At 43.8% G+C, this 59,249-nt stretch overlaps 1 protein-coding gene across 6 annotated transcripts; it reads right to left on the reverse strand.

Annotated features, from left to right (window-relative positions):
• Positions 1 to 21,334: 21,334 nt before the first annotated feature.
• Positions 21,335 to 51,343, reverse strand: FECH (ferrochelatase). 6 transcript variants are annotated; one of them, XM_073343614.2, is made up of 11 exons: positions 51,133 to 51,343; positions 45,251 to 45,362; positions 43,846 to 43,965; positions 43,264 to 43,412; positions 34,852 to 34,986; positions 33,916 to 34,022; positions 31,634 to 31,732; positions 29,339 to 29,446; positions 28,030 to 28,194; positions 27,500 to 27,559; positions 21,335 to 27,004 (listed from the first exon to the last, which is right to left on the reverse strand). In XM_073343614.2, the coding sequence occupies exons 1-11, from the start codon at positions 51,194 to 51,196 to the stop codon at positions 26,870 to 26,872; spliced, it is 1,254 nt and encodes a 417-aa protein (XP_073199715.1). In that variant the 5' UTR covers positions 51,197 to 51,343; the 3' UTR covers positions 21,335 to 26,869. The 6 variants fall into 6 exon arrangements, with proteins under 6 accessions (XP_073199715.1, XP_073199714.1, XP_073199713.1 ...); XM_073343613.2 differs by lacking the exon at positions 51,133 to 51,343 and adding an exon at positions 50,164 to 50,415; XM_073343612.2 differs by lacking the exon at positions 51,133 to 51,343 and adding an exon at positions 50,155 to 50,415.
• Between the last annotated feature and the right edge of the window lie 7,906 nt (positions 51,344 to 59,249).

The raw sequence follows: 59,249 nt of genomic DNA on the forward strand, positions 1-59,249 counted from the left end.
CTAAGTATATGGTATTTGGCAGCATGGAGAGATTGGCGAGGAAATCTTTCCGAAACATTTGTAGGCGTTGTTGTATCTCTTGTTATGATGAACCACTTAGTGGAAAGATTTGGGATCTAGTTACTCTCCCTTCAATGCTTATAACTCTCACCTCAGGCCAGCAGGGCAGAGCAGTGAGGGTCCTCTGTGTCCTGGCATTATGGGTTTGTCTGCTTCAAGTTAACTGAAAAAGTAAAAGTACAAACAAACCCCAGAGGAGGATCTCTCAAACCTCTCCTGCCCTTCCCTTTACCCACCCACCCACCCAAACACACACCTCACATGCCACAGAGTTCCCCCCGAGAGGTTGGAGCAAGGACCAGAATTTGGCCCTAAAAATGTTTAACATGCATATTGTATTCTTACTCCATGTTATGAGGCCAGTCCTGCCCCACTGAAGACAATGGGATTTTTGCTATCAACTTCAGTGAGAGCATACTCACCATAGCTACTTCACAGAGGTGCTGGAAGAGTTGTGTGAACTGCTTTGAGATCCTTTGCCCGAAGGCACTACACAAGCGCTAAGCTTTAGTATTATTATTTCATGTTACTCTATGTTGCTTTCTACAGACATTCGATTACAAGATTTTCAGTCTTGGAGTAATCTCATTGTCTTCAGTGCAATCACACCAACATACGCCTGGCCCTATGACAGTCTCCCCCCCGCCGCTTCCCCCCCACACACAGATAGAAGCAAAACAATTTAAACTCCTGTACTGGCCATCATACCTTTCAAATTCTAAATCTTCTTTAAAATCTAGGTGTAAATTGTCAGCAGAGGGATTTAGAGGTACAACTTTAATTAGTGGCATTGGGAGTCACGTGGTGAAAATCCACCTACTCATGACACTGAAAATACCTCTCCTTCCCCTCCTGTACTCGCAAAATGTTAATAAAAACCTCACAAAACAAAATCACTTTTCTGTCACATTGTTCTTTCTATCCGTTTGAGGTCATGCCATTTATACTCAATTTCCATTCAGTGCTAGCAGGATTAACTTCCCCCATGTGCCAACAGTTTATTCCTATAGCCTTGCCCTCATCTCTCTACTTCTTGACCCTACTAGGTCTCATACGATTATTCCAAGTTAAACCATGTTACAAATCCCAGTTTTGTCCCTGGAGCCAAAAAAATACTCATAGAGAACGATTTGGCATCTCTTGGTTGGCTGCAATTCGGAAGCTCTAGGGAAAGCGGCAGCTCTTGCTTTGTGAAATGTTCACAGCTGATAAAACATGTTGTTATTTGATATTACAGCAGGGTAGAGTCGCCAACCAAGCTCAGAGTCCCATTGTGCTACTACGTACTTGTGCGTACATATAAAGACAGTCCCTGCCCTGAAAGCTTATCTTCCTAAATTCATAAAATTTCATGCTGAGACTATGGAAGTCTGCAATTTTCTGTCGCACTCATCTTGAAGGGAATTAAATCAATGGGAAGAAATGTAAAATAATGCAGGTGGGTGGGTAATGCTGGAGTGGTGTATAACACAAACTGCGGCACCATTTTTGTATGTAGGTTACAGAACTCTGCACACCTACAATTTTGTGACTGATACTAACTCTCCTTTTATTGCCTCTCTGCTTTGGGTTTATACACACCTGCCTTCCAGGTAAACCAGACACCTATATGGCCTGATTTCTAGAACTGCTGGGCACCCACAACTTCCACTGAGGTCAATGGGAACTGCAAATGCTCGGCACCTTCGAAAATCAGGCCAGTAGTGGCATTACTTTCCGTGCATCTTCCCTCTGGATTACAAGGTGGACAGATAAAACGGCCGATGTAGGAGAGAAGGCCGTCATGTTGAGATGCACGTGGATAGGTAATATAGGAGGGGACACGATTTTACATTAGTGTAACACCTGAAGTGGTGTGTGAGAGAAAACTTGATTCACGTATCTTCTTGATATACTTAATCCTGCCTGAGTGTGGGAAGGGGACAGACCAAATGACCTCTTGAGGTCCCTTCCGGCCCTAGGATTGGGTTCTTACTAGGATTCTTAGTAAACCCATGAAGAAATACCAAAGATTTTAAATTATTTTTAAACTGCAACTGCTGTTATGTTCTGCCGGTATAGACGCTTGGTTTGTTTTATATTTACCAGATATTCAGCAACAGTCAGATTTCTAGGAAAATTATGAATCACACAGACGTGTGCACGCACGCACACATAATGCTTTTTGCCAACAAGCTCAGCCCTCAGCTCAGAAACGACCATGTCCCACTCCACACCAATTTGGCATCATCAGTGAGTTATGTAATGGAACTGAACGTTTAAAAGGGGAGAGCAGAGCTCGCTTCCCTTGGAAGGGGTTGAGTCCATGTTGTGCCATAGGAGTCCACTGTTACCAGCGCTCATGATTTTACTGTTAGTCTTCAGTTGTTTGGTGTTTTCCTTAAATCACTAGCTTCTGGAGTCACAAGGTTACATGATAATCTCAGCTGTTGTTTTTAAAACATGTACATCTCCATGGTTGTGGAGAAAATGTGACCAAGTATACCTAAAGCTTAAAAAACAGAAAATAAATTAAAAGGAAAAAAAATGTAGGGAGGGGGGAATGTTGGGTTTTTGTTTTGTTCTGAAATCTCGTGATTTTTAAGCAAATCTCATCATCTGGGAAAGCCTGACTCATGGTTTATGAATGCTTGAAGTTGGCAGTACTGTGCTACACATGCCTTACTTCTGATTGGCTCTACAAAAGCACATGGTGTGAGATCCTCATCCCGGCTTCAGCCTCTTTACACTGTGTAAAAGAACCAGAGCAGCATAAAGCGGCCCTGAAAGTCCCATGTCCAGCTAAGGAAGGATTCCTTGGGGCAGACAGTGAGGAAGGTAGACATAAAGCTGCCTCCCAAGGACCCCCTCACAAGCTGTGGCCTAGGGGACATGCCTGGAGTGGGGACAAAGCACATAGCACTGAGGAGATGCCAGGAAGTCCACAGAGTAATTTAGGGAGACAGCTCGTCATAATTTACAGAATCTCACCCTTGGGCCTTTCATTGTTTAGTCAGTGTGTCAGGGTTCCCTCCCCACTCTGAACTCTAGGGTATAGATGTGGGGACCTGCATGAAAGACCCCCTAAGCTTATTCTTCCCAGCTTAGGTTAAAAACTTCCCCAAGGCACAAATCGCTATTTGTCCTTGGACTGAGGTATGCTGCCACCACCAAGTGATTTAGACAAAGAATCAGGGAAAGGACCACTTGGAGTTCCTACTCCCACAAAATATCCCCCCAAGCCTGGGGAAGCTTGAAAAATAAACAAGGTGAATGCAAACCAGACCCTTGGGTTTGTAGGACACTAAAAACCCAATCAGATTCTTAAAAAACAGAACTTTATTATAAAGGGGAAAAAAATAAAAGAAGCATCTCTGTAAAATCAGGATGGAAGGTAATTTTACAGGACAATCAGATTCAAAACACAGAGAATTTCCCCCTAGGCAAAACTTAAAAGTTACCAAAAAACCAGGGATAAGTCTCCCTCTAGCACAGGGAAAATTCACAAGCTAAAACAAAAGATAAACTAACTCATTTTCTTGCTTTACTTACAATTTTTGTAATCTAGATGCTTAGTTCAAGCAGGGCTTGGGAGATGTATTTTTCCTGTCCTGATTCCCTGCTGACCCGAAGAGAACCAACAAAGAGAACAAAGCAAAAACCTTCCCCCACAGATCTGAAAGTATCTTTTCCCCTTATTGGTCCTTTTGGTTAGGTGCCAACCAAGTTACCTGAGCTTCTTAACCCTTTACAGGTAAGGATGGATTTTATGATACCCTTAGCTGTATGTTTATGACACAGTGGAAGAGGGAAGAAGTCCTTGGTGCTTTTCTTTAGCCTCATTTTTGGCTCTCTTTCACATTGGTGTTCACAGGCATACCACAGCAGACAATACTTTGCATTTCCATAGCACATTTCACATAAGGATTTTAAAGTGGGTAAAGTAGTCTCTTCCCTATTTACACATTGGGAAACTGAGGCACAGACTGGCTAAGGATTGAAGTTCAATGAACCATAAGGAGGTCACAAGCTCTGCAATTTGATTTCAATGGAATCTTGAGGCCTAAATACCTTTGGGGATCCAGGCCTAAATGACTTGCCTAAAGTCACACAGCCTAAAACAAGTTTGTGGCAGACACAGCCTCCTTCCAGACCCTCACTCTAGACAACTACTGTTTCCTGAATGTCTAGATGTAGAAAGATCTGCTCTAGGTTTGCTGCTACTCACGCCCAGTTGTGCAAATAGCCTTAGACAATGTCATATTTCAAGACACAACCCCACAGATGACAACATTTTGAGGATTTTGCCGCTATCCGTGATAACTAGTCTGTCTCATGGACCATCAGCAGGACTACTTACTTTTTTATTTAAAACAAAACAAAAACAACTTCCTTTGCTTTGGAAGCCTGAACAATACGCACCAACATTCCTCAAAAATCACAATAGTTAACTCCCTAGGCCTTCGATTTAGCCCCTGAAATATGTTTTGTAGATTCCGCACTGAGCTAGCCATCACAATTGCTTTTGAGCATTTCCCTTGAAATGTTGTTCTTTTAAAAGTTTTGGCCTTTGACTGTATCTTTTCTGGACAGGCCTCAGATCAGGCTCGCTCTTCTGTGTGTTACACGGGCTGCAAATTATTTCGTTCTTTTTACATCTAAAGTGCCACTTTTCCTGCTTCCAGAAGTTCATTGTGTGGTAGAGAATAGAAATAAGAGCCAGCTGACTTAGTTTTGTTTAACACGTCAGTGCTGGTTTACTCAAGCTGACAGCTGCCTGCTATATAACAAGCACCTAGATACTCTGATATTTTCTAGACTCTGCAGAGAATAGATCTGAAGCATCAGACTCGCCACAGTTCTCTTTGATTGGAAATGCTGCCTGTTGTTGTCATGTAGAATGGTTGGTTGCTCGGGTGGGTGCATGGATGGGTGCTGTATTTTCCGTGCTGCATTTCAGGAGGTGATTTTTGTTGGGCAGTTCACCAATGATAATGGCTATATTGGGGAGCGGCAGGTCTGGACCTTAGATTTATAGAATAGGCATGCATAATTCCTAAGGTGAACTTTCAGAATCATTACCCTCTCAAAATGTCTCTCTTTGATCTTTTCTTATTTCCTTATGGCACAGTTCACATCTGACCCCAGTGTTTCCACTTAATCATCCAGTGTTTTTTCTTAGGAGTACAAGACCACGTAGTTTCCTTGTGTGAATCAGCTAGGGATTTTCCCACTCAGAAAGATACCAATGGGCTTTTTTTCCAATGTAGTGAAATATCTGAGCTTGGGCAAAGCCAGTTTTATAGATATTTATTGGTGAGAAATGTTATTAGATCTGAGCTAAGTTCCTATTTCTCTGGTGTCTCCTAAAGCCCCTTGGTGAATTATTAAGGATACTGCTACCATAAATAAGATGGTTAGTAGGGCACAGCACATGCCATTATTCTTTCAGTTAGTTGCAAAACTGACATTTGTGCAAAAATCTTCATGGGAACAGGATTTGTGACCTGCGATCTCCTTAGCAGGCTGGAGAGATCTCCTTAGTTTAGCAGAAACTATCCTGATTTCATCTAAACATTATTTGGTCCAATTTACGCATATATAGGGGTTGTATTATTATCCTCTTCTAGCACAGGTTCTCAAACAATAGGATGGGGTTGGAGAGAACTCAAGACATTTCAAAAGAGAGGGGGAAACCTGGATATTCGTGAACAGTGGGCTTTTGAAAATCCCTTGGCTGGGCTATCATGCATGCCAGATATCCTATGCAGCCAGACAGCTGACCTGATTATCAGACATGCATGAACAGCTTTGAAAATTCCCCTGCTTTTGGAGGATGTGAAATTGGCCACACAAAAACAGGTTCACCCAGATGAGACCCTTTGAACACATGACTGTGTTCCAACGTACTCGATGGGATATATGTTGTCAAAATCTCCGCCTCATTCACCAAAGCTTGAAATAGCAGACTATTTGGTTTGCACTCAGTGTAATCTATGGAACTTAATAAACTAAAATGTTCAGTCTGTCACATTAAATAAACCTTTAAGTACATACTTATTTACTTCTGTTTCTCTCTGTTCCCAAAGACTGAAGCTCCATGCAGTACCCCGTGATTCTATTAGGAGGGACTTTATAAAACTGTATTGCAATTTAAGACATGGAGATACTTTAATATTACTATGACATGGATCGATTTTGGTTGCAGATCAAATTATTTGGAAAGGATCACCTCATAGATTATATCAATAGGCAGACTTTCTTCAATACTTTTACTGTGCCCAAATCAGTGGAAGAGAAGGAAAATTGGAAAAATGCAATATTCACCCTGAAAACAGGATACTCTTTTGCCTTCTGTCAGCAGGACATGAGGTGAGATGTACATGTACAAAAGAGAATCAAGAATGTATAAACAGATTCAGGCAGAAACACAAAGAATGAAAATTCTTAAACATCAGACGTGAGTCTCTTTCTGAGAGATTTGTCCCTATAGGGAGTTTCACAGGAACCAGGATTTGGCCTGGAGTGAGAACCTGTCACTGATACCACTGGCACTTCCATGGCAGATGACTCATGCAGACGTTTCGACATAATAGCCAACAGGGACAATGCTTACATAAGGAAGGGCAAACTGTTTACCATCTCATGCACAAACTTGCTTCCCTTAATTCACCTATTTGTTTAACAAAGAAACGCAGTGGCCGAGATGAGGAACATGCCACTCTCTGAGTATGAGCCCCAGTCTGTTTACCTTGTACTATCTCTGGATATGAACACTCAACAGGATTATGTGCCCCTCCTATGTCTTCTTGGTAGAAACGCCTTTCAACAGCCTAATGCAGACTTCAAAAGCCTCCAGGATGTATTTCACTGGGCACTGATATTGATTCCCCCGTCCTCACATGTGAAGACCCCATGGATCACATTTTGAGGTAGTCATGTGCAGTTTACACACACGACACTCACCCAGCCTACCTGTGGGTACACATACCCCATTGTACATTTGTGAATCACCACATATTTGTTCCTATAGATTGGGCATATATAAAATGTGCCAGTTGTGTATTGTAACTTGGAAAATCTGGCCTTTGTGTGTCCTTGGGTTCATTGCCTAAGGATGGGTAACAACACTAATGGCACAGGATGGTAGGACACCAGAGATGGCAGCGTCTGGCTATTGTTGTAGCTTTGTTTCAAGCCACTGGCACATGCAGACACCCACACACCCTGCCATACATAAAAGCCAGAGGAAAATAAGATTATCGCTGCTTATTATAGGGTAGGCGCATCTGAAAAGTGCCCTTCAGATTCTGTACATATAAGACCTCGGCGAATGACTCTAGGGTCCATCTCAGAAAAGCTTAATGGCAGGAAGCCATAATATATTAAAACAGTAGATTAAAACAAACAAGAGCATTTTGGATCAGATTACACATCACTTTCCTCACGTCTGACAACAGAAGAAATCAAAGGCAGTAAAAGACAATCGTAGACCATAATGGTCTAATAACTCTCTGATAAAAGTACTTGTGGGACTAGGCTGCTACTAGCTCAGCACAGTCTTCAGGATACAAAACAACCCTTAAAATCCACAGTGATGCGCTCAGGAGCATTACAGCCTAAGTGCTCGTTTAAGACTTCCTCGAAAATGCAACATGCTCACTTGAGAAACGTAATTAGGCCTCACTTGTGGGTGATGTTCACACATTGTGGATCATCCTTAAAAATGACAGGGGAGGGGGGAAATGTCCCAGCACACTGAAGTGTGCATTATGCCTCTCTCTCCATCATCCCACATGGAAAAAAATCCACTAATAATGCATTGCCTGAGTGTGTCACTCCAGGGTTGCTGTAGCATGTGGCAATGGCTGAAGGTAAGAAGATGGTGCATCTCAGTCTAATCTGAAAATGGATAATTGTAGTAAATTAAAATAGTGGAGTGAGGGAGAGCTGAGATTTTTAAACATTCCATATTTAACACACAACAGCAAATGAACAGCAAAAGTTATTACCTATATTAGAATAGACCTCAATAGGCAGTGGGGCCTCATTGTGCTAGATGTTGTACGAATATATAACAAGAGACAATGCCTGGCCCAAAGAGCTTGCATTCTAAATAGGCAAGACAGACAATGGACGAGAGGGAAAACAGGATCACAGAGAAGTAACATGCCCAAACTCACACAGCAAGTCAGTGGCAGAGCCAGGAATAGAAGCCACATCTTGTGAAGCCCAGTCCAGTGCTCTATTCACTAGAAAACCATGCTGCTACTTGACTAGTAAGTGTCTGATTCTACAGATTCTTACTGGCATGAATAAAGACTACTCCAATGACTAAAAGAAAAGGAGTACTTGTGGCACCTTAGAGACTAACCAATTTATTTGAGCATAAGCTTTTGTGAGCTACAGCTCACTTCATCGGATGCATCCAATGAAGTGAGCTATAGCTCACGAAAGCTTATGCTCAAATAAATTGGTTAGTCTCTAAGGTGCCACAAGTACTCCTTTTCTTTTTGCGAATACAGACTAACACGGCTGCTACTCTGAATCCAATGACTAAAGTTTTGCTGGATTGGATTTTGCTGGATTGGATTTCCCCCCCTATAAAGAGCAGTGCACATCTATAGACCTGCATAAATGATTATATATATATATATATATATATCATTCAAGGTATTTCCAGAACTGATTTGGATATGATGAATATTAAGTAGTTTTTAAAAACACCTATAAATATTTAAAAAGAAGCCAACTGCCTTTAAAATATTTTTAACTTTGTTTGCAATGTCCTTCTAGCATCTCAAACACAAAATTAATTTAGCCCTGAAATGGTGACAGACCTTTTAAACTATCACATCACTGCCAGTTATGTTCTAAATGTAGAATTCCAGGGAAAATACATTTCTCCAAGGTACCTCCTGACACAGAATTTGATTAATGAGGCTGTGTCTTTGGAACTCTACAGGGATTGGAATTCACCCAAATCTCAGGCACGATGCTGTTTATAAGAGCCCTTTTACAGATTCTCCCCCAACCTATAGATCAGAATACCCCCTTAATTGATTTTGGATCACTGGATACACTAGTTGTAGGTTCAGCAGTCCCCACCCCGGGCCTCCTCTCTGAAAGAGAAAGGATTCAGTACAACAGGCAATTTTCTCAGACCCAATTGTGAACTGCATGTATAGCATTTTGTTTTGATTATTTAGCTGTGTTCAGGGGCAGCAAGTTATATGGGCCTGTGGGGCCCATGCTCCAGGAATATTCAGGGCCCGGGCTCCACCAATGCTCGGGACCGGGTCTTTCCCCATGCCCCGCCTGCCAACCCCGCTCATCTTTCCCGGAGTGTCTCCTGGCCCTGCCTGCCGGCCCCCCAGGCAATTTAAAAGGGCCCCAGGGGCCCCTGGCCACCACCAGCAGTGCAACATGGCTAGGCCTCACTCTGTGCCACTCCCGGAAGCAGCCGGAATGGCCCTATGGCCCCCGGGGGGGAGGGTTCTCCATGCACTGCCCCTGGCCCAAGTGCCAACTCCGCAGCTACCATTGGCCGGGAACTGCGGCCAATGGGAGTGATGCCTGCAGGCAGCGGCACACGGAGATACCCGCCTAGCAGCTGCTGCCAGAGGGATATGCGGGTCACCTTCTGGAGCCACCCGAGATAAATGCCGCACCTCTCACACTCTCCCGCACCCCAACCTCCTGCCCCATCCCAGAGCCCGCACCCCACACCCAAACTCCCTCCCAGAGCCTGACCCCTCAGCCCTCCCACAGCCAAACTCCCTCCCAGAGTTTGAATCCCCTCCTGCACCCAAACTCCCTCCCGAACAGCAAGTACCGAAACTCCCTCCCAGAACCCGCACCCAAATCCCCTCCCAGAGTCTGCACTTCTCTCGCACCCAAACTCCCTCCCAGATCCCAAACCCTATCCTGCACCCAAACTCTCTCCCAGATCCCAAACCCTATCCTGCACCCAAACTCTCTCCCAGAGCCCACACCCCTCACTCCCTTCTGAACCCCATCCCCCTGCCCCAGCCCAGAGCCCACACCAAGCATCCAAACTCCTCCTAGAACCCACACGCCTCCCGCACCCAAACTCCCTCCCAGAGCCTTAGGCAAGTGTGTGGGGGGGGGGGCGGGACTTGGACCCATTCTGGGCACCACCAAAAATTATACAAACCTGCCGCCCCTGGCTGCGCTGTTAGGTTGCATTGTTTGCAATGGTTTGTTAATGCCATTTAATTGCACAGTATTTGACACATTACTCCTCAAAGTTGCTGTACGGCATACATTTAATCTGACTGCAAAACCAGTAGTCTTTCCTCCACTGCTGAGACTAAGATCTGATTTCCTTCTCATCCTCCACAGTATTTTGTTTGCAACATTGAAGAACTGGAATGATTAAGGTTTTATCCCTGACTTGTTTTAATTCTGAAGCTGAATTAAGTATTTAAATTAATCTTTTAAAACAGAATGATCATTCTGGAGTTTGAAATTTGTGTAACCTTGCTCCTCAGTAAGAGTGAACCCCATTTTTACAGTTTTGTCACATGGCTGGCTTCTTCGTATTAGTGATGCACAACTCTGTTAGAACTTATGGGAATAGATTAATGTTCACTTCAATCCATCCATCCCCGAAGATCTTGGTGCCATTAATTGTGCTCAAGTCAAGATTTCCCTCAATTTTCCATAATTCATTGACAAGTCTAATGCACCTTGGACAAGTTCATCAGTTTCCATGAATTACCAGATATGGGTGCGTCAGGAATGGGAGCACTGTAAAAAAACCCTAACCTAAAATAAAGCATTTGCACAATACATGCATTCTTTTGGGGACACACTACATGTGGGATGCATGTTCCATGCATTGACAGTTCAAGCATTTCCATGTGCGACAAGGTGTCTCTTACACAAGACCTGACAAAACTCATGAAGAAGTCAACGAGAGTTTTGCTAGAGAAAGTAGTGCAGGGCTGGAATGGTTCCCTCTGGTTTTCAGAGGGTAGTTTAAATCTCCTTTGAGTTGTGTTATTACTCTTTCAAATGAGTGTTTACTCAATGGTTTTTCTTGCCTGCTTTAGAAGGTAATGTGGAGATATCAAAATATATTCTGACTCTAAAGAATTCATATAAATACTGGCCAAAGCCCTAGTTAAGCACTTGGAAATAACATGGTTGCCATTTCAGTACATAGACAGTGCACACACACCACACACACCCTACCTTGTGGCAATAAAATGAGAAATATTAGTTCAAGTCAGAGATGATGCATTATCAAAAAATCTTATATTTAAGGCTGGTCAAAAAAATATTTTTCTGCAAATCACTTCAAACAAAATTAAATATTTTTGCTTTGATCAAAGTTTTTCAAGATTTTTTAAAAACTTTTATTGCAAAACAAATTACATCTCTTTTTTTTTTTTTTGAAAAATTAAATTGAAAAAAATGTTCATTTTAGTTTTGTTCCCTCCTCCCCAGACCTCTTTTCTCTCCCTTTTCCCCTCAGAGATAAAAGAGGGAAGGGGAAGGGGAAGGAGAAGCTCCCCCCAAAATACAAAATTTTCAGTTCAATAGGAAATAAAATGTTTTGAGAAGTTTTGTTGAAATGTCATTTCCTTTGAAAATCCATTTTTAATAAAAAAGGTGTAAAAAAACAAGCAGCTCTACTTATGATGACACTGAATGGAGAAAAATGGTATTGTGCAAGGATTCTCAGCTGGTATAAATCGATTTAGCCAATTTACACCAGCTGAGGATCTGGTACTAGATTGTTGCATACAGAGGTATCATCCTGGGAGACTCCTACTCTGTAGAATATAGAGGGACAATGATGTAAGGTAAGGATGGATTCTGAATTTCCCCTCATTCTGATATACCAAATGGAATTGATTCTACCCCTGATTTGGGGCACTGATCCATGTGCATGGGGATGGTTTTACATGTTACTCGAATATTTTAGTGTATGTTTAATAATTCTTAAGAAAGGTTTAAAATTACTGTTTGGATGTATTTTTCATGGTTTGAGCATATGCATGGGGATCTTAGACAACTGCAGGCCTGCTATCAGGGAGTTACTTAGAAGGGCCAAAAGTTTGCAGGAAAATAGGAAGAAAAGTTCTTTCCATTTTTTCCTCCCAAATATACCAATGAAGAGCCCAAAATTAATGAGCCTGAACATGTGACTTAATGTTCACCCTCTTGTGTCTCCACGAGCCCTTTTATACCATAACCTGAAAAGCATCATAGAAAAAAATTCACTTAAATTTATCTCCTGGACTATTGTTTTAATTTTGTTCTTAATCACGTAGGATCTGATCAGAGCCCATTGGCGTCAACAGAAATATTCCCATTGGGTCAATGGGCACTGGATTTTTTTAATCCTCCTAATGAAGTTCCTGGGAGTTGAAGTTATGATAAACATGTGTGGGGAAACTCAGGGCATTATTTATCGAATACTTGATTCTCTCTCACTCGTAGTAAAAACTAAATTTTGAACCCACTTAAAACATTGTTGAGGCATTTCTTGACTTCAATCGAGATGAGCATTTTGCCATATTGTTTCTATACATATGTTCTGAGTTTCAATTTGGATTGCTATGTGCCCTGCCTACCAGTTAGTTCCTCACTGGCTGTGGTTATCGGAGCAGTAATTCTAATTTTTATGCCACCATTTTAGACAAGTGTCATGATATTTTTAAAGAGCCTGTCTCCTACAATGATAGGCATTACAGGAGTCAGTATATCAGGTTTGAACATAATATTCACACTTTACCATTGAAAACTATATGTGATGGGTAACATAGCAAGTTCTAAAATTCCTGGGTGACAATGGGAATTTTGTCATTGACTCCAGTGGGGCCAAGATTTCACCCCTAATCTTCACCACAATAAATGATCTCTATGTATTTTGACATCTCCGTCCGACATAATAATAATCTCTGGGATTTCTAATTCAGAATAATCTCCAGATCATCCTTTCTTTAGCCTGCCTGTTGTTCAGCTCACCACAATTCAATTTCCACTTTAAATTGTATTCACCTACACTGTGGTTTTATATTGTTCAAGCCTGTCTTCTGCAACTGCATCAGGTGCACTGCCGTCTCTGTCTGGGAATATTGTTTGGGGAGAGATTTCTATTTATAATGGCTCTTTTCAGGTGCTGCAGTATGTTTGAAACTGGTATGCTTTCAGCTCTGCTAGAGTATTTCTCCTTTCTGCTGCTGTGTAAGGTTTTCCCTGCCACTAGGGAGTGTAAATGTGGCTTCACATGCCGTTCTGAAAGACCCTTGAAACCTTTCTATAAATCAGTACAAGTTAGTTTGGATTTTCAGACTATTGTGGATAATGTATTTTTATGTCAAAATAATGAGGCAGAGCCTTGATTTTTAGTTCTAAGTCCTTCATAGTGGGTCTTACCCCTGAGAGGTGCTGAGCACCCAGAGCTGTCATTAAAGTTAATGGGAGTGTTCAGTGGTCAGCACCATTAAGCATCAAGTCCATTATATTTATTTTGAACTCAGCAGCTCTTAGCTTTCATATTAATTTTGCTTTTTACTGAAATGCTAACTAGCCACAAATATAGCTTTATCCTTATTCCAAATAGACTTTCTCCTTCTAATGACATAGTGTTCTGAGGTTTGAATCACTGCCAACGATTCTGTATTTTAAAAACAGTAATAGCACTACCATAGCACTTTTCTTTTTAAAGCTACTTACCCCAGTATTCCAGCTGTAACATTGTTTCCTTTGCTCCCCACTGTGAGAGACAATGAAATATATCCTAGAGGAGTTTTCAGATTTGTTCTACTCTGGGCAGGTGACACTTTGCGTATGCACACAAATTGTTATCATGCAGTGCCTCCACACAGAGGTATATGCTCTCTCACTCACTATGCGGGCCACGCAAATACCCACCCACACGCATGCACAAAAAAGAGAGAGGAAGATTACTATTCCTACAGAGATCAAGTCAACAGTGTACCAGTAATGATCAGAAAATATCCCACAAACAAAACAAATCCGTAATACAGTTTGGATACCAACTGGTTCTTAATTGCACTAGTGTATTCACTATTTTTCCTGATCTTCCCTTACATTATCTCACCCTTCCCTACCCCATGAATCATGTGATCTAGTCTTAAACTCTTGTCCTTTGAGAACAATAGGAATGACACCTTTAGTGCTTTCGCCTTACTTTATGGCCTCATGATCTCTTGCCCTTTGGAGTTCAAATGTCACATGAGGCAGCAGGCAGGCAATTTTTGATGTAACCTCTGAACTCCAAATGATAAAAGACTCTGCAGCTGAAGGAGACAATCCATCTCAGTACAGTCACATAAAGAATGCTACTCAATCAGACAGTAGATGCAAATTAAATCACATTTTCCTGGCAGTTACTGCTGAATCCAGATTCGGAGAGGAAACAAAAACAGATTTGAAATGCATTCCAAATTTAGAACTCAACGTGTTCAAAGTGAGAGAGAAGGGTTTGTGAATGTGGTAACGGAAGGGCTTTAAAGTCATGAATTATAAATAAGTCACTTACACATTGTCCGATGGATTTATAAATCAGTCTTTTGTTTAAGGTGTAGTGTAGTTTGTAATCCGCTGGCTGCTGTATCACTTGCCTTTCTGGCCATTAGAACGCCCTACAAACCCTGTGTCAATGGTAGATAAGTATTAACAGGTGTTATACAATATAAGCATTAACGGCACCACATTGGCATAAACGCAATAAGGGATGTCCTGAAAAGATTCCCTCTAGATACAGCATTCATTGCATGGCACACATGCTACACAGCAAAGGGCCAGTTAGGATAGCAAAGGTAGGACTAAATCATGAATACTCATAGCATCATCTTAAGTTTGGCATAATGATAGGTAGACCAAAAGGATAATGGGCAGGTTCCAGGGACCTGTCTTCCCCCCGACTCTTTGCAGGAGCATTTTTCTGGGAGATGGGTAGTGATTGGGGATGGGGAATGCTATAGAGTCTGTCTGATGTCAGCAGGGGCATTCTTGAAAATTGAAGGGAAAGGTTACTGCATTCTTTGTTCCCCATTGCAGCACAAGGCTCTGGTACCAAGGCAGTTGCAGATCCAAAGTGCAGTCTTGCAACCCAGCTGTCTGTCTTTCTCATTGCTTGCCAGCATTGACTTTCCCCCATTGAGCAAACTGAACTTCTGGAATGCCATCCCATGTGGTATATTTTCTTCTCAACATGGCCTACTTCCTGCTTATGCAGACAATGGTGCCTGTCTATCTGGGCACACCCACCCACACAATAATAAGGTTAACTTGCAAAAGTTATGATTCACCCAATAGAGATGTCACCATCTTTAAAAGCACCACGTGGCTCCTAGCCCTTGCAATACAAGTCACATCAGGGATTTTTAAAGATGCTCTTGTAACTTAAAGTTGTAACATGTTGGGCAGTGTCCAATGAAATCACATAGGTACATATTTTAAGCCATCACTCAGAGGAATTAAAAAGCCAATGGCAAGCTCCAGAGGCAACCTCCTCTGGCTGGCTCTATAATAAGTAATATGTAGCCAAGAAGCACTAAGCCCAATTCTTGTGGTCTGCCCTGTGTGCTGCTCCAGTGGTATATTGGGGTAGAAAGAACATCCAGAGAATCCTTCCGCACAAGAAGCTTCCACAACCAGTGCAGAGCCAAAGTAAGGGCTCTGTGCTGGCCCCATCTACTAACCTGCAGCCAATGGGGCTTGGGCAGGGCGGGGCATCAACATGGCCCGAACAATCTATCCTCTGGCTATTCTCTGTCTCCCATGTGGTGTCACAGGAAGCATACTGTAAAAGAGAGCAGCCTGATGAAGTCTAATTTACACTGGCACCCAGGTAAATACCTGGCTGACCCAGATTACTGGAGGCATAAAAGTAGCTTAAAGCAGTGGCTCCCAACCAGGGGTACGCGTACCCCTGGGGGTACTCAGAGGTCTTTCAGGGGGCACATCAACTCATCTAGATATTTGCCTAGTTTTACAACAGGTTACATAAAAAGCCCTAGCAAAGTCCGTATAAACCACAATTTCATGCAATGACTTGTTTATACTGCTCTATATACTATACACTGCAATGTAAGTACAATATTTATATTCCAAATAATTTATTTTATAATGCTATGGTAAAAATGAGAAAATAAGCAATTTTCCAGTAATAGTGTGCTGTGACACTTTTGTAAGCAAGTAGTTTTTAAGTGAGGTGAAACTTGGGAGTACCCAAGACAAATCAGACTCCTGAAAGGGGTATAGTGGTCTGGAAAGGTTGAGAACCACTGGCTTAACTCCATCACCCCACTTGTGCTGAGGCATAAAAACAAGGGAACTATGTCAAGAACTGTACTGCCAGTATCATGGATGGGCTGTCAAAACAAGAAAGTAGACAAACATGTTACCTTGTGCTTCATGACAAATTTATGGAGAAAATAACTCAAATGTTTCCTTTCTACTTTGAGAAAAAATAATTTGAGATACAAATTCTATTTTCAGATTCCTAAGAGGTTCTTACCACCCGAGTAAAAATGAGTTTTATGATACTATAAATCTTCTGTTAATGACAGGTATCTTCATGCAACTGTATCTATTTTTCAAACAACAAACACAAATCCTGCCGTGCTTACTCCAGCAACACTCCATTCTAAGGGATAGGGACCACAGTCTGGCAGAGCCCCTAAGCATGTGTTTAACTTTATGCACGTGAGTAGTTTGCTCATGTGCTTGAAATTAAGCACACGCTTAAGTGCTTGGTTGAATTAGGGTTTATAGCAAACAGCTGGGAGGATTCTGTTCCCTCTCCCCATGCACAGATTCCCTGTGAAAAGTCTATTACCGAAGCATCCCACGGGAGTCCAGAATTATGCTCACAGCAATTGAAGACATGAAAGGTCCATTTCACCGATCCTACTGCCGGTGGAGGATTGTTCCCTACATTATGTTCTCCAGCGCTTGTTCAGTCTAGTTTTAAAAAGTGTCAAGCGACGGGGCTTCCATTTTTAAAAATCATAATATTCTTCAGAAGCCTGGATGTTATTTAGACCTATTGAAGTAGTCAGTGTCTTTTAAAGATGGAAAATCCCTTTGGAAATGCCCTTGAAACAGAGCTGCTAGAGAAACAGCCCACCAAGACCCTCTTGAACTCTCCCTCCCTTCCCCCATCCAACCATGTCGTTCCCCACATGCACACACACACAGAAAAGAGATCAGTAATGAGAGCTCACTAATGGATTGGCTTAAGTATAGAACAACATCCCATCACTGTTCTAGAAAATAATCAATCAAGCACTTAATTTTAAACATAAAAAGTAAGCTGCCTAGAGACTGTTAATAGATAACCAAATAAATTAACAGTTGTAGGTGGGATTTGAAACTAGGTCAAATCGGTCTCTCACCATCTTTTTGTGCTTGTTACAAATGGTGTCCTTGGATTTGTGCTAAATTTCACACCTTCTCATAATGGGAAATCCTCTGTGATCCAATATTGCTTCATAGCTGGATCATGACTACAAGCGATTGTGCATAAATTTTATATCTACTTTCATATATTGATCTGTAACTTGGCTTCGTATCGAACACTCAGTGGGGTCATAGCAAATGTTGAGGAGGGAAGCAGAGCAGAAGGGAACCCAGATACACGTAAGAAAGAGAAGATTTATCCATAAGAAAATAGACTGTACATAAGTAGCCCACACCACTGTTCCCTCTAAGCTGTGCACGCACACACAGATTCTCAATCGCGTGCACACGGGGAAACACCACCCACCCATTTGTCGGGACACCCGCTCACCATCACCGCCAAAGTCCCGGGGCTGGTGTGGCAATGCTTCTTGGGGCAGCTTCCGGTGGTGCGCCCACCTGCAGGAGCCTGCAGTGCAGGCGGCTCCCTCCTGCCCAATCAGACCTGCGGGGGTGGGGTTTGCAGGTGCCCCCCCCCAACCTGACCCTAAGAGCCAGAGAGACCTGCTGGCTCTTAGGGTCCCTCCGTGCTGCCGGCACCTGCATGCCCCACTCAGCGGCTCCGGCAGCTCCCGTTGGCACTTTTCCCAGCCAAGGGGAGCCACAGAGCTCATGCTTGTGGTGGGTACAGCACATGGAGAGTGGAGACCACCACCACCCCCCCACCGCTCTGACCCTAGGAGCCAGAGACCTCCCAGCAGGGCTGGTGAGTGCAGCCAGGGAAGGGGGCAGAGTGTGGTGGAGTGAGAGTGTCTGGGAGGTGTGCGTGTGTGTGTGGGGTGCTGGGCTGTGAGGTGCTGGGCAGTGGGGGAGGTTTGTGTGTTTGGGGGTGCTGGCAGTGGGGGAAATCTGTGTGTCAGGGCACTGGGGGTCTGTGTGGGGCATTGTTTAGTTGTGGTGGTGGGGTTGTGGGGAAGGGCACTGGGAGGGAGAAATCTGTGCACGGGGAAACTAGCAAGTTGGGGGGTTCTGTGTGAAGTGCTGGGCAGCTGCAGTGGGGCTGTGTGGGTGCTGGGCAGGGGTGGTGGTGTGCACAGCACTGTGCATTTGTGTCAAATGTGGGAGTTGTGGGGGGGGCTCTGGGCATAGTGGGTTCAGGGGGTGCAGGCCAGGGGAGCTGTGTGGCTCTCTTCTCCCCCCCCCCCCGCACTCGCTTGCCCAATGTGTCCTGATATTTCACTCTTGCGATCTGGTCACCCTATTTATGGTCAGGACAGGGGGACCCACACATCTCCTTGTAGTCTGTTCATTTGGCTGTGTACAAACTCGAGTATGTGCGAATAAGTCAAAATGCCTGGCTGTAGTTGCTAAGGAACTGAAAAGATTTCCCAGAAATGAACAAAGGTAAGTGTTGTTTTCGTGATTGAAATCTTTCAAAGGCATTGGACTTCATACATTTACTTGTTATGTTTTACTATTTTCCCGTGTTTTTTTTTGCTGCAGATACATGGACGTGATCTGAGCTATGCAAAAACTTCCGGTATCCTGATCTGAATGATCTCCCATTTGCCGTTTTGTCAAGTCACACTGTTAAGCACACTGAAATATTAGCCATATAATAAAAGTATTAATTTTAAATAAACCAATCTGGTAAAAAATCCATGCCAAAGTGTCACTGTCTGGAGGTCTAAAGCTTATAAGAACAGTGACTTCATTTAAACCTGGATGGCTGGATGAGACTATAAAGACGGTTACAACAAAGTCACATAGTGTAATGCCTGTTAAACTTCGTGAAATATTCACATATGATGAGGACAACGGAGTGGTTTGTATATATTGTCGAGATGCCAGAGCTCCAGGAGAATTTTCAACAGGAAGAATGTGGAAAGATGTGTGGAAGTTGGATTTCTTAAAGTGTCTTCTGTCAAATAAGTCTCATATAGATGGTGTAACAAGACTTAGAAACAAAAACCCTTCCTTATGGAGCGGATTGCTTAGCATGATTCTTGAAAGTCCAACTGAAAAGCAGAGGAGGCAAATTAATCTTGAACGCAAGAGCTCAAACCCAGAAGAAATCAAGGTACTTATTGACAATGTGTTGTTGGCTATTAAAATGAACAGCTCAGTGCTTTCTGTTCAGGATATTAATGACCATATGGAAAAGTACATGCGCATACCAGTGAGCTGGAGAAGTAAAAATTATGCATTTGAATTTCTTGAAATCATCAACTGCATTGTCCAAAATGACCTCATGCATGAAATAGCATCGGCAATGTTTCATACTCTAGCTGTTGATGAAAGCACTGATATATCCATTAACAGATACTGGATACTCTACTTTCAATATAGATCCATAAATTCTGCAGACTATAAAACTTCGTTTGGTGGACTATTACAATTGCAAGAATGTGATGCTGTTTCAATAGTGTCTGCAATCAAAGAGTTTTATAAAAAACACCAACTTGATCTAATGAAAATATTGATGTTCACATCTGATGGTGCCTCCGTGATGTTGGGCAAACTCAGTGGTGTGGCGGCTCAGTTGAAACATGACATTCCACACTTAGTCCAGCAACACTGCATTGCACACTGGGAAGACTTGGGGATTTCTGATGCATGGAAAGAGGTCAAGCTGATAAGAGACATTGAAACCTTAATGAGAACTGTCTACACAGTGTTCTGTCAGTCATCCAGGAGAAAATGAAAATTTCAGGAAATAGTGGATGCTTCTGAATGCGAGTCTGGCTTTCAGGCCACCCAATGAAGTGCGCTGGTTATCTAGGCACTTTGCACTTCGAGCAATTATTCGCAACTATCATCCTCTTCTGGAATATTTTGAGCAAGACAGATACTGATCCAGTTTCTAAATACGGCCACAAAAAAGTAGAATACCATGGAATAATGAATAACATTAGATCTTTTGAATGATGTTTTGTCGGAGCTGGCTTCACTATCCACGCTGCTCCAGAAACAGGGCCTTACACCTCTCAGAAGCATTTCACCTTGCCCGAGGTAAACTGAACAAGATCAGAAAACAATACCTTGGAGATTCAGTCTTATGGAGTGACAAAGTTAAGGCTCTCTTAGACATGAGCTCTCAAGAAAATAATGAAATTGATACCAGTTCCATAATAACTTTCATAAACATCTTGTTTGCACATTTGGCAGACAGGTTTCCAGAGGATGAAGTCCAGGAGTGGTCCGCTTTTGATTGGGCAGCAATAGTTAAGCGTGACTTCAATTTTGGAATTCATCAGGTCAAATCCCTATGTTCAAAATACAAAGGTTTCAGAGTAACAGCCGTGTTAGTCTGTCTTTGCAAAAAGAAAAGGAGTATTTGTGGCACCTTAGAGACTAACCAATTTATCTGAGCATGAGCTTTCGTGAGCTACAGCTTAGCTCACGAAAGCTCATGCTCAAATAAATTGGTTAGTCTCGAAATACAAAGACTTTCTTGCTGAAGAGATTGTTATAGTCAGTCAGTACAATGACTTCAAGTTTGCAGTAGCCAAAAGAATCAACAGCCAATCTGTTTTAAGTTTCCAAGATATGGTGACATTTGCTCATCAGAACGAACAGTTTCAGGATCTTGCAAAGTTGATGGATATTGGAGGAACATTCCTAGCATCACGTGCAGACTGAGAGCGTGGCTTTCGCTTAATGAGCACTCTAAAAAACAAACTACGGAATCATTTACAAGTAGATCATTTGGACATGCTGATGTGTATTAAGAGTTACCAGCTGGATGGAAGACTGATAGATCTGGACAGAGTTTATATTGAATGGGCAAATGAAAAAGATCACAGGGAAAAACAGTAAGGTTAGTTTAGCCGTCTTTGACATTTCGACCAATAAGGAAATTAAAATGCATTTTTAACAACATATATTATTCTTGGCTGATAATCATTTATTGATTTTTTTAGGAAAATTTTAAATTTAAAACACAAAATTTTGTTTTTCTTTTTTTACTTATGTCTCTATCTCAAAACCCATATAAATTGACACAAATTGCAAATTAAAACTTTAAATATACAAGCATTTTACTCACTTGGGCGCATTCGCCTCATGGCGCACACATTTGAACTCTGCTTCAAAAATTTGCACTGAAGAAATTAGAGGGAACACTGGCCCACACGTATACTGGACCTTACCCCTCATATAGAGAATGACAAGAAGAAAGTGCTGCAAGTGATCTTCTGTGGCTTTGTTTCTCCTTACCTGAAAGTCTTGTTGTTCGATTGTTTTAGCCACCATGTTATGTGATGAGTTAAGATACTAAGGTCTAATTGTCAAGAGCTGCCAATAACCCAATGGAAATAAGTGAAAGTTTGGGAGCTCACACCTCTGAAAAAGTCAGACCTAAATTGTATCGATTACTGAAAGATATACAAAGAGATAAATGTCTACCCTAAGAGAATTAACAGCTTTGACTATAAGGATTGTTGATTTATCAAAATATGTGGAGACACCTGCATGTATAGAGAATCCACTACTTACCATTGGGGGGGGGGGAGCGGGGGCTCATCTAAACTGATTAGTGAACTCCAACCTTGATGTACCCAGAATGTGCCGCTGTACGACACCAGGCTACCCCACAGGAATAAAACGCCATTATTTCCACCAAAAAACAAAGGGCACCTAGATTAGATGAGTTAAACATTGCTGCACGTAGGCTCTCTTTTTATCACGTGAAGAAAAAGAAGTTAGCACAGAGAATGCTGGATATTGGTCTGAAAAAAATCTTCCTTCACGTATTCAGAGAGACATCTCAAGTATTTCTTTCAAAAAAAATTTAATGTCAATATCCATCTTAATGGCAATTGGTACATCAGATTATTCAAATAATTCATTTTACACTAAATGGAAGTTCCTGTTCAATCTAATATCCCCGTCTTGCAGTTAAAGCAAACATTGGAACATGTAAGGTATTAAGAAATAAAAGGAACCATCTTTCACATCTTTCAGTGCATGCTAAGTTCCAACATTTTGGGTGGGATAGAGGGGGAAGTTAAAAGGAGCCTCTGAATACCTTGGGTGAAAAAATCCTGACCCCACTGAACTCAACAGTAAAATGCTCATTGACTTTAGTGGAGCCAGGGTTTCTCCCCTTATGTATTAGGAAAAAAGCCGACACTCCAATGTGGAAGTAGGGCACCACTTTCGGAAGCTATCACTTCTTTAAGTAGGTAATTAAGGAGATTGTGTTCAACCACAAGAAAAAAAAAAACAATTTCAGCATCCAGACAGACAGCAAAACTACCATGACAACCTAGTTTCCAAGCAATTCTTCCAAAACATATTCTTTGCAAATGTTTGTAATTCCTGTTTCTTTCCTCAGGACACCATTGCTTCTATTTCCCGTCTCCCTCTGGTTTTTAAAGTAACATGTTGGGATTTAGTTGCTGAGCTCTTATTAATGAAATAGCTGTTACACAGCCAAACCTGGGCACCCCACCTGCAAATATTTACATCTGCCCTCTCCTCCATAGGTCTTTTGAGCAATGTCTTGAAAATGAACTGTGGTTCTGTAAATGGAGTACCATTTATAACCACCATGAAGCTAGATTATTGTCCAAGGATCTGCTAAGGAACCCCTTCAACTCCCATCCAATTCATCCAGCGCAGACAAGCTCAGAATCTGGTAAGACTGGAGTTAGTAGCCACAAACCCTTAAAACTTGCCTCAGCTGCAGCTGAATGCATACAAATGTACCAATAGGTAAGAGAAGATTTTAACTTCCAGCTACAACAGTTATAAAAGATGGTGATAGAATGCTAAACAAATGACAAGGCACGCAAATAGGAAGTTCTCAGAAAACCCTTGGTTATTGTACCCATATATACTTCCAAGTATGTACTTATGGAGTCAAATGACTTGGGCCGCAATGGAATTCACATGAGCATTGCGGTCTCTGCTTTCACAATTATTTTAAAATGCAAGAAAAAAAATGTAGTTTCTTTAAAAAAAAAATCAGTAATAGTGCTAGTTAACTGTAATCGTATTTTATTATAATTTTGATGCTGTGATGAAATCTGTCAGACAAAACAATGTGTGAAATAGCAAGAGAATGAGATACTGTACTCTAAAAAAAGGAAAAAACCACCAACTCACTGAGACAGGATCAGTCTGCTAAAAGCTAGAAATTAAATGATTTCCACACTATGGGCTAATAGCAACAATAGCCTGAACAGGTTTGGTAATTATCCCACTTGTGGTTAGCATACATAAAAACAGAGTATCTCCTATTACTGGGGATAAATGTAATGCCTCATAATTAATGCCAACTAATATTCCCTCTACATTCTTCAGTATGAAAATAAAAAGCCAATCAATTTGTATAATATTACGTTCACATAAAGTTAGCCTTCCATTTCCAACTTTGGGTAGATTCCTAATTGTGCTGGTAACAATGCATATCAGAAGACCTATATATTCAAGGCTTTTAAGAGGCATTCACAAGGAAAATTTTGTAAATATACTATATTCTGTTACCCCATAACAGTCAAAGCAGAGATGTGGGATTGGAGACAAGCAATTTTCTGTATAATGGGAGGTGTAAGGTTAAAAATGTACTCCAAGGTATGCTGCAAGAATTGTTACTCTGGTTTTCTGATTCCTCAAATCATGGCCAGAGGCTTTCCCGTGTTAGGGCTCAATTTCGCCCTGCAATGCAGGTGGATAACTCTCACTGATTCCATCTGAGGGAAGTAGTTGGCTCTTGGTGGCCTATTCTCTGATCCATGCAATGGGTGGATGCAGGGAAGGGGATAAAAGAAGAAGATGGAAACATATGTGACTAACTCCCATTAGTGCTAAGAGGAGTTATGAGCATATCAGTGCTCCCCCTGGCCCCACATTAAGCAAGAGAATAGACTCTGACTGGGACTGAAGGAATTTAAAGGCAATTGGAGCTCCTGGAGAAAAACAAATTTAGCTATACAGTGCCTGGCCATCACTCTTTCAGTCTCTCCAACACAGACCCTACTAAGCAGGAAAAAGGCCAGTGTGAGGATGTACATCAAGAAGGAAAAATGTCATATGATGTTTGTTGCAGTCGAGAGACTATACAAAGCCACGTACCAGACAGTGTGGATCATGGAGCAAGATGCAGCACAAGTGCTGAAACTCAGAATGCTAGACAGAGCGTACTCTCAATTCACCCAGCTTCCGGGGGCATAAATCCCAGCACAACCCTGCAGCGGCAGCAAGTCCAGCATGAAAAGAGGGCGCAGCAGTGGACCTCCTTTCTGCTGAAGAGCTGGGGGACTGTAAGAACCTGTTCAAAAAAGTGGAGGGTGCAGGCCCGCTATACGATGTACTGATTCCGCATCCCTGCAGCAACCTCCTATGAAGCCCCTGGAAGCGTTTAAATGTAGCCTTCCCCTTTACACACCTTCTGGGAAGCTGAAATAGGGGTGGCAGTGGAAAAAACCTTGTTCTTCTCTTAGGGAGAGTGTTAGGCATGGGGTGTGTGGGGGTGTGTCTGGCTGAAACAGGAAGTGTAATTTCCATCTCCCTGTACCAGGGAATCTAGTCCACTGGCTGATAAACAGTTATGTTAATTTAGGTCTCCAGCATCCTAAACGTCAACTCTTTCAACATAAAATGGAGCAAAACAAGGTCTTATGGCAACAGGGGCCTGTGTTATCCTTAAACAACCCTATCTCTGGAGGATCAGGAGCACAAAGTATGTGCATCTCACAATTACCTGAGCAAGTAAAATTGTCTAATAATCACAGCCCCTGCCCTTCTACAGTTTATGATTAGTTGGTTCATCAATTTAAGCAACGTCTGCGTGTTATAATGATTTGCAAAAAGCCTCCAGTATTCGGTGCTAATTACATAGGATAAACATTTGTATTCATGAAGCTGACAGCTAGACCAGTGCCTATAAATGAGCTCTCCCACAGAATACTTTTAATGGATTCTTCTGGCCCTGGAGGGAATGGCCCCTATACGAAGGGACTGCTAATCCAGACTCTGTGATAATTCCATTCTGAATGTATTTCAAGCCAAAAACTGAGAAATGTTGGGTAGTGGCCAGCAGCTGAGACATTCAAAGACAATGTTGGTCTCCAAGCCTGGTGCCAGTGCTGAATGGCCACTGCTTTATTTTATAGAATCTCCATAATTTAAAGAGTTAGGATTAGACTCTGCATTCCTGGTATATCCAAGTGCCCCACTGAAATCAATGGAGATTTAGAAGGGTCAGGAGCTCAGGACCAGGCCCTAAAAATAGCCCACAGAATGTAATAGGGCAGAACTCTGTTTCTGGGTTAGGGACTTTATACCCACAGCAGCTGTTAGGATAAGAGGCATCCTGCACCCCTCATCTGGCACACCCACCACAATGTAAATGACTCCTAATATATCACTGGAGTTTTAATTGACAACATGAATTAAACTGGATCGATTGTGCCCATGTAGCTCCACAGATAACCCACAAAAACCACAAAGTCCTGACGCAGTGGAAAGCACAGAGCAGATCTATAAACCCTCAAAAGAGCCAGTTCAACTTTCTGAATTTGCTTAATCAAACAGAGAAAGCCCTTTGGAGAAGAGAAAAGCATTTGGCTTGAAGGATAAGCCAACCCTTACAACCAGCTACAGTGTTTGCTGTTCACAGTCACGAGGTTTGAAATATATCTAGAACTCCATTTAAGTGGAGTGTGCTCCAAAAATATAACTCAGTCCTGGGTCATTTCTTTCACTTCATGCTCTCCACAGACAGATTTTCCTTCAGACAATGAGGAAGTTTCAAGAAAATGTAAACAAATCACCTACAGTGCCACTGTTCCAATGGGGCAAAGCCTGTCTTGGCTTTTGCAGAATCTCTTTTCTCCCAGGAAAACCAAAATAATCTTCTATGTTTTAAAAAATATATACATGTATTTTTAAAAATCAGAATTCAAAACACATCTGAAAATATATCTGTAAAAGATGACCAGTAATCGTGTTAGCAATACTGCACCAGTATCATAAAAAAAAAATAGTACACTCTACCTGGAAGGCTGAAATGAATATATTCATGACATTAGTGCATATAAAGAACTCCCTGCAAAGAGCTTTAGATGCCAGTTTGTATCAAAGGTTTTTCAGTGCTTACTTTTCAGCCTGATGCTATGAAGTGCTCATTAGACCCAGGGGAATTGAGACCTCTCAGCACCTCACTGCATCAAGCCCTTCCTTCCTTCTCTTCCACCCACCTCTCTCAAATAAAAAAGAAAAACTTCAAATTCTCCTCAGTTACAAAACTGCAAGCCCACTGAAGCCACTGGGGTTAGAAGAGTGCACCAGAAAGCTAGAGTTGACTATTTGTGTAGCTTGTGCAATTGGCATCTGTGCAATTTCTGATGTTTGTATTGTTGCACCATTAAGCGATTTCCCTGTACAAAGCAAGTGTGTTCTTCTATGCTGCACATCACAACTGTTGATTAGTGAAGAAGGATTTTGCCTCCCTGCAAACAGGATTTACACAAAGCGGACAGCGGAGGGTTAACTGCTTGGAGCAGATTTCATTCGACTGGATATGTGAACAGACCAAGTCTGCCAGTGCCTGAAAGACAGAGTATTAAAAAACAGAGGTGAGTGAATCACTTGCAAAAAACATGCACACATTACCAAATTAACAAGTTAGCCAGATCAACAATTGGTCAGACCAAGGGATGTATTGTGACACCAATTTTTTAATATTACTTCCCCTTGATTTTAATGGGGCCCTTGATTTTAAAAATTCATTGCCACAATATTTGCCCTAAAAAGGAACATTTCTGCTTTTCTGGCAATCTCAATAAATAGGTGACTGAAAACAATGAGAGAAAAATTGTGTTTCTTTGTCAAAACAAAGTTCAAAATAAGTATCAATTACAAAATAACAGTGACAAAGAAAAATAGCTTGTGGTCTATGAACTACAAAGTATAGGGAATTCTTTTTTAATAGTCAAACTCAGAATTTTTTAATAATATGAGAGGAAACCAACAATCTGCTAGAGCTTTCCAGAGGACTGCTATGCTGTATTTTCTACGAAAGCTATAGTAACAATACGGATACCTTGGAGAACAATGGATTTCCATTAAGAGACTCTGCTCTTCTGATGTTTTCAACTCCACACTGGATCAAAAACAAGAGAGGAGAGAAAAATAAAGAGCTGTTACGGAAAAAAAATAATACCCAAGTATCTTTTTTGAAGAACATCATTTTCTATACCATTTAGAGGCTGCCCTAAAATGACTGAATTAAATGTAGTAATATTTTTTCAGCATGGCTAAAATGACAAGGAGACAAAATTTTACTTTGATAGCAGGTTCCTCAAACTCCTTATTTACTGATGATCATACAAACCATCTATCTTAGTTAAAATAAAATGGGTCAAAATCAGCTCTCAGATACACTGATGAAAATTCAAAGTAACATCTCTGAAGCCAATTCAGATTAACTCCAGATTTACACCAGTGTAACAGCAGAATGTGACCCAAATCCCATACCAACTTTCAACCATAAGATTGGAGCTAAAAACAGGGGGGAAAGAAATTTGGGAGCAGAATTGCCCAAGCAATTATGAGACCTGAAGTGATGTTTACCTGATTTGCTAAAACTTGAGCATATTCAATATCCAGCTCATAGAGAGTTTCAATGTGGTCACTGGTAAATGCTATTGGAACCAACAAAATGTTCTTCTGTCCCCTTTGACAGAGCCCTTCAATAGTTTCATCTGTCTGAGGACCCAGCCAGGGCATTGGGCCAACCTAGGAGAAAGTGGGAGGAAAAAAAAAAATATTTCTTCAAGCCTTGATAAATTCATTTCTACAAGAATTATCCTCTGTCATCCTTTACTTAACCTCCATGTATTCTATTTATTCAATGAAGAATCAAATTAGCCTGTTTATCTTATTATTTTTAGCAGTATCTTTGTCCATCTCTCCATCTATTACTTTTTGATGAAGAAACACTGCCTCTCTGTTTAGACCCCCAGATAATCCATCCTGATAACAAGCAGAATCCTATGAGACTGCATTTACTTAGCTTTATGTTAAACACAACATATTTTGAGTGGATGATTGGCTTTTAGAGGGGCACTTTAAAAAATTACTACAAATAAAGTGTCCTTTGTTTTTCATTCCAACCCTCCCCCGCCATGCTACTGAGCGGGATTTACCTGACTTTAAAGAATTTTTCTATTTTTAAGACTAAATAAGCTGATGGTGTTCCTTTAACATCCAAAAAGTACCGATGCTGAGCTAACACGATACTTTTCTTGATGCTTAGCTTTAGAACAAAACAACTCTGCCCCCATAACTGTAACACATTTGAGAAATGTAAATTACTGACACTATGTAATTCTGATGAGGCTAACATTTCTTAAAGTTCCTTCATTTCAGTTGGAGTTTACAAATGTCGTGTGCAAAGAAAGATATCAACCCATTCTGTGTTACCTGCTTTAAAAAAAATGAAGTCTATTTGGATTGGGCTTATGTCCTTAAAAACGGATGTAATCATATAAGTTATCTTTTGGAAGGTCTCGAAGCAATATTTCAGCAGACTTCATTATAGTTCATTTGCTTCCCATTTCCAACTGCTAGTCAGAGAAAAATCCCCACCACTGGGTGAGCATATTAGCAGTACTGGAGAATCTCTGGGCTATCAGAAGTTTACTTGGGAATGATGCATCAAGAACTTCTGCAAAGTGGCAAAAACTTTAAGTGGTTGTTCAATATATATAGAAGATAACACCCAGGCACAAAGAACACCATTCCATTGGAACACAGCTACTTCCAGAAAGTAGGAGAGATAGGAATAGGCTGTAATAAAGTTGGAGAGAAGAGATCATCCTAAACATTGATGACTAAGGGGCTGCAGGTGCCTTTTAACAACTTCCTTCTGGCCACATACCTTGGATTGCCACACGAGCCTATAGGGGTTGGAAAAGTTGAGCTTCTCCATGACTCTTTGGACGGTAGCTCCCACCTCTTGAGGGTACGGATCGCCACGGTTCACTACCTGCAGCACAGAAACACTGGCCTTTCATTCTTCATGAATGTTATGTTTTCTCATGTGCAAAGAGCATCTAAAAATTTTCAGTCTCAATCACTCCATTTTAAATGAAGGGAAGCAAGCAAGCAAAGTCTCCATGTGTGAGAACAGTGCATGTATCCCCTGCAACTGGCTGCAGCATCTGTGCCTCGCACAACGGCAGATGTTTGTGCAGACAACAGAAATCATTAACAGTTACATATACCACAATGAACGTAACTCTGAATTATCCAGTAAAATAATAGTAATTAAAGAGAGTTATAAACTCACAGTCTGACATGTAATAGGCCTATCTTAGCCATTGCAAAGAATATTTGCTCTTGCCCAACAGATTTCATGCGTGTGTCTTCAGTCACTAGCCAGAGTCACCAATGGTTTCCTTTCAATTACTTTAGCATCAAACTGACATTTCACAGGCTTCCTTTATTGCATGCATGTAGTTACCTTCCAACAGAGGATCTCAAAGCATTTTAAAAATATTTAAGCCTCATAATACCTCTGTGGGTTTGATATTTTAAACATACTTTAATATTTTATAGATGAGAAAACAAAGGCACAGAGAGCATAAGTGACTTGGCCAAGCCACAGAGTGAGCCAGTAGCAGAACTGAGAATAAAGCTGAGGAGTACTGAGTCCTATCCCCTGCCTCAGACTGGAGAAAGCTCATGTTTACTATTTATATTCTCTTCAAGTGAAACAGTAGTACAAACACGTTGGGGGAAAGCTCAGCAACACGTTGGGGAATGGAACACGGGCAGAAGAGGAATGTTCCATGCCACTCAACATGACTCCTACTGGCTGATTCAAGTCGCAGTGTTGACAGGCATTCAGGTGAATGCCATCCTGTCTTTATCAGTAAAACAAAGGATGGGTAACCAGGAAGTCAATGCAAGAAAAGGGGAGAAACTAAAGCCCAAAACAAGAGGTGTGTCCTTACAGCTCTGAAAAGAGCAAGCCAGAACTTTGCAGACCCATAAGGGAAAAACAAAAGCAAGAGAAATGCACATTAATATCTGGAAGCCAGGAGTCATAGTTCTGCCCCTGGTTCAGCTGCTCACCTGATGTGTGGCCTTAGGTAGATAACCCAACTTCTCCATGACTCTCTTTCCCTTTCCACCTTTTGTCTGTCTTATCTATTTAGACTCTCAGCTCTTCAGGGGAGGAACTGTCCCCCACCAGGTGCTTGTACAGTGCTTGGCACAATGGGGCCGAGATCTCTGCTGGGGGCTCTAAGTGCTATCTTCGTGCAAATAAACTATACTGCTGATGTCCACTGTTCCCCCTGCCCTTAACCACTAGATGGCAGCATATTCTAAGAATATGAGTCTCCCAGCACTAGGCAATAGCAAAAGGAAAGGACCAAAGATTACTTTTAATACAATACTTCTGAAACAGCAGTATCCTGTATCTCAGCCCTGATTGGCACTGGAATGACTTCCAGACCAGAGAACACAGTTTTGAATTACATCAGTTGACTGACATATTCCATCAGGTTTTTTTATTGTTGTTTTTTTTTTTTACTTATAATAACAACAATAATAATAAAAAGACCCCAATGGACATTATTGAAAGGTGAAACATGACACACACAATTTGGCTAAACTCGTACACTCTGAACTGTTAGTACCAAAAGCATTTTCAATGTGTGTTTATAGAACAAGACAGCTTTGCAGAAGAATTCATTATGAAATTGTCCTTTGCCACGTCACCTGATCGTTCCTCTTCACACAAATGAAGACAGATTCTGCAGCCTCAACTTATGTGTTACAATGCCACTGATTTTTTTTTTCAAAATGATTAGAAGCCACTGTATTGAAGTTGATAGTTACTGCCAGCCCACTGTGTTAAAATCTCCCACTCTAGATGGTCTATTCCAAACGTGTGAAGATTCTACTCTAATTGTTTCAGGGAGAGAGATTTATTTTTGAAAGGTGAGAAAACTATTAGTTTCCGCCCCCCCCCCATTATCCTCCCGTTGAAGCGATGACCAAAAAAGTAGGTTTTGCTCCTCGTCTGGGTCTAATCCTGATGGCCTACAAGCTGCAGGCTACTCAAAACTCTGCTCTGCTGGAGATGCAACCCAACAGACCAATAATGTGACTCCCCCGTGTGACGGAGTTTTAACAACTTCAGAAGTGACTTCATGTTACTTACAGACATTGGGAGTGAGTGAGCCGAGAAAAGAATGACAACATCTTTCCTTTTCTCAGGTGGAAACAGATCCAGTTCTTTCTGTATGTGGTCTGCAAAGCACTGTAAGAGAGAGGCAAAAGAGTAAAGATCGGTAACAGGAGATGCACCCATCTGCTGAAAATAATGCACACCAATTGGCTGGGCACCCATCTGCTTTGCTTTAGCTCACCATAAGAACGTCTGACGAGACAGCAGAGGTTCTTTTTTTAGTACCATGCCAGTGGGAGTTTGATCGATAGTCTGTACGATAAAAAGTTCAGTAAATAATGAATTATAGTGCCTAAATCAAAACCCATTGAAGTGCATTGGTAGGCTCAGCTCAATTGGGTCAGCTGTCTGGACTTCAGGTACAGGACACAAGATAAGATATTACAGCAAATTGAATCAGTGTCTGCGCACACACCCTCACTCAAGCTGCTCTCTCTGACAGAAGCCCGCTGTGTAAAATGCATGCCCTAAGGATAACAAACTTGGGCTTTGTTGGACCTACGGGGAGATCACGTTCCCCTCTTTCAGAATGCTCTGCCCCCAACCCGACATTTAAATCTGTGGGCTGATAGAATGAGTTCCTTATCTGAGCTCAACTGATAGGACAGAACATGGGGAGACAGATGGTTTCAGTTAACCAAGACCTGAAAACCAAAGCCTTCTTTCCCCACATGGAAGACTAGGGAATGATTCTGACCTTAGAGTCACAGCAGTGACTGAGATCAGAACCTAGCCCTAGATACACATGTCCAGGTAAGCTACAGAAAGGAAAAGAAGCTGACTTAACAACTTGCACACGGTGCGGCCAAAAGGAAAAAAAACAGTTTGTCATGTCTGTCTGCAGCTCCCTACCAGACACTTTGCAACACCACCACCACAGATAGGATAAAAACATTACCAAAATTTAAACTTTAATTTCTGTTGCAATGATACAATCAGGGGCTGAGTCATCCCTTCACTTATAGGCTCCCTTGGGCATGGAGAAATGTATGTTGGTTAGCTTAAAAAATGCAGCTGTATGTGTGTGCAATCCATCTAATGGAGAGCAGCATTTGGTAGATTTGATCACACAGCAGATTCCTAAACTCTGCTGAGACGTCTCAGTGAAAGAAGTGAACGGCATGCACAAGTGCCAAGAACTACTGTTCTCTTGGTCTCCCCTCAGTCACTTGCACTCTAGTCAGTAAGAGACCAGCATGAAAGTGCAAAAAAGGCAAAGGCAGAAGAGGAAGAAAAGCTCCCAACTCTGCTTTTCACGCTCCCCTGGCATCTCTCTCTATCTCTCTCCAACAAAAGCAGCCACTAAAATCTTCCCTGGTAAGGAAGGAGCTGAATGCTGTTAAGTGTTTCTGCCACAGCTACTGTGGCCAGCAGTACCCACCTCCTGATGCCAGACAAGGACTTTAGAACAATCGTACAAAACCACAGTAGTGCTATTATTAAAAGCCCAGCACACGCACTCCACCTCTTTAAAAAAGAAAAAGCTCTTCCCTCAGTCAAGTACGTTACCGTTTTCCCCCCGCTCCCTCACTTCTTTTTGAAGGGAGTCCTGATTCTGCTCCCACTGAAGTCAACGAGAAGTCTACCGTGAACTTCAATGGGAGGATAATCAAGCCCCTTAGGCTGTGGATCTCAGTGAGACATTACTAGCACTGATTACGTGGAGGCCTATGGAAGCAAAGCAAACTTCCACACATTAATCCTGAACTAACACTGCCCCCAGTAATTTCAGACCTAGCACACAGGAGATATATTTTATATTATGAAATACAACATGAAATTGAAATATTCCTTTTGTTCTGAGGTCTTTAAAATTTTGAAACCATCTAAATCAGGGAACAAGTTTGTTTCCCTTTAAGGCAAGTGGTCTCGGGGGGTACGTCCACAAAGGAAAAATAACCCCAAGGCAGCGAGTCTCAGAGCCTGGGTCAGCTAACTTGGGCTCACGTGGCTTGTGCTGCAAAACTAAAAATAGCAGTGTAGATGTTCAGGCTTGGGCTGGAGCCTGAACCCTGAGACTCCCTCGCCAGGTTTCAGAGCCTGGACTCCAGCCCCAGCCTGAATGTCTCCACAGCTATTTTTAGCCCTACTGGCAGGAGCTCAAGTCAGCTGACCTGGCCCCTGAGAGTCACTGCTGTGGGTCTTCTCTTGCTGTGTAGACGTTCCCTCAATGACTCCATGTCAAATCTGCTCAATTGACAAGCAGAAAGATAGTTTTCCTGAGAGCCACGATGGTTTGCATACAAACTCCATACCTGAATGAGAAGGGGATGTGTGGGCCACCTGTCAATAATACTCCATTTCATCTTTGGCTTCTCCCCCTTTTTATTATAGTAGCGATAAATGGCATTTAGGCTGCTTCCTGAAATGCACAAAAGTAGATTAGCAGGAACTTTAGCTATAAATTCATCAGAAGTGTGGATGCTGCCAGACAAAAAGAGTTTTACAACCAGCCATTTCAATATTGCAAATCACAACAGAGCATAAGAGTAGAAAAAAAATACTTACCTCATTAACTCTATATAACTAATAAGCCTTTTCCACCTGCCAAGTTAATCCTCAACTAAAGCAAAGTTATTTTCAGAAGCTTCTAAGCATCACTATGTGTTACTGAAAACCCCAAAGCGTGTTATATTGTATGGGGAGGATGGGTCCCTGCTTTAAACTGAACTGTACACAAAGCATCATCACCGGTCATAGGGCTGGGTGGGGAAATACACTTCTAGAACATGCACACACTCCTGTTATGTAGGTTACTGATTTTGTTTGCACTGATAGTAGCTCTAATGGTTAGAGCAGGTGACTGCGAGTCAGGACTCCTGGGTTCCATTTCCGGCTATGCAACTCACTTATGTGACTTCAGGAAAGTGCCCTTTTATGGTACTATGTTTCAGTTTACCTATGTGTAAAATTGGTATAAGGCCTCATAGGGATGTGAGGCATGGAGGTCTAACAAGGCCAATAAATTTAAAATTCCTTATTGTTAGAGAACAGGCTTCTACTTATGATTGGGAAACCTAAAGCAGGCCAGCGAGGAAGCTGGTTTTGAGGAATGCAGGCTGGGTGTCCCATCCCAAAAGGTCCCACATACTTTCATAAGCCTCCTGTACTTGGACTCTCAGCTGTTTGGATACATTTGTCTGTATGTTGTTTATCTTCCTCTTTTACTGCACTTTCATAGACACACTCACCTGTGGTAGAACAGCTGTACTGCGGATACTGTGTAAATGCAATAGCCCTCTCAACGCCATCTTTCTCCATCTCTTCAATTGCTTCTTCTGTCAGAGGATGGACATACCGAAATCCAATATAGTATCTGTGAGGCGCTGACAGCAGAAAGAGAAAGCACCTGATCACTTTATCTGCAAAGGCTCTTTTATTCAAATACCTTTCTGACCAGCTACAGCCCAACCTCCTCGGGAACACACTCTCCCTGACCGAACAACAGACAAAATGACAATCACGACGTTTACAAGATGCTGAAAATCTCTCCCCCGTTTGTGATAAGTTAGGCTGTGGAGAAATAATAATTGCACACTTTATATGCTTACCATGAGCTGTGAATCAGTTTTTTTGGAAATATATGTATTTTAGTTGCCGAAGATCCTACCCCTGACAGTAGCAGCATTAATCTGTAAAAGTATCCCTCCCCTCCAAACATGGAGATAATTTAAATTTATTCTGCAGGCCAGCATGAGACAGAGTAGAATGGCATGTTACATTTTTGACAATAGTGCAGGATCAAGAAGGCATGTTCAACTAAGTTAAAAGGAAATGACCAACCTTGCTCATGCTAGATGTGAACCATGTCACTTTAAAATACAAGAATCCTAACACAGCTCACTTCCTAAGAGCAGTTAGCTCAATGGGAATAGAATTCTTGTATGCCAAATGATTGGGTTAAGAAATGTGAGCATGCCTGGCTAAACATACCAAACAGCTTAATGCAGATCACAAAAGCACATAAATAGAGGAATCAATTTAGTAAGAACGGCCATACTGGGTCAGACCAATGGTCCACCTAGTCCAGTATCCTGTCTTCCAGCAGTGGCCAGTGCCAGGTGCTTCAGAGGGAATGAATAGAACAGGGCAGTTTATCAAGTGATCCATCCCGTCACCCAGTCCCAGCTTCTGGCAATCATTTCCAGTGCTCTGGTGTAGGATTCACTATTCACAAACCTCCTGGTATTGAAGTAGATTGTAAAAATCAGGGCCGGCTCTAGGATTTTTGCTACCCCAAGCAAAAAAAATTTTGGCGGCCCCCGCTTTTTTTTCATGCCCCCCTGCCCCTGGCTCTGCCCCAACTCCGCACCTTCCCCAAATCCCCAGCCCCACCTCCTCCCCCGGGCATGCCGCATTTCCCCCCACACCCCAGTTGCTTCCTGCGGCTCCCCCCCAGCAACCCCGCGCCCTAGCTCCCCTCTGCTCCGCCTCCTCCCGAGCACGCCACCTCTCCGCTTCTCCCCCCTCCCTCTCAGGCGAGGGACAGGCAGTGCGTTCAGGGGAGCAGGAGGAGCGGAAATAAGCGAGGGTGGGGGGGAGCACAGGAAGTAAAGGGGGGGGATTAGAGGAACCATTCCCCGCCCCAGCTCACCTCCGCTCCACCACCGCCGCCTCCCACGAGCACGCTGCCGCTCGGCTTCTCCTCCCTCCCCGGCTTGCCATGCCAAACAGCTGTTTGGCGCGTGGCAAGCCTGGGAGGGAGGAGGGAGAAGCGGAGTGGCGGCGACACACTCAGGGGAGCAGGCGGGGCGGAGGCGAGCTGGGGCGGTGGGGGCACAGTTCTAGGGGCAGAATGGCCGGTGCCGGAATGCCGCCCCTAGAAATGTGCTGCCCCGAGCACCTGCTTGGTTTGCTGGTGCCTAGAGCCGGCCCTGGTAAAAAATGCACATTTCTAATTAAAAATAAAAAAGCTGGCTTTACAGGTCTCACAAGTTGTGATTTTCTTAAGGTTCCCTGTTTGCTGTGGGAAGAACAAAAAGCTTAAAGGATATGGGCATGTGTTATTTACTTAGATTGTAAACTCTTTGGGGTCGGGACCATCCTTTTAATCTGTGTGTGTACAATGCCTACCACACTAGGATCCTGAGACTCCTAGAGGCTACCGCAATACAAATAGTAAATAAGAATGTATAGGCGTGTGCACATCCCCTCCCCTGCTGCCTACAATCAAAAGATAAAACATAGTACAGTCAAAATAATATAAGCAGTTCCCATGATTCCCACTGTGCCCTTCCCTAGGTTAAAGCAATACTGTCCTCCCCACGGTTAGTCAAGTCCTTTCTGTAAGCATTTAAAGAGCTAGTGAGGTCTGGTCCTGAGCTGCTACTGCTGCTCCTAGCTGAGCTCTGAGGAGCACTGGGGTCAACCAAGGCTGCTCACCAAAATCTGGATAAAGTTTAAGACCAGGGATCTATCCCAATACAGCTGCTTCCTCCAAAAAAAAAACTATTAATTATAATTGCAGAACTAAATCGCTTGTGACCCAGAACCCCTAGGCAGAGACTACATGTGCTTTTCAATAACCCACATTTCTCCTCCTAGAACAGACTATATGCTGATACCATAAAGATGAAAGCTGGAGAATAGAAAAATGCAAAATGTTGTCCTTTGAACTATCAGATGGTAACTCTGTTACCTGTCTGGTAATCAAACCCAAAATGACTGTAATCAAATAACAATGCAAAGGATGCTGCCAAACCCAACACTCAGGGAAGGACTCAAACAACCTCTGTTAAGACAGACTTAGCTCTGTCTTCAACAGCAAACGTTTTAAGGAAACAGAAACAAAAAGATCTTGGAACAGTTATAGCTGAATTGGGAAAAACAGCACAGACAAACAGGAGATAAAGGAATATAGATTTCTCATTAGATATAGAGACCAGTTATCATCTGTACTAACAATTCATGTATGTTAAAGATATTTCAGCTCTGATAAGAAAGCCAGCATTATTCTGACCAGTCAAGGCCCTGGTCTTGCAAACATGTGTATAACTACCTTTACACACAGAAGTAGTCTCATTACAATGATAGGGATTGCCTGCATATGTAAAATTACTCCTGTGCTTATGTGTTTGATGGTCACGTCTTAAGGAAGCAACAGGCATCCAGAATGGTAAAGGACTAAATTTTCCATGTGTCTAGTGATTTGGGGTTGCCTTGATTTTTCTGGGTCCCAAACCTAAAATGCCTTAAAAGGGCTATATTTTAAGAAAGTGCTGAGCATCCACCCTCTGAAAAATCAGGCCCCTGGAAGGTTCATCCAAAGATTTTAAGGTGTTTCAATTTTGGCACCCAAAATTGCTACTTACATTTGAAAGTTTAGGTTGTTAATACACCCCAAAATATGTGTACTGCTTTAAAAAACTGCTTTCTTTTACCATAACTTACATTCAGAGCATCAGGAAGACTCATATTAGGGTAAAGTTTTGTCTACACATAAAAATTTTGCCACTTCAACTACGCTGGAATAGTTAAAGTGTCATCACCTTCCACCTCCTCCTCCTCCTCCTCACTCCAGCAGACACAGTTGTACTGGTATAAAAGTGCGTATTTTGGCATATCTTATCCCTGTTTGGCAAAGTAAAATAAGACACACTAGTATAAAGTGCACGATACTAGTATAGCTGTATCTACATTTGGACTTTTACCAGCATAACTCGATCCGTAAATATCACACCTCTCAGCAACACAGTTATGCTAGTAAAACCTTTTAAGTGCAGGCCAAGCCTAATGAAATTTCAGAACTCTGAAAAGCACTCCAGAAATGTTACAGCTCTTGCTCAAGGTGCACTTTTGGCTTTTCAAGCTATTTTGAGGCAATGCAGTGATGTATTTGGCCTCACTAAATCCACCAAGGTCACCTTTAACAACAAATTGTGAGCCCGCTCTACTTCTAAAATTGCAGCTACAGTCTAGGCCGTAAAGTACATCTCTAAATAATGGATAGCAAGTCAGATGTAAAGGCTGCACAAAGAGATAAAGACAGGGTGGCTTTCTTTTGGTGACCACATTGTAAAGTAAGAGGGAGTGATACACTCTGAGAAGAACAGATAAAGCTCCCTAAAACCATCAGCTTCAGGATCTATTGCAAACCTGACTCATTTAGAAACTACTTTTAAACAAAAAATAAACTACTGCATTTGTGGCTATAGCAGGTGAGCCCAAGCTTTGGACAAAGTTTATTCTTTGGCTACACTTGCAAGGATTCTAGTTTCAATGGAGTCACACTAGTGTCTGAAAGAAAGGGTTGAATACAATCCACACAAAACAAACCCATGAGTCCGGGGTGCGTGTAAGAAAGTATAGACCATTTTGGCTTCAGTGTGATTACCTTTGAAGATTGCAGCTTTTTTGCTTACCAGTGCCAAATTCTTTACAATTTTCATATCTAAGCCTCAAATACCCAAGTTTTAAATGGGTCCTAAAATACAAAGAATTACGAATAACTTGGAGTCAAAAGCAGATGTAATCTTTCCAGACACAGATGTGGGTACCATGACATGCCAACTGATTCAGCAGCCGATTCCAATGCCAAGGAAATGGGGAGAAAACTAGTGTTTGTGGAATCAAACCACAGTTAAGTTACAGGGCTGAACAGAAGCTCTCCTTGTGGGCCAAAAACACAGACTTACTTTGTCCTGCTTTTGCAGTTTTCCCAGTAACTTTTAGTGCTTGCGATACCAGGTTATCAGGACTGGGAAAGGACTTCTGGCATTAATCCACAGTAAAGGTGCTCTATGGAAGCCAGAGCAAGCTTCCCCAATCTTCCCCGAGTTAGTCTTCAGCCTGTCTGCTGACTATCCAAAGGGGGAAAAGGTGCTGCGGGGACTGGCTCACTTAGAACTAAGGTGAGCCCTCTAGCTCATTTCAAATAGAGCAGCCATCAGATCATTGCTTTTTGGCTACAACCAAATGGGTATGACTAGAGATGACAAGGAACTAGGAAGGAACCAATCCTGCAGACAACTGTGGCCAAGCATACTGTACTTCATCCCCAGTGACAATGGGCACAGGGGCAGAACTACTGTGCCTTTTCAGGGCATTCCCTCAAGAGGTGAGGGACACAGGAAAAGCCTGACACTGCTGAACCTATTCTATGGACACAGAGAGAAATTGGTTTCCCCATGCTCCCAGACAAGCATATTCCAATCATAGCATAAAGATCCTTGTCCTACAGCACCTTATGTGCCGTAGTTCTATAACCCTCACAAAAAAATCTAGGAGAGGTACAAACGTTTCAAATTTCCAACAGCTGCTTACTGTGCCCAGCATGAGATGAACATGAGGAAGTCTAGGCTTAATCTACACACAAACTTGCACCAGTTTAACTCAAATCCGATTTTAAACCGAGTCAATTAAACTGGTTGTGATGGAGTAGACGCCCCACAATAGCCCTGCAAGAGCTGAATTAGGCCAGCTGGGCCCAATCAGCTAATTAGGTTGAAGCAGGGGAGATTTAGGCCAGAGGTGGCTAATTAAGGACAGACTCACCTGTGCAGGAACAGGCAGGGCCTACATAAAGCCAGATGGTGGGAGGTGGGCTGCAGAGAGGTGGGTTGCTGTGGCTGGGAAAGGCTTCAGTCACTCCCTGAATGGAGGGAGTTGGAGGTTGGCAAATGGGGGGAAGCCTGATATGTAGGAAGAAGCCCAGAGAAACAGCAGCAAGAGATAGGACTGTGGCTGCTTGTTATAGGGTCCCTGGGCTGGAACCCAATGTGGTGACTAGGGCTGGGTTCCCCTACCTGCCACTGGGGTGTGGCAAAAGGCACTGGAGGTACGAGGTCTGGAAAGACTGTGAAATACCTGGAAGAGAAGGACTTTAGTGACCTAGCTGGAGAGCCAAGGCATGAAGAGAAAGCTGATGATGCATGAGTGAGCAGAGCAGTAGAGCAAGACAAAATGTGGCAAGACACCATCAGAGGAAGAGCACATGACTGACAGTGCTAATTCCCAAGATGGGCGCTTGCCATGAGTGGACTCCATGACTCAACTGGTGGAGAATGTGGGCAATGATGGTCACCCCTGATACAAGGGGAGTGTGAGCGACTGAGAAACTGTTTAGACAGCTGCCTGTGATACAAGGGGAGCAGGAAAGGCTAGATGAGACACTTGAGGCAAAGGGACAATGGAGCCACCATGTATGGAGGCTTTCTTTGCAGAAGGCAGGTGTACCTTCCCAGGCTGGACCACAGAGCTGCTGCTCCCAGTGAAGGGGCCTGATGAGCAACAAAGGAGGATACAGACCCTGATGAGGCAGAGTCTAGAGAACCAGCGACAAGAGTGGGAGGCACTATATGTGGCGATTAGCTGAAGAACAGTACAACTTGCTCAAGATCCTCTAAGAGGTGAGCAGGGGCCAGAGACGGTAAGGCAAGAAGAGAGGCCCCAGGGTAGGGAGGCCAGAAGCCCAAACAGAGCAGTGTTATGCCTGTGGCGGAGGAGACACTTTAGGCACTGATGGGGCTGAGAACTGGAAGACTGCCCAGGCCACTGTGGGAGTGACAGAGGGTTTGAAAGACTGTACCTCCTGGAAGGGGGGAAAACGCAGAGTGACCCAGCTGGAGGGCCAAGTCACAAGGAGGATGCTGTTCCAGGAGTGAGAGAGGGGCTCCAGACCAGAGAGAGAGAGTGTGATGGCGTGCAGCCGTGGGTGAGGATGTTGACCTCATGAGCTAATCCCCAGAGCAGCCAGGAAGATGAGCCCAACTAGCGGTGAATGGAGCACCCCAGGACACCGGTGCAGACTCCTGCATGAACACTCTTAAAATGGTTTAAACATGACTTTTATCAATTTAGCTTAAGTCAGTGAGGATTTAAGAGCGCTCAACAGTGAAGGTTTGGACAGGTTGAAAAACCACCATTGGTAACACCTATGTTCGTTTGTGTGGGAGTTAATAGGAACAAGAGTCACCCGTGCTTGATATGGATTTCCCCTGATAAAGCTGAGTGGCTAAGCAGACAGAGGCCCTAGTGGGAGACAGACATTTACATGGAATAGCAATTTTCTCCCATTTCCAAACATTACCCTAGCTCAGGGGTGGACTACAGCCCGTGGGCCACATCCGGCCCACAGGACCGTCCTGCCCAGCCCCTGAGCTCCTGGCCAGGGAGGCTTGCCCCCAGCCCCTCCCCCGCTGCCACACTGCCGCATGGCTTGCGCCTGCCTGCCCACCTCCCAGGCTTTCCAACAAGCCTGTCCTGCTGCTCTGAGCAGCACTGTAAGGGGGAGGAGGGGGCAGGGAGCAGTCAGGGGACAGGGGGCGGTTGGATGGGGCAGAGGTTTGGGGAGGGGGGCGGGCAGGAGACAGGGAGCGGGGGGGGTTAGATAGGGGGTGGGGTCCTGGAGGGGCAGTTAGGGACAGGGATCCCGGGAGGGGGGCGGTCAGGAGACAAGAAGTGGGGGGGGTGGTCAGGGGTGTGGAGAGAGGTCAAGGGACAAGGATCGGGGGGGGTTGGATGGGTGGGAAGTGGGAGGGGGCAGCTAGGGGGTAGGGGCCGAGCTGTTCGGGGAGGCACAGCCTTCCCCACCTGGCCCTCCATACTGTTTTGCAACCCCGATGTGGCCCTCAGGCCAAAAAGTTTGCCCACCCCTGCCCTAGCTGAAGGAGAAAGTACAAAGACTGTATGTACTGTATTTTGTGGATGCTGTCCAAACCAAACCGTTAGGCCTTATCTATCGCTCTAGCTTCAAGGGAGGATCCCTCATGTCCTGGGGTGGTGCTGACAGCAGTAATCTTGCTTAGTACTGCAGAATTCAACTGTGACACAGCATCTGTCTGTGCCACCCCCTTCCTCTAATGACTGTAATAAGATCAAGCCAAGTTTGTGTTAAGCCTTTTAGCCATGACTGACAATTAGATTCAGGAACAGTTTAGAGGATCCAGACTGTAGATAATCGTAGCTGTGAGACTGTAGTAGGAAGTTATAGCCGATCAAAGAAGCCACTAGATGGAGTCACGATCTCTCTCACACACAACAAATGCTCCACCACCGCATATGTCTAACTTTGTAAGTGATGTGTGTCAGGAGTCTTATCTTCGTGTATTAAACAGGACAGAGCAAACACACACTCTGTCAGGGATCAGGACCTGCAGCAGAGTCTGTCTGCTGGCAACCCAACAAGCATAGGAGGCCTGCAGCAGACTACCTGATTGCACCACCTGATTGGTCAGGAAAGGCAAATGCCTGGCTTTTAAACCCAGCAGCAACTCTCTGGCTGCTCAGTGCGTTCATGCCCATAGGTGTAACCCTCCCGAGGCCTGTTGCTCTTCACCTTGCTCCTGCCCTGCTCCTAAACCCATTCCTGCCTTGCTCCTGCTCAGTCCTTGCTACCTCACCTGGCTCCCAGTTCCAGCTTCCTCACCCTGACCCTAGTTCCCAGTCCCAGCTCTGACCCCTGGCTTGGCTCTTAGTTCCTGGTTTCAGCTCTGACTCCTGGTTTCTGTCTCTGGCCCTGACCCTTGGATTAGCTCTGCCCACTAAGCCTGACTCCTGCTCTGCCCACTAGGCATGACCACCCATGGCTCAGTCTTCCCCCCACACCCGCCCAATACAACAAACAGAACAATCTCCTAAACAACTGTACAGAAGGGTATAAGTACCAGTGTGAGGAGACATTTCATCCAGCAGTTTCACCATGCCTTCTCCCTGTGTTACAGTCCACTTTTTAATTGGAGACCCTCCTCCGATCCTGCTATATTGTTCTTGGATTTTCGGTGTGCGACGTTTGGCAATAAATGGTGCCAGCTTACTGAAACATTAAAAAGCAGAGTGAATTAGTAACATATCCCCATCACCTCCCCTCTGGCATCTTAAAAACAACAAAATCATCCAGCCCGCCACCAGCCTCCAAAACGCAGCAAGCTAATAATGTTCAGTCTCATTCTATGCATGGCTTGTTTTGTATTGTTTTATAATTCCATTTAATCTAATTCATTTGAATAAATTTGCCAGTTGGCAGTAAACGAAGAGTTGTGATCATGGGTTAAACGTCTCCTCCTGTAGCCCCCAGTTTCTGGAGAACTGCAATATAATTTCCCATTACCAAGTTCACATGAGACAGTCAGCACAGAGTTCTTGGCCTCAAGCACTGCAGCCAGCCGGAATGATTTTTTGATGTCCAAGTATATAGCCTACAATAACACTCACATACAAACACTCCAAGGGAACCAAGTGTTTCTTACTTTTGTGCTGGAAGCGTCATCAGGTCCTTATCTAGGAAAAGCCTAAGTAGGAAATCATGGACATCTCCCAGTGTTTCTGGGCCCCCCATGTTTAACATCAAGATTCCTGTTTTAGTTTTCCTATTAAAAGAAAAAAAATAGTTTGAAAGTCATTTTCTATCTCTATATCTAACCAGGTGCCACCTTTTACAACTGCAGGCTAATCAGCCTGACCCCTTGCTCGCATTCTATTGTGCAAAATGAGGATCATGTTCAAAAACTAATCAAGAGGTAAATTCTGATATCCTTATTCACGTTTAGCAGTCCCTTACTCCATCCCATTGAGATGAATGGGGCTATTCAAGGTGTACGTTTCTACTTAACAAGAGTAGGGTTATAAGAATCTGGCCCTGAGACACTTGACAAAACACTGTGTGCCAAATCAGCAAGTGCTATCTATTTATGCTCAATAAGCATCAGAGCCAGCAAACTCGCACCTACATGTGGCCTTTTTAAATCAAGTATTTTGTGTCCCACAGCTGAAGTAACTTTCCAGTATACATCCCTTTATAATAAAAACCACAAGTAAATTAATACAACGGTTTTCACACCTCAGCCAAATGCCAGCTACACATTTTAGGGTCACCAAAAAACATATTACACTATAGAGAGCAATCCTGTCCAGGCAGGGGTGAGCTAGATAAGATGTCCTAGCCCTGTATGTCTTCTCCATCTCTAACTACTTTCTGAAATGAAGAGCCAGTCCACACACAGAAGCAGTAATCCCTGTTTTTGAAAATCCTGGGTTCTTGACTCATCTCCGGCCCTGTCGTGCACCTCAGAGGGCACAGATGGACCAAAACCTGGGAGCAAATGGCCAGCAGAGAATTCCCCTAATAACAACAAATAGTTAAGCTTCAGGATGGCTGGTTGAGATTTTCAAAGCAGTCTCATGGATTTATACACTAACTTTCAAATAAAAGATATGTGCCCAAACCCCATAGACTGCTTCAAAAATCGTAACCACTGTTTATTTCCCTGCTTCTTTCTCCCTTCCACCCCAAACACTGCACAAGATGTAACAGGGCATAAGGGTAAATATTTGTTATCTATATTGCAGTCGTGCCTAGAAGCGCTGGTCATGAAGACCCCCTTGTGCTAGATGCTGTACAAAACACAGAACAAAAAGATGATCCCAGCCCCAAAGAGCTTAATATCTAAATATCCGACAAAGGACAACAGATGGATACAGACATACAAATGAGGGAAGCACAAGGAAACAGTGAGACGATTGTAATGCTTTAAAACCAGAGTGCTGTAAAGTAAAGCAATACCATTTTGGAGAGAGACAGAGAGCAATTATATGTAGGACACACACATACTTCATTTGCTGTCAGCACAGATGAGGCCTGTGATCATTCTTTACCTCTTTTCAGGCTGAATTTGAGGCTCTGTTCTTTTTGTTTGTGTGGCTGCTGTTGACTGACCTCTCCATTGTATTTGGACTCTCATTTGACTGCAGCTGCTGCTTTTCGTGACTGGAGAGAAGGTTAAAATGTATTGTTAGTTTATTACTGGGCAGAGGATTCTGTTTATGAGACATATGCTGGCTTCCCCCACTATCTCTTTAAATGTGCTTGGTGGTCTCCTCATATTTGGCATTTCTTTTCAAGCCCCAACTCCTGGAGCCAAGCGATTTAAGGAAAAATCGTGGGTTTCATACAGTTTTTTTCATACACTTTTTCATAAGTGTCTAGCCCAAGTGGTTGCAGAGAAAAGCTAGAAAACATGACCTGAGTGTGCCTTAAAGGCTCAAAAACCAGGAAGCAAAGAAAAAGAACCAAAACCTTTTTTTTGAAACATCTTATTTTAAAGTCAATCTCATGATTCTTAGGGCCTGACTCATGAGTTTTGAACACTTGGGGCTGGCAATGCTGCAAGAGACACCACTTCAGCCTGAAAGGAAGTGAAGTACCTTCAGCTCAGAGTGGAGGCACAATGAAATGGTTGTGCAGTAAAAACTGCAATATTGTAATTATTCTATGGACAAATGACTTCAGTCACCAAGACTGTCAAGCTGCTGCCAGAACCTTTCACAAGCACTAAATTTACAAAACATTAAAATACACCCGTCCATATATAAATATTATACGGATTAAAAAACATTTATGTAGCTTAATGTATTTGAGTCCTGGGTTGTTCCTAGCTTGCCCCTGTGTTGCAATAGACTGAACCAGCAATTTCATAGGATCAGTTCAGGGCCAGTTCAACCACGGTTCTTTAACTTCACTCTTGGCAGCCATCTCTCTCTCTCTCTCTCTCTGATTCCACTAGATTCTTCCCATCACTCCATGGCTCTAGCCTCAGCCAGCCTTTTCCCAAAGCCCAAAGGCAGAGATGGGTAAGAGGACTACACTTGTTAATGGGGGCTATTAGTGGTTTAAGCACTTAGACACTCTAAATATTAATAGTGGGTTAAAACGTTGTGATCTAAGGGATTGAGGTGATTTAAGCACTTTTGCTGCTGGAAGGATTGTTTTTTCTCCTTCTCTGAAAATCTTAATTTACTAGATTTATAAAGGTTGTACAGTATGTTCAACATTGTACTATACAATGCAAAAGTGAAGCTTTCAGCTGCATTGTAAATATGTATAACTCATCGTTTCACTGGTTAAATGTGTGGTTTTTATATTTATTTCTGTTTCATAAAGGATATCCCTCATAGAATATACAGGATGTACAACACTGCTAGTGGGAACTCTATTTCGCATATCTTTTGTGATTTAAACTGTTCAAGCTTAATGTTATGTTAACACAGGTTTTCTTACTTAATTTTCCAAATACCATAAACATTTTATCCCTCTAGGGCACATTTTTAAGCTAGGGCACAATTTTAAGAGCCACTTCTGCCCTTGAACATGCACACAAAATTACTTTCACAGTGTATGCAAGTGCAGAAATGCCTCTTTTACATGTTGCCATATTAAATTATCACAACTCTACCAAACAGTCCATGTTTACCATTGCTTACACTGCAATGGAGAATGGAAAAGGGTCCCCTACTTACAAGACTATCTAAAAAGATTGCACATTCTAAGCCACAATCTACAGTACATTTACTTCACAGAGAAGCACCATTAAAATACCTGGAAAACTGACTTGGAACTGTAAAAACTATTCACAACTTTTCAGCATCAAAAGTTTTTTCTAAAGCACAATCTTGTAAGTTTTTCAATTAGTAATAATTTACAACAAAATGTTCTTACGAGGAGGAAAAAAGTATATTAAAGACTCCAGAGAGGGGGAAAAACCCCACATTTTGAAATGCCAAGTTAGATATCTGCAAATTCCATGTTTGTAGTTGAAAATGAATGCCAAGGCTTCACATTCCTCTTCAATTAGATAAAAAATTTGCAAGTCGAACAAAATACAATAATAGTTGTGTATGTCAATCACCTCTCACATGACCAAATAATCCAGCTACACATTTTTATCTCTAAAGAATTTTGTTTGCTGTATTTCTTATTCCCAGTATTCTAAGTAGCTCTTTTAGATCTACATATACATACTACCACTTCCTCATTCATGTGCACCCAATAAAATAAAACCATACATCTGCACACTCAAGTTATCTTAAATCATATTCCTTATTATGTTGTATTATTCCTTTTAAAAAACTGTTAGACTGTCTGAGCATAAGTTGTTACACTGATTCAATAACATTTAAGAAAAAAAAATCTATAGATGTACTTTTAAAACAAAAATAAAAAGTGCTCTGCTAAGTATATTTAAACCATTGTTAGCATTTACTTAAAATTTGAGTCACTGTTCTGTGCTATTTTTCCACAGAGCCCTGGGGATAAAAAAGGGAGGGGGGAAAGACAGACCATACAATCTTAATAAAACATTTCCCACAATATGCAAATAACCAAGTTAAGGTTAAAAACAGACCACAAAAGCCAAGGAATCTTGAGGAAAGGCCTTTCAGCAGTCCCATGTGTTGCCTAGGGCCCTAGGCATTTGCAGCAAGTTGGATCACGAGATCAGTTACTCACTTTTACCATAGGTGTTGTTCAGCAAACAGGCTGAGTTTACAATAGTTTCTTTCTCAGCAAAGAATGATCTTGCTTTTTCGGTTGTACGTCTCAGTTACTTTAATTCAGGGATTTTTATTTAAACTTTTTTCTTTAAAAGTCATACCCCTTGGATCAATACCCTACCATAATCTCCATTCACTTACACGGACACTGGAAAAAAGATACTACGCATGCCGGGTGTGTAAGGGATGTGTTCTGTTTCACAACCGATAGACCTAGTCCTCATTAATTATTAACATTTTCTATATTAAACCCTTTTTAATTAAAGCTGAGAGGGGGAAGGGGATTCAAATTCTGGCTTTGTAACAAGAGAGACAAATTTAGGGTTAAATACTAAAAAGCGATGACCCAAACGAACTTAAGTCAAATCCAAGCTATTGGGCTCATTATAGGAGTAACTGGATGAAAGTCTACGGCCTGCATTATACAGGAGGTCATATTAGATTATCTAATGGATCTTTCTGGTTTTAATATCTATGAAGTTTTACATGTCCAGCTCAGCCCTTTTGTATTCATCTCCACAACTGACCTGCTGCACTCTGTGTCTCATCTTATTTGTATGAGTTAAATTCTAAAACCTTTGGGGGACCAACTCTATAGAAGTGATTTGCATATATCTCAGCCTACATGGCATGTTTCCTGAAACCCAAGAGACCACTTCTTCCTTTCCCATAATCAAAAGACTACCAGGAAAGCTGGGGAGTGTCATCCAACTCCAAATGTATACGGCAGGTAGAAGGTAACAGAATGTTTTCAAGAGCGGTCTCTTCCCCACTGGCCTGACAGAGTCTGTTGATCGTAAGAGCATGGCACAAGTCTCATCTCTTTTCACAGGCTGTAGTCTGTTGGGAGGGGCATGTTTCCTTTTACACTGATTTAACATAATAAATATAAAAAATGACCTTTTAAATTAATTTCTGTAGATGTCCAAAGTGGCTACATTTTATAAGTCAAAAGAACTGAATAAATAATAATCGCTGTGGAACAGCAACAAATCCTGGTGGTTCTACCACTGAAAGCAGCCACTTAAGGACTAGCATACTGCATAGCTTTAGAAGACAGCAGCGTCAATCTACTGACCCAGGAATTTTCTGGGGGTACGGCGAGTGGCTGGGAAAGTTAAGTGGGGAGGGTCTGTTTTTGGGAGTTAGAAAGGTCTCATCATTCACATTGGGTCTATATGAATTTTTGTATGCTTTCCAAAATAATACACAGTCCACGCACTTAGAGTTTGAGAACTTATCTATTTTATAAAATACTTTTTGTACTTCAACTGTTTGAGTTTCTGGCTTTTTAAAACCAAAAATTTATTTTTGATGCAAAAACCAGACACATCCACACCCAAGTTGTAAGGCAGCTAAATATGAAGAAAGTCTCTTAACCACCATGGCTTGCAATAGGAACAGAAAGGATTGTCAGTCCACCAAAGGGCTCTTATTTGTGACAGAATGAATAAAGACAAGATATTAGACAGTCAAGGTAGGTAAAGTAATAATATTTTATTGAACCAACTTCCGCCGGTGAAAGAGAGAAGCTTTTGAGCCACACAGAGCTCTTCAGGTCACCAATGGAAGTTGGTCCAATAAAAGATATTACCTCACCCACATTGTCTCAAATATCCTGGGCTCAACACAGCTACACCACCATTGCATAAAGGCAAGATACTCAGCCAAGTGCTCTCTAATAAATAACCTGCGTCTGCAAGGCCCAGTTATAAGAGACATGATTCCCAGTCTCCCATGGTCACCTAAACTGGGTTTGCTTTTACATTGGGGTCGACAAAGCTGTAATTGGATCTGCTTGCAGACGTTTGGATTTCCCTGCAAACAGTTTGTACAGATGTAGGGCCAGACTCAATTTAATGGTACAAGCCCACTGATTGAGGTGGATGGCTGTAACTGACGGCAGAATTTGACTCCCTCCCTGGGGTTTGGCCTCCAGAGACACTTACTGCACCAGACAGAGCACACCACACTGGTTACCCGCCTGTAACAGCTTGGAGAGAGCACTGCTGATCCTGGGCACCAGAGACAGGTGGTGGCGCAGGCTTGATCAGAATGGATTAAGCGCCCGCAAGGTGCGCCGCACGGTGTAAAGAGACAGAAGATGCCTACAACCTACCCAGCCAAACGACACGAAAAATGGGAGAGACAAAGGAAAGCAGAAGCTTGAAAGATCTGGACTGAGCGGGGGCCCTGGCTCTGGGTGCCACAGCACTGGCCAGGCCACTTACCGCACTCACCAGGAGGCACTTGCTGAACCAGGGCACGATGCCCCGGCCCTACCGCTGCCTCCAAAGAAACCGGCCCCGCCCCAGCAGGGCGCACCGTCTCTGGGCTCCAGCGGCCAGCAGCACCCAGGGTCAGCCACTGCATTACAGGGGCTCCCGCTGCCAGCCACCAACTCCCTCGCCGCGGCGGGACGCACCAGTCACCCCAGGGCTCCCGCTGCTGCTAATCGCGTAGCGTTATGCAAACGCTTTTCATTGAAAGGGCGCGTTGCGTAACACAGTCCCGGCTGCAGCGCCCAAAGGGAAGCGGGGGGGGGGGGATCTTCCCGTGCCCCCTCCTTGCACCCAGTACAAGGAAAAGCGTTACACAGGCCCTGGAGAGGGGCCGCTGGTGCCAACGCCGCCCGGGCTACAGGTCTCAAGTGGGCAGCATGTGGGAGAAGTTAAATCTTCCCTCGTCTTCGCTGCGCTCAGACCATCCTCCGATCGGGGCTACGGGGGGGGGGGGGGAAGAGTTTGCTCCAGAAATGCTCCTCCAGCCCTGCCCCCCCCCCGGAGGGGGGTGTTTCCCACCCAGGGGAGCGGGCACATGCTCCGCACCGCTCGGCGCGAAAGCCCTTTGTTTATGCAACGCAGCCAGGCGTTCGTCTGCCTCCCAGCTGCACAAAAACCCTCTCTCGGAATTGCTGCTCCCTTTGCAAGGCAGCGGCGGGGTGGGGGTGGGGGTGGGGGGGTCACTTTTCAGAAGGGGCGGCTTCCCCGCCCCAGGAATGGAGGGGTTTTTTTTGGGGGGGGGGGGGCTAGGGGCGTGCAAGGAAACATCCCAGCTCTCCCAAGTCCGACCCCGCCCGGGGAGCCAGCAAGTGCAGCGAGCTGCGGGAGAGCCCCCGGCCGGCCCGCGGGGGCAGGCTGCGTTTCCACCGCACGCTTCATTCAGCCCAGGGCATCCCGGCCACCCTTAAAATGCAGTTGGAAACTTACATGGACACAACACTCGGTTTGCAGCTCTGAAGGCAGCAGCCATGTTTGTGTGAACTAAATACATTCCCTTAGTCTGCAGGCGCCCGGGGAAAAGGGTTCCCTTCCCCTGCTGCAAGCGCCTTAGCACTAGGCGGAGTGGGCTCGCCTCCCTCTGCCTCCTCCTTCCTCCCTGTCAAGAGCCTTCTGTGTCAGCCCGCCCGCCGGCTTCTTCCATTAGGAAGACCTGCGTTTGCTTTGCCTGGAAGGGGTGGGGACAGGGAGAGAGGCAGGTCCCAGAACTAGAGATCCTCCCCCTTCCTTTGATTGTCAAAGATCCAACTCCCAGCCACCAGCAAACCAGCTGCCAGCGCAGCCAGAGCGGGTGCGACTCGGATCTCAGAGCAAAAACAAGAATCTGCTGGTTGCAGATGGCTTAAGAGCTGGGGCAACCAGCCAAAACTAAAGTGACAGTAACAGTTCGATTGATTTGTAAACAGGTTTCCTCTTCTTTTTAGGGACTTGAGTCCCAAATTAATTTAAGCCAAAGAGATATCAAGTATTCTAAAAAGCGTGGTCAACATCTTCTATCGTGGATGTCCAAAGTTAAGCACCTACATTCATATTTAGGCACCTAAATAGGTTGTCTGATTTTCAGAGGTACTGAGTCTGGACAACTCAGTTAGGGGTGCTCAGCATCTCTGGAACTCATGCAGCTTATTTAGGCCCCCATCTTGCAAACACTTAAAAGGAAGCCCATAAATAAGTGTTTACCAGTTTGGGGCTTTAGGCACTAAACTTTAGGCACTCAGGTTTGAAAATGTTAACTTTTTATTTTTATAGCTAGTGACAAAAGAATAATTGTTTATACTAATTTATCTTCTATGGTTTTAAAATAGAAGATTGGTGCATAACATGGAAGAAAATTATTGAATTGTGACATTCATGCAATCAACAACGAGGAGACCAGTGGCACCTTGAAGACTAACAGATTTATTTGGGCATAAGCTTTCGTGGACAAAAAACCCACTTCTTCAGATTCGTGGAGTGAAAATTACAAATGCAGGCATGAATATACTGACACATGAAGAGAAGGGAGTTACCTTACAAGTAGAGAACCAGTTTTGACCAAGTCTTGTAGCAACTTCAGAAAAAAACCACATAAAAACAGTTCCTTTCCCCAAAAGGCAAAAGGCACCAGTTTACACACTATGGGTCATTGACTGCTCCCTGTCTATGTAACTCCTAGTGCTGTTCTTCTCCATAAAATGATTGGGTTTTGACTGTTCAGACAATTTTTAAAAAACTGACTGGCTAATATATCTCTAAGGTCTTTACAATAATTGATGTAAGAGTTACGGCATTTCATTTTTCCCTTTTATATTTATAATATCAGTACAGCTACATGTTTATTATGTGTCTGACATGGTCATACACATGGATCCAGAAATCCATCTGCTCTGCCTGATCCCAGACAGGGAAAATAAAAGACCTTGTCCTGACTAGGAAAAAAAGAAGTAAAAGGAGTTAAACTGTGCTTAGTTTTGTGGTAAGTGGGGTTTTCAGTCAAGTTAAACTAGCTTGACTGAGCTAACTCAGTTGAAAAAAAGCATAGATTCATAGATACCAAGGTCAGAAGGGACCATTATGATCATCCAGTCCGACCTCCTGCACAATGCAGGCCACAGAATCTCACCCACCCACTCCTGTGAAAAACCTCTCACCTATGCCTGAGCTATTGAAGTCCTCAAATCATGGTTTAAAGACTTCAAGGAGCAGAGAATCCTCCAGCAAGTGACTCGTGCCCCATGCTACAGAGGAAGGCGAAAAACCTCCAGGGCCTCTGCCAATCTGCCCTGGAGGAAAATTCCTTCCCGACCCCAAATACTGCGATCGGCTGAACCCTGAGCATCTCTTTTCTGAGACTACACAAGACCAAAGAGACATCACAAAGGCATGGATATCAACAAATACACAAGGCAACATGTCAAAAACCTGTACTACTGACAGTGGAGACTTTGTTGAGATACGACTGTTTCTTTTACAGCATTCAATGAAAAAGGGAACATGGGAGATTCATTTGGCTCAATATTAATGACACTTGAAAGGGGGTGTGAATAGTGTTATACTAATTCATACCTTGATTCTGTTAACCCTGAAACTGGTATGAGGAGGTTACTTACCTGTAACTGAAGGTTCTTCGAGATGTGTGGCCCCTATCTGTGGGTTTATGTATGTGCACCATGCACCCAGAGCCAGAGAATTTAAAAGTAGTGTCCGTTGGTCCGTGTATGCACCCTATCAATACAGCCAATGTTTCCGTTTGAGGTGATAAAGGGTAGGGAGGACCGACTGCATCTCCAGTTCCTTTTCAACTGCAAATCAGATACATCTGTAGCAGAGAGGAAGGAGGATGGCAAGTGGAATGCAGATAATGACCAAGGATCTCGAAGAACTTCCAGTTACAGGTAAGTAACCTCTTCTTCTTTGAGTGATGGTCCCTATTGTATTCCACTTACTGCTGGGGGAATTCTGCGCCACTGCGCAATGCAGAATTTTGCAGAAATTAACATTGTGTGCACAGAATTTCCTTCCCCCCCACAGAAATGGGCTGCAGTGCTGCTAATTGCCACTAGGGACTGCTGGACCTGGCCAAGCCCAGCTCGTACATAGAAGACACTGCTGAGGGGGGATAGCTCAGTGGTTTGAGCATTGGCCTGCTAAACCCAGGGTTGTGAGTTCAATCCTTGAGGGGGCCATTTAGGGATCTGGGGCAAAATATTGGGAATTGGTCCTGCTTTGAGCAGGGGGTTGGACTAGATGACCTCCTGAGGTCCCTTCCAACCCTGATATTCTATGACTATGAGGGAGCTAAAGGGTTCCTGGCAGCTGCAGTTCCCAGCTGCCAGGAGAGGGTGGCACATAGGAAACTCGGGGCAAGCCTGGGATTGAGCATCAGGCTGTTTCTCCCTCTGGATTCCTGGGCTCCACGGGGCAAGAAAGAGGATGTCTGGGCAAGGGGGGGCCCCCATAGCTGGGCTCTGTTGTGGGGGGGAGAGGGTGTGGGTATTTGGGGGGGCACTGCAGCTAGTCTCTGGGAAGGAAAGGGTTGTGGGTGTCAGGCCCACTGGCTGGGGAAGGGACAAAGGGGACAGAGAAACAGGAACTGGGTTGTCATAGGGATTTCTTTAACTCTCTACTCCTGGGGGAATTTTTGTGTGTGTCTGTATTGTTCCAAGTATTGTATTGCACTTGCTCACAGGTATTTTAAAATAAATTACCAAAATAATTGAAACTGGCATGATTATGTAGTGTTATTTTGACAAATAAAATTTTCAGAATTTTAAAATATTGTGTACAGAATTTTTAATTTTTGGGCACCAAAGTTTTACATTTTTGGAGCAGAATGCCCCCAGGAGTACTTCCACTGAGGGTGATTAACCAGCAGTACCTAAGTCAGAGGAGGGTGCAAGGATGAAGATGGAATGGTCATGCAGAGACTTGCCACACCAAAGGAGGTATCTACTAGGGCTGCTGACTCTTGTGCTAAGGTATAGTGTATTGCAAAGGTGTGTACAGAACTCCACATAGCTGCTCTACATCTGTCCAGAAGCAGCACATCCTGAAGGGAGGCCAGGGTCAAAGCCTAGGGTCTGTGACAAAATGGCTGATGTTAGTATGGTGGGTCCTGCACTTTTCTTGGTGGGGGGCTAAGATGTCAGCCCTTGCCCCTGCTCTTGAGGCACTGAGAGCCCCTGCTAGAGGCCTAGAAAGGTGGTAAAGGAGGGAAGCAGTCTGGATTTGCTCCTTACTCCAAGCCCCAGCCCCTCTCAACCTCTGGAGGTTCTTACCCTCTTCCCCCTTGAGCGGGGTACCTTCAGTCCTTAGACACTAGGGAAGGGAGTCTCCCTCACTTCTATTTTCTGCTCTTTCAAGTCTCACAGCACACCTCCAGATAAGCTTGCTTCCTGTCTGAAGCAGGGTGGTTTTATTAGGTTCCTGACAGGGCCTTAATTGACTGCAGGTGCTCCAATTAACCTGTAGCCACCCTCCCTAGTCTACAGGGAACCACGCCTTAATTAGCCTTGGGCTTATATATTTCCCTCTAATACTCTACTACTGATCCTTGGTCCTCCTGTATTGCAGGTAGGCTTGCTTGCAAAGTTTAATGCAACCTGAAATCCACTTAGAGAGTCTCTTTTTTTGGAGATGGCCTGTCCCCCAAATCTTTCTGCTACTGTCTGGGGGACTTCCTGATGGGTCTTATTCTCTGGGTACAAGGCTAAAGCTAGTCAGACACCTAGGGAGTAGAGTAACAGCTGTGTTAGTCTGTATTCGCAAAAAGAAAAGGAGTACTTGTGGCACCTTAGAGACTAACCAATTTATTTGAGCATGAGCTCATGCTCAAATAAATTGGTTAGTCTCTAAGGTGCCACAAGTACTTCTTTTCTTTCTAGGGAGTAGAGTTGATGTTCCTCTGCAGATGTATGTGGTTTGGGGAAGAAAACAGGCAACTGAATGGATTGATGTGAAACTGGGAGATTATCTTTGGTAAGAATTTGGGATGCAGGTGCAAGGAAACTCTGTCTTTGTGGAAAATTGTGAAAGACAGGTCTGCTATCATAGCTCTAAGTTTATCAACCCTTTTCATGGAAGTTACAGCAACAAGGAAGGTGACTTTAGTGAAAAGGAGGGACATAGAGCGTGATGCCCGCAGTTCAAAGGGTGGTTTTGCTAACATGGATGGAACTAGGTTCAGGTCCTATTGGGGGGTGATGTGTCGGATGGGTAGGAAGGTTCTGATGACACCCTTCCAAAACTTAGTAGTTAATGTGTGTGTAAAAACGGAGTGACCTTCCATGAAGGGGAATATACCAATAGCCACCAGGTGGACTTTCAGAGAGTTGATGGTGAGACCTGATGCCTTCAAGGACAAAAAATAGTTGGGGGGATCCCTGCTGATTCTGGTGAAACTCCCTTTTGTTGGGCCCAGGAAGCAAAGCATTTCTACTTTGCCTGGTAACCATGTCTAGTGGATTATTTCCTGCTGCTGGAGAGGAGATGTCTTGTATGGCTGAAGAATAGGTCCATTCCAAAGCAGATGCCCATCCAAATACTATGCTCTGAGATAGAGCACCTGTGTATTGGGATGTCTGATGTTGCAGTTGCACTTTGTCAGCAGACTGGGGAAGGTGGTGATAGGAATTGGTGGGCAGGTTGTCCTACAAAGGAGATTGGGAAACCAGAATTGTCTGGGCCAGCAGCGGGTGATCAGAATGACTGTTGCTCTGTCCCATCAGATCTTGTGGAGTACCCAAAGCAGGTGCGATAGAAGAGGGAAAACGTAGTTGACTTGGCCTGACCAGGCAAGAGGGAGAGTGTTGCTCTGAGAGTGGTAGCTGAGACCTTCCCTGGAGCAGGATGTGGTGCATTTGCTGTTTATATGGGAGGTGTCTGGTCAGAATCCCCCATCTGGTGAAGATATCATGAACTACTGAATTAGAGTTCCCACTCATGGTTGATCACAAAATGTCTGCTGAGCGGAAGATAGGCTGTAGACAAGAAGATCCAGTGAGTGACCGCTTCTGCGCATAAAGCAGTTGATATCGTCCCACCGGTTTGTTGATGTAGAAGACAGTGATGGTGTCCGATGTGGTGGGAATGGATGAAGGGGAGAAAGGACTGACATATTTTCCTTACAGCTCAAAGTTCCGGGATATTGATGTGCATCCTGAATTCTTGAGGAGACCACATTTCCTGTTGTTGTCCCATAATTGTCCATGTGTGCTCCCCAACCAATGAAGGATGCATCAGTGATGATCCTCTTGTCCAGAGAGGAGGAAGGGAACCCCTCCGCATATGTGACATTGGTATATTCGCCACCACAGGGTAGAATTGGGCAGGAGGGGCGTGGGGGAAATCTATAGCATCGTGTGGGTGGTGGGCAGTGGAACTTGCGCTTTGGGCTATAGACAACTTGTGCCTCTATACTGGGGGGCACAATCTAAAGGGGAGGATGTGTGACCACCCCATGTGTCTCCTCTGTCCAGCAACTCCCCAGTGTGGGGCTGCCACACTCTCACTGCCCCACGTTACCTGCAGGGGGGTGAGGGACTCTGTCCTTAACCCAATGCGCCACCCTCCACTATGTTCAGCCACCCTCCCTGGCAGCTGGGCCTGGGTGGGGAGCAGGAGGGAGCTGCTTCTCATGTGGCTCAAGCTGGCCCCTCCAGATCACTACTCTGTGCAGTGCAGAAGCTGCCTGAGAGCCTGGCTGGGGAGTGGTGGCAGCGGCAGAGGGCCACCCCCCATCCAGGCCCAGCTGCTGGAGACAGTGGCTGAGCGAGCTGGAAACATGCCTAGAGGGGGAGAGAAGGGGCTCCAGAGCCTGGACAGGGGGGCCCCAGGCAGGGGGCGGCCAGTCACCACCACCTCCCCAGCCAGGCTCCGCACACAGCAGCGACCCAGAGTGGCTGGCATGAGAAGCGGCTGGTCCTGCCCCCTCCGTTCCCTGCCCAGGCCTGGCTGCCAGGAACAGGGGCCGCGCATGTTGGGGGACAGGTGCAGAGGGAGGACAGAGCCCCTCTCCCTCCCCACTCCCGACAGGCCAATGTGGGGGGGGGACTTGACCCCACATGTCCCCCCATGTGTTGCCTGTGCTTCGGGCAAGGGTGTTGATGCCCCGCGAGCAAAGGGTGGCTCTAGAGTCCTTGAGGGTATGTAGGGAAAAATCATCCATCTTTTGATTTAAAAGACGGGATTCATTAAAGGGGACGTCTTCTATAGTGTTTTGTACCTGCTGAGTGAAACTGGAAGAGTGGCGTCGACATTCCCTATGGCCGTAGCTGTAGCCCTGGAAGAGGAGTCTACTATGACCACTGCTGATTGGAGTGCTGTTCTGGCTATCTGCTTCCCTTCTCAATGAGCATCTAAAAATCAGTCCAGTCCTGCTGTGGGAGTCTATCAGCAAATTCCTCAAATGTGCTGTAATTCAGGAAGTCGTATTTGGCTAGTAATGCCTGATTGTTCAAAATCCTGAACCAGAGACTGGCTGAGGAAAAGACCCAAAAGGTTCAAACGCTTGCTCGTCTTGCCAAATGGGTTGGCGTGAGGGTGCTGTTGTCTGACTCATTCAGTCATTGCTTGGACAACCAGGGAGTTTTGGGGAGGGGGTGTGAGAAGAGAAACTCAGACCCCTTAGCCGGAATGTAGTAGCATCTTTCTGCCCATTTGGGGGGCATGTGGCTGGGATGTGCCATACTGCCCTGGCAGGCTCAAGAATGGCATCATTAAATTAGCCAGTGCAACCCTAGTTGGTGTCTGAGGTAGAGGATATCCAGTTTATGTTGGGCATCATGGGTTTTCTCTGGGGAATGTGGTGGTCCCCCACAATTTTGCACGGTTGCTCTTGGAACTGCCTAAAATCCCCCGGAGGTGAAGTGGACACTGTAGTTGCTGCCTCATCAGGGGAAGAGGAGGGAAATCTGCCTGTCCAGGGGCACCATCGGAGCCAGGCTAAGGGGTTCCACCTCCATCAACGGATCCAAGCACCTGCTTGAAGGGGCCCTCAATAGGGAGGTAGGTGAAGTTTCCCTTGTGGATCAGGGCTGGTTCTGAGGGAGGGTATTGGGACCAGGGTCCCCAGTATAGCCAATAGTTTGAATCTGGAGGATGTTGAGGCAGTCCCCATGGCATGGGGCACCAGTGGGTCTGTGGTGGTTGGAGCAGAGAATGTTGACAAGATCGGGATGGTCTCCATGAGGGCACATACAGGTGGTATCACATCAGTGGACACTCTCTGGCATCCAGTTCATTAAAGGATAAGAAAATGGATTCCAGTTCCATTGGCAGTACTGTCGGGGCTGGAAGAAGTATGTAGATGGTTGGAATGGGAGGTGAGAGGTTCCACAGTGATGGCAGATCATGAGGGGGAGAAATAGCCTCCCTAGAGGTAGAAAGATGGAGTGATCCCAGTTCTGTTAGGTGAATACATCCTGGGCTCAAACACAGTTCTGGACCTCCCTGGTGTCAGAGGTACCCTCTCTTTACTTGGTGTCAGCGGTGGTGCCAAGGTGGACTTCCCCAGAGTGGGTGGAACCCACATCTTATGAAGCGCCAATGTTGATGGTACCATTGGACTG

This window comes from Lepidochelys kempii, chromosome 5, assembly GCF_965140285.1.
Source record: "Lepidochelys kempii isolate rLepKem1 chromosome 5, rLepKem1.hap1, whole genome shotgun sequence".
Classification (NCBI taxonomy): Eukaryota; Metazoa; Chordata; order Testudines; family Cheloniidae; genus Lepidochelys; species Lepidochelys kempii.

Bases quoted from the DNA above. Each gene is read 5' to 3' on its own strand.
- FECH (XM_073343612.2), bottom strand. From the start codon at position 50,296: ATGCAGTGGCTGACCCTGGGTGCTGCTGGCCGCTGGAGCCCAGAGACG. The intron at 45,363-50,154 runs GTAAGTGGCCTG...CCTTCTCTCCAG, and splicing joins AGTGCCTCCTGGTGAGTGCG to TCACGAAAAGCAGCAGCTGC. The intron at 34,023-34,851 runs GTGAGTGTGTCT...TGTGCATTTCAG, and splicing joins GTACAGCTGTTCTACCACAG to GAAGCAGCCTAAATGCCATT.